The sequence below is a fragment of the Homarus americanus genome, unplaced genomic scaffold, assembly GCF_018991925.1.
Source record: "Homarus americanus isolate GMGI-L3 unplaced genomic scaffold, GMGI_Hamer_2.0 scaffold60559, whole genome shotgun sequence".
NCBI lineage: Eukaryota > Metazoa > Arthropoda > Malacostraca > Decapoda > Nephropidae > Homarus > Homarus americanus.
Genome location: NW_024752976.1, coordinates 317,926 through 390,014, shown reverse-complemented (window position 1 = coordinate 390,014; position 72,089 = coordinate 317,926). Strand labels below are relative to the sequence as shown.

The window sequence follows — 72,089 nt, the reverse complement described above, 5'->3', positions numbered from 1 at the left end:
ATTTTGTTTAGTTTTTTAGGCATAGCGGAGATATTGTTCTTTCTTACACACACACACACACACACACACACACACACACACACACACACACACACACACACACACACACATGTACAAACTATATTTATCTGTCTCATATACAAACACACTACCAGCTGAGACAAACAAACAAACACACTCCCAAGTGAAACAAACACACACACACACACACTCAGACCTTGTTACAGTCTTTGATCACAACCGGCGCCATGTTTGTTCGATGCATTAGCTTGTGATTTACTCGGGCGTGAAGAGCTTAATGCCTGGCCGCCCGTGCGTGTGTGTGTGTGTGTGTGTGTGTGTGTGTGTGTGAGAGAGAGAGAGAGAGAGAGAGAGAGAGAGAGAGACGTGTGGGGAGAATGTTGTGACAATATTAGGTTTATAGTGAAGACAGTTCTCACACGCGTATAACTCTACGGACTTGGCCACCCACATTTAACTTACTCTTCTCTTCACCCTGTACAGGATATTCATTGACTCCAGAACTTTTCACCTCCTGTACAGTGAACTCTCTATTTAACGGACTACATGGAGCGGGAAGTCTGTTAAATAGAGGGTTCGTTAGATGCTAAACCTCATCTACGGACTAAAGAGGCTAGATTGAGGTCCGTTACATGCAAAACTTCCATCTAAAATAATGTATTGATAGGAAAATCCGTTAAATCGAGGGTCCATTAGACATTAAACCTCTATTTAACGGACTACTTACATTAGATCGAGGTCCGTTAGCCATCCACATATGACTTACTAATTATGTTTCTTTTTGTTCATTAATGACCCGTGACTTTTGATCTTCACTAATAAGGTCAAGGAATATATCTCACATCCTAACTATTGATGCCAGAGTCACGGTAATGTGGCGTCTCTAACCTCAACAAATAATATCGCCCGGTGTTCTTTCGTCACTCGCCTGGCGTTACCACAAAACATACGCGACCCACAAATACGCCTTCATTTCCTTAAGAGAACTATGCCGGACGAATATTCGCCTGGTTTCTACACACACACACACACACACACACACACACACACACACACGCACACACACACACACACACACACACACACGCTATGTACTAATAGGCGGATTAGGAACTATTTTACACAAATCTCCCTCAACACCTATGAGAAAGAGATGGGCCTGAATACAGCCCCTGCCTACACTCCCCCACTTAACCAAGGAAGAGAAAAAATATAAGAATTTATTTCACGTGATTGAGAGAGTCGAGGTGATGCTGATTCTTAGTACACACGTCCTATCCCGGCCACCAACCGCTGACAACCTGCCACCACTCCTTCACCATAGTGGGAGTGAGGGAGGGAGTCACCACTCCTTCATCATAGTGAGAGGGAGTCACCACTCCTTCATCATAGTGAGAGGGAGCCACCACTCCTTCACCATAGTGGGAGTGAGGGAGGGAGTCACCACTCCTTCATCATAGTGGGAGGGAGTCACCACTCCTTCACCATAGCGGGAGTGAGGGAGGGAGTCACCACTCCTTCACCATAGCGGGAGTGAGGGAGGGAGTAATGGGCCATAAGGCAGGTAATAAAGGAGGCAGTAGAGTATAAAAGAAAGTGTCGGGCGGCGGCGGGCGGATGATAAAACAGTGAACGTATAGATAACTACCACACCACTACCACTAAACCATTCATGTGTGTGTGTGTGTGTGTGTGTGTGTGTGTGTGTGTGTGTGTGTGTGTGTACGAAGGACATATATCAGTGTCTGTCTCCCTGTCTTTCCGTCTGTCTATCTGTATGTCTGTCAGCTTCTCTCTTGATATTCTCGTAGGAATATCTTGACGTTTCTCGAGGGAAGGAGTGATGTATTGGTCTGTCTTTTAACCACAACAGACCTGGACGGACTGTGACAAGGTTGTGATGGGGTCAGGAATTAGGAGTCGGGGTCAGGAGTCAAGGATCAAGGGTCAGGAGTCATGGGTCAGGAGAGAGAGTGACACTGATATGATCTGGAGAGGTTTGTTGAGAATTAAACGCTCTCTCTCTCTCTCTCTCGTCCCTCCGTGTTGTATCTGCTCAACAACTCTCTCTCAGCAAAGATGTGAAGCTATAAACAGTGTGAATCATTATTTTCCACAGCTGTGTGTGTGTGTTCATCTTTCACACACACACACACACACACACACACACACACTTCTCGATACGTTAATGTGTATGTTTTATATGCCCCCCTCCCTCTCTCCCCACCCCACTCCTTCCATCACTCTCTTCCTCCCTTATCCCTCCTTCACTAAGCACCACTAAGATGTCCTTATCTTCACAGGAGTGTCCCAACGGCATCGTGAGTGAGGACACCTTTAAGGGCATCTACTCTCAGTTCTTCCCACAAGGAGGTGAGTCTGTCTGTCTGTCTGTCTGTCTGTCAGTCTGTCAGTCAGTCTGTCTGTCTGTCTGTCTGTCTGTCAGCCACATCAGAAAAAAAATTCCGCAACAAAATTCTGAGTCAGCAGAGACGCCCCCCCTTGCCTGCCTGCGGTCACCTCCTGTTTGTGTCAGCTGTGTGTGTCAGTTGTGTGTGTCAGTTGTGTGTGTCAGTTGTGTGTGTCAGCTGTGTGTCAGTTGTGTGTGTGTCAGTTGTGTGTGTCAGTTGTGTGTGTCAGCTGTGTGTGTCAGTTGTTTGTGTCAGTTGTGTGGTTCAGTTGTGTGTCAGTTGTGTGTGTCAGTTGTTTGTGTCAGTTGTTTGTGTGTCAGTTGTGTGTGTGTCAGTTGTTTGTGTCAGTTGTTTGTGTCAGTTGTTTGTGTCAGTTGTGTGTGTCAGTTGTGTGTGTCAGTTGTGTGTTATCACTCTGTGTGTATCAGTTGTGTGTGTCAGCTGTGTGTCAGTTGTTTGTGTCAGTTGTGTGTGTCAGTTGTTTGTGTCAGCTTGTGTGTGTCAGTTGTTTGTGTCAGTTGTGTGATTATTGTCAGTTGTGTGTGTCAGCTGTGTGTGTCAGTTGTTTGTGTCAGTTGTTTGTGTCAGTTGTGTGTGTCAGTTGTGTGTGTCAGTTGTGTGTGTCAACTCTGTTGTCAGCTGTTTGTGTCAGTTGTGTGTGTCAGTTGTGTGTGTCAGCTGTGTGTGTCAGTTGTGTGTGTGTCAGTTGTGTGTATGTGATTTGTGTGTGTCAGTTATGTGTGTCAGTTGTATGTGTAGTTGTGTGTGTCAGTTGTGTGTGTCAGTTGTGTGTGTCAGTTGTGTGTGTCAGTTATTGTGTGTCAGTTGTGTGTGTCAGTTGTGTGTGTTAGCTGTGTGTGTCAGTTGTGTGTGTCAGTTGTGTGTGTCAGTTGTGTGTGTCAGTTGTGTGTGTGTCAGTTGTGTGTGTCAGTTGTGTGTGTGTCAATTGTGTGTGTCAGTTGTTTGTGTCAGCTGTGTGTGTCAGTTGTGTGTCAGCTTTGTGTGTCAGTTGTGTGTGTCAGCTGTGTCAGCTGTGTGTGTCAACTGTGTGTGTCAGTTGTGTGTGTCAGCTGTGTGTGTCAGTTGTGTGTGTCAGCTGTGTGTGTCAGTTGTGTGTGTCAGTTGTATTATTGTCAGTTGTTTGTGTCAACTGTGTGTCAGTTGTTGTGTGTCAGCTGTGTGTGTCAGTTGTGTGTCAGCTGTGTGTGTCAGTTTTGTGTGTCAGCTGTTGGTCAGCTGTGTGTGTCAGTTGTGTGTGCCAGCTGTGTGTGTCAGTTGTGTGTGTCAGCTGTGTGTCAGCTGTGTGTGTCAACTGTTTTTGTCAGTTGTGTGTCAGCTGTGTGTGTCAGTTGTTTGTGTCAGCTGTTTGTGTCAGTTTTGTGTCAACTCTGTGTGTCAGTTGTTTGTGTCAACTTTTGTCAGTGTTTGTCAGTTGTGTGTGTCAGTTGTGTGTGTCAGTTGTGTGTCAGTTGTGTGTGTCAGTTGTGTGTCCCTGATTGTGTGTCAGTTGTGTGTGTGTCAGTTGTTTATTGTCAGCTGTGTGTCAGCTGTGTGTGTCAGTTGTTGTGTGTCAGCTGTGTGTGTCAGTTGTGTGTCAGCTGTGTGTGTCAGTTGTGTGTGTCAGCTGTGTGTGTCAGTTGTGTGTCAGTTATTGTGTGTGTCAGTTGTGTGTGTCAGTTGTGTGTGTCAGTTGTGTGTCAGTTGTTGTTGTCAGCTGTGTGTGTCAGTTGTTTTTCAGTTGTGTCAGTTGTGTGTCGATTTTATGTGTCAGTTGTGTGTCAGTTGTGTGTATTGTCTCGATTGTGTGTGTCGCTGTGTGTGTCAGTTGTGTGTCAGCTGTGTGTGTCAGTTGTTTGCGTCAGCTGTGTGTCAGTTGTTTGTGTCAGTTGTGTGTGTCAGCTGTGTGTCAGTTGTGTGTGTCAGTTGTGTGCGTCAGCTGTGTGTCATGTTGTATGTCAGTTGTTTGTCAGTTGTGTGTCCAGTTGTGTGTGTCAGCTGTGTGTCAGCTGTGTCCAGTGTCAGTTGTGTGTCAGCTGTGTGTTGTTCAGTTGTGTGCGTCAGTTGTGTGTCAGTTGTGTGTGTCAGTTGTTTGTGTCAGTTGTTTGTGTCAGTTGTTTGGCAGTTGTTTGTCAGTTGTTTGTGTCTACGTAACTCACTCAGATAAACATTCATTAACATTATCTAAACGACGTTTGTGTTTATAACTCACAACATTCATCACAGTAATTAACTAATCATTATATATCGTCTGTGTTTGGGTGACATAAACATATATAAACTGTAATGATTAACTAAACATAACTATTCAACATCAACTGTGTTTAAGTGATATTAATTTGCTCCTTTGGACAACCTAAATAACGTTAATATAATTTAACTTTACAGTGTTGGAGAAACTCACATAATTCAACATAACTAAATAACATTAAGTAAATATAACATTAATTGGTTTTGGAGAGAGAGAGAGAGAGAGAGAGAGAGAGAGAGAGAACAAGTTATGACAGGAACAAGTCAACGTGTAGGGGTCGGGACGAGAGAGAGCCACATCCCGTTACCATGACAACCAAGATCGAGCACCCAGCTATGAGATGAGGAGGGATGCCCCACACCTGTACACACCTGTCCTAGATCGCTGGGATACCTTTACACACCTGCCAAGGGTCATTGAGATACTGTACATTGTAGAGTGCACACACCTGTTATGGGTCACCGAAATACCTCTACATACCTGTTAAGGTTCGCTGTAACACCTCTGCGACTCTACACACCTGCCAAAGCTCATCGCCTACCTCTACACATATGTTCATTTCTAAACACACACCTGTTCGATTTGTACACACATTATAAGAACATCTGGCCTGAGACATATGTATACTCTCTCTCTCTCTCTCTCTCTCTCTCTCTCTCTCTCTCTCTCTCTCTGCACATAAAATTTTTTTAACACAATACGTGGACGTAATTTTTCCCTCTATCTGGGTTGCAAGATACAGACCCCGTCCTAACAGGCCCCAGTGCTAACAGGCCCCAGTGCTAGTAGGCCCCTGTATTAATGGGCCTCTATCCTAATAGGCCCCAGTTCTAAGATGTCTGCATTCTAATAGATCCCAGTACTAATAGTCCCTAGTCCCAATAGGCCCAGGTCCTAATAGGTCTCGGTCTCAATAGGTCTGATAGGCCCCCAGTCTCTTTTACTACTACCAATACACAAAGCCTACAGACACCAACTTAACTTAATGACGCAGAAGAACCAACGAGGGCGAGGCCGCACTACTCCCCCGAACTCCACTTATTGGCGGCGAGAACTTCCCCCTAATGGAGGCATTAAATGAATCAGTTTTACCATTTTTTATTTATACGAACTGAATGACTTTTTTCCTTTAGCGTTGAAAAGGTTTTGGGAGGTTTTTCATGATGTTGAAAAGGTATTGAAAGGTTTTTGTGTGATTGGGAAAAGATTTTTGGGAGGAAGGTTTTCTTAGAGGCGGAACGAACGGTAATGGAGGAGTTTTTTTTCTTAGTAGGGTAAAATATTCTTCTTCTTCTTCTTCTTCTTCTTCTTCTTCTTCTGTAAACCACCTCTATTGGTATCTCACAAAGTTAGACATTTTCACAGACATGGCTTAGGACTCAGATATGGCCCAGGGGAGTCAGACATTGATCAGGAGACTCAGACATGGCCCGAAAAAGTCAATCATGGCCCAGGAAGCCAGACATGACCCAGGGAGTCAGGCGTGGCTTAGAAGAGTCATCCATGGCCTAAGGAGTTAGACATAGCCCAGGGGAGTCAGACATGGCCCAAGGGAGTCAACCATAGCCCAGGAGAGTCAGACATGACCCAGGGGAGTTAGACGTTTTCGCATCAAAAGTCAAGACATTTCCTGACCACCACACGGGGTCAGCCATGTCTTCGTCCCCTCCCCCACTAGCTGGGAACACGGCTCTGAGAATGAAGTACCGGTTGACTGGGTCCTGATGCCGTCTGTTTGACCTGACGAGGGTAAGGTCCCACTGGTTCTGACGGACTGCTGAGGTTCTACTGGTAGTGGATGGGTTCTATAGGTTCTCATTGAGGGGGGGGGGGTATTACAGCTGCTGTCTCTACGTTCTAAAGCTGTTCTGTTTATACTGGTGAGGTTCTAGGGTCAGCCTCAGTGTCCGAGATCACAGAAAACGGAATCTTTCTAAGGACAAACAAAAACAATGCCCACTTAGGTCGTGATACTGTCGCAGGTATACGGTGTGTGTGTGTGTGTGTGTGTGTGTGTGTGTGTGTGTGTGTGTGTGTGTGTGTGTGAGGACTCCACTACCCTCAGCCCAACATGTTTCTCCCACACACAGATGCGACGGCCTACGCCCACTACGTCTTCAACACCTTCGACACAGACCATCAAGGCTCCATCAGCTTCGAGGTGAGTCAACAATCTTAAGGTAAACTTTATGTTAAGCTTCACTAAGCTTTCCTAAGCTCTCCAGATATTTGTTGGGATTAACGATAGGTTGAATTAACGTAGAATTAAAGATGGAGTATAATAATAATAATAAAAATTACACATGGAAAAATAATAAGAAAATAAATTATAATCTAAATCTTTTTTATGCAAATGTTAATTATTATTTTTATATGTTTATAAGTTTATGTTAACAATATGGTGAGTAAATATATAATAATACCATGTTAGATCACCATACCGGTATATTTGAGGCCATCCTTTACTGAGTGAACCGAGAGAACCGAGTGAACTGAGAGAAATGAGAGAGCCGAGAGAACCTAGAGAACCGAGAGAACCGAGAGAACTGCCTCATATGCAAATGGCAGAACTCGGTGCAGTTTTAAGGTGGCATCTTTGGAAGTTGGGGAATGAAGAGTTAGTCAGGCTTAAGACCTTGTGGAAAAGAAGAATTATGAATGATTATGGAAGATGGAAGAACTTGTGGCTAATGAGAGAGAGAGAGAGAGAGAGAGAGGCAGGGAGGGTTGAGTGGGTGAGAGTGGGTGGTGGCAGCCTGGAGAGAGTGCTTGGTAGAGCAGGTGAGTAAGAGGGCGGTGAGAGGGAGAGGAAAAGGAACAACGAAGAGTAAGAGAGGGAGAGATGTGAGGAGGAGGGAGGTGATGGACGGCAGAAAGAAAGGGTATGTGGGGAGGAGGGGGAGGGGGAGAGGGAGAGGAGAAGGAGGAAAATGTTGTAAGATGTTGTCTAGAGAGAGAGGGGAGGGAGTCTCAGGTGAGTTATCAACAGGTGTGAAGATCCTCAAATCTGGTTCTTCTGCTACAAACTTTGTATAGATGAATGAAAGGGCTTAGCAACGACCTCTTGCACACACACACACACACACACACACACACACACACACACACACACACACACACACACACACACACACACACACACACATACACACTTTGAATCTCTGTCCACCAGCAATCAAATGATGACTAAATAAATTGAATTTGGAAAGTTTCCTCCGCTAAATTACCGAGAGAGAGAGAGAGAGAGAGAGAGAGAGAGAGAGATTAAATATGAAGAACCAGAGTACTATACAGTAGTTTTTACCTCGTATCAAGCTTGAGTGACTCATGATGAACTCAACTACCTGAGTAAATGAACTAAATCAACGAACCTTTAGAGTGAATCTTCTCATTCAATGATTCATCATCTAAAGTGAATCACCCTTCCTCCTCTGAGTACCACATTAACACACGGCTTTAGGTGAACTTCTCATTCCTCATGCCGCGGAGTGCATCATCTGAATCATTCTTCACACAGGGAGTAAATCATCCGAATCATTCTACTACCAAAGTGAATCTTCTATCAGGTCATCCTCAGAGAATCTCATTACCACGCAGCGTGAGATGAGTTCCCCATTCATCAGTGAGAGTGAATCATTCATCAGTGAGAGTGAATCATTCATCAGTGAAAGTGAATCATTCGTCAGTGAGAGTGAATCATTCATCAGTGAGAGTGAATCATTCATCAGTGAGAGTGAATCATTCATCAGTGAGAGTGAATCATTCATCAGTGAGAGTGAATCATTCATCAGTGAGAGTGAATCATTCGTCAGTAAGAGTGAATCATTCATCAGTGAGAGTGAATCATTCGTCAGTGAGAGTGAATCATTCATCAGTGAGAGTGAATCATTCGTCAGTGAGAGAAAATCGTATGGAATCATTTCATTACCTCATCTAAAAACCCTCGAGTTTTTTCCCTTGATTAAAACTCATTTGGAAGTTTTAATCAACAGGCTTCTGGGGGGTGTATGCCTCCCACTTCCCTCACCGACAAGGAGGAGGAAGAGCCTGGGGAGGAAACAGAGGAGCTTGTGTTGAGGGAGGAGAAGGTGGAACATGAGGAGGAGAAAGAGGAGGAGTTGCGGGTATCCTAAGGCGTCCAGAGGCGGTGTAAAGCCTCCTGAGCCGCCCTGGGTTCATCTGAAGAGTCCCTGAAGGCCTCTGAGGTGTGGTCGGGGAGCAAGGCAAGGGTCTGGAAGAACATTAAATCATCTTGAAAGACTTTTTGGAGACGTTCCACTGTAAACGTTCTCAAGTGATTTACGAAGGACGCCAGAGAGAAGACCTTACATTCTACGTAATTGATCCTGAAGGAATTGAAGTGTCTTGAAGGATTCTGAGGAATCCCGAACACACTTACGAGCATCTTAAAGGATGCTGAAGGAATTGGAAAAGTTGTCCGAGTGTGTAGGTGGAGCTTGGAAGTCGTGAGGTTTAACTGAAAGAGTTCTGACAGACCTTCAAGGCCATGAAGGTCCCTGAGGCGTCCTGCAGGATTCAGGGGCATCCTACAATCATTCCGACAGATCTCGAAAAACCTGGGAAATCCCATAAAAAATATAACAGATCCGAAAGGACATGGGACATCCAACAACAGTCTGGCAGTGTTAAATGCTTTGCAGCGTTCTAAAAGAAGTTTTATTGATCCTGAAAGTCGTTCAGCATATTACAAATGTCTTCAAACACTCTGAACACGTCAGATATATCAAATAATTTAAAGTAGCATGGTTGAGGGCTGACACTTGCCCTGACTGACACCTGACTCGGGCTGGCTGACACCTAAGTCAGCCTACCTGGCGTCTAGTTCAAGTTAGGTGACACAACTCGAGCTGACATCAAACTGATTCACTCCGGCACGGCCCTTGACACCCCATAACCCCTCCTGGCCACCTCAGTCACCCCATAACCCCTCCTGGCCACCTCAGTCACCCCATAACCCCTCCTGGCCACCTCAGTCACCCCATAACCCCTCCTGGCCACCTCAGTCACTCCATAACCCCTCCTGGCCACCTCAGTCACCCCATAACCTCTCCTGGCCACCTCAGTCACCCTATAACCCATCCTGGCCACTTCAGTCACCGCCACCAACCAAGAGAAAGAAAATATAACCATAAATCTCTCCCGTCATTACAAACAAGAGACTGACTGGCAGGTTCTCCCTCACAGCCTCTTTTAGGCAGATACCTGGCGTCAGATCCTCCCCTCACAGGTCGTGTTTTGTTTACCTCTGGGGAGTTACCAGTTAGTGTTATTGTGATCATTGTTTTCTCTTTCGTGTTGATAGATTTAGTATTATTCTCATGTTTTATTATTATTATTATTATTATTATTATTATTATTATCCTTCCTTCCTTCCCTTCGTCGCACTGTCTCACTTTTCCACCCTCTTCCTTCCCTTATTATCTCTGTCTCACCTCGCCTCTCCCTCCCCCTCCTCACACATCTTCCTCCCCATCCACAGGACTTCGTGACCATCCTGTCGGAGTTGTCAAGAGGGACGATGACGGAGAAGCTACGGTGGGCCTTCAACCTGTACGACATTAACGGCGACGGCTACATCACCAAGGAAGAGCTGCTGGACATAGTGACGGCCATCTACTCCCTGGTGGGCCGTAACGCCACCCCGGCCGTCGAGGAGAACACCACCCAAGAGCATGTAGACAGGATCTTTGAGGTGAGTGTGTGTGTGTGTGTGTGTTCAGTAGTATCTCTCTCTCTCTCTCTCTCTCTCTCTCTCTCTCTCTCTCTCTCTCTCCTGGTGGCGGACATCTCACATACCACCGCACTATCCATAACTTCGTTCGAGGGAGATTTGCACCTGTTATTAGATCTACATGGTGTGTAGGTATGACTCCACACACACACACACACACACACACACACACACACACACACACACACACACACACACACACACACACACACCAGTAATCGAAGTCAGTTCTCCAGCTACGACAAGGCGCCGGGGCCCACTAAACAGCAATGTACCCTACCTGGAAAATAATGTAAATAAATAATAAAACTACCTCACGACATCGCCATTCACGTGTGCTCTGACGTCATGTTAACGTCCACTCACAGATTTCCCTATGACTGAGAGAGGGAAATCTCTCTCTCTCTCTCTCTCTCTCTCTCTCTCTCTCTCTCTCTCTCTCTCTCTCTAAATACACAAATCAAGCAGTAACACAAATATACATGTATACATATCACACACACATACACACACACACACACACACACACACACAATACGAGTCAAAACTCAAATAAAAGCAGAGAGAGAGAGAGAGGGAGAGAGAGAGAGAGAGAGAGAGGTAACTATGGTAACGAGTCAGTCAGGCACAAGACCTTTCCTACCAGGGCTCTTCCTCCTCTTCATCCTCCTCTTCCTTCTTTTCCACCTACTCTTCCCTCTCCTCCTCCTCCTCCTACTTTTCCTCCTACTTTTTTCTCCTCCTTCTTCTCCTCCTCTTATCTTCCTTCTACCTCCTCTTATCTTCCTCCCTCTCCTCTTCGTCCTCCTTCCCTTCCTGCTCCTCCTCCTCCCGTTGCTTTTATTTTGTTTCTCTCTGGACGAGGACCCCGTTCATGTATGTATTTATGTATGTATGTATGTATGCATGTATGTATGTATGTATGTATGTCTGTATGTATGTATGTCTGTATGTCTGTATGTATGTATGTATGTATGTATGTATGTATGTCTGTATATATGTATGATATTGAAACAAAGATCATAAAAGTGCAGCGTTAATCATCATACAACACTCAATACACCACAACACAACAGACCAATCTCGGGAGAATCACATTAGAGGGTATCCAATCAGGGCGTGAGAGACCCGCCGCGCCGTGTTTGTACAGCCAAGATCACCCACACCTCCGAACACACTCACCTCTAGAACTATATTATTGTTTATATCTCGCCACTCGTCCCAACACGTGAATAGTTGACGAGATTATTAACATGGACCTTGTTGATAGTTAAGTCATCACACGTAGTAAACTGATTAGGAGCGTACGTTCACACACACACACACACACACACACACACGCACACACACAGGGTGGCGGGGTTCATTTTTATATCTACGTATAAATTAATTCCTGTTTAAAAAAAAATATCCATCTGAAATTATCTGTCTATAGTAACAGTAGTTTTTATGACCATCAATATGATTACTAAGAAGGAATTAATGAGTTTAGAGAGATGGTTTAATTAACACGAGCGAGGAGACGATGCTGTGAGTAGTGACCCAATGTTGGTCTTTATATTGATTTAATTTAGGGAGGGGGAAGGGGGGAGAGGGGAGGAGGAGAGGAAAGGGATTGAAGGAGAGGGAAGGGAGGAGAGAGAGAAGCGGGAAAAATGGGGAAAATAACAGGGAAATGGGGTAGAGTGAAGGGGCTGAGAGAGGAAAAAGGGGAAACGGTAAGGGGAAAGAAGGGGGTAACTAAATGAGGCTTGGTCACCACATCAGTCTCTCCCTGGCTCACCTGCCTATCAATGTCTCTCCCTGGCTCACCTGCCTATCAATGTCTCTCCCGTTATCTCCCTCAGTATATCATCAGTCTCTCCCTGGCTCACCTGCCTATCAATGTCTCTCCCGTTATCTCCCTCAGTATATCATCAGTCTCTCCCTGGCTCACCTGCCTATCAATGTCTCTCCCGTTATCTCCCTCAGTAAATACTTCACTCTACACATACTATAAGTTACAAGTCATTGTGTGAGACAGTATAAGTACTTGTATTTTGTTTGTCTATTTTACATAACCTTTTTAATATTTTCCTCTAGCACCACATTGTGTTGGCCTGTGGTAGTGTGTTTACGTCTAGTGTTGAGTGTGTTTACGTCTAGTGTTGAGTGTGTTTACGTCTAGTGTTGAGTGTGTTTACGTCTAGTGTTGAGTGTGTTTACGTCTAGTGTTGAGTGTGTTTACGTCTAGTGTTGAGTGTGTTTACGTCTAGTGTTGAGTGTGTTTACGTCTAGTGTTGAGTGTGTTTACGTCTAGTGTTGAGTGTGGTTACGTCTAGTGTTGAGTGTGTTTACGTCTAGTGTTGAGTGTGTTTACGTCTAGTGTTGAGTGTGTTTACGTCTAGTGTTGAGTGTGTTTACGTCTAGTGTTGAGTGTGTTTACGTCTAGTGTTGAGTGTGTTTACGTCTAGTGTTGAGTGTGTTTACGTCTAGTGTTGAGTGTGTTTACGTCTAGTGTTGAGTGTGTTTACGTCTAGTGTTAGTGTGTTTACGTCTAGTGTTGAGTGTGTTTACGTCTAGTGTTGAGTGTGTTTACGTCTAGTGTTGAGTGTGTTTACGTCTAGTGTTGAGTGTGTTTACGTCTAGTGTTGAGTGTGGTTACGTCTAGTGTTGAGTGTGTTTACGTCTAGTGTTGAGTGTGTTTACGTCTAGTGTTGAGTGTGTTTACGTCTAGTGTTGAGTGTGTTTACGTCTAGTGTTGAGTGTGTTTACGTCTAGTGTTGAGTGTGTTTACGTCTAGTGTTGAGTGTGTTTACGTCTAGTGTTGAGTGTGTTTACGTCTAGTGTTGAATGTGTTTACGTCTAGTGTTGAGTGTGTTTACATCTAGTGTTGAGTGTGTTTATTAACAACATTACGTATTACAGAAACTGGACATCAATGGTGACGGGATGGTGACACTAGACGAATTCATGGAGATCTGTACTACCGTAAGTATAGTGTGGGTGTACCGTAAGTATAGTGTGGGTGTACCGTAAGTATAGTGTGGGTGTACCGTAAGTATAGTGTGGGTGTACCGTAAGTATAGTGTGGGTGTACCGTAAGTATAGTGGTGTACCGTAAGTATAGTGGGTGTACCGTAAGTATAGTGTGGGTGTACCGTAAGTATAGTGTGGGTGTACCGTAAGTATAGTGTGGGTGTACCGTAAGTATAGTGTGGGTGTACCGTAAGTATAGTGTGGGTGTAGTTGAAAAAAATTAAATATCTTGAGTGTTTAACAGTTTATATTTTTTTTTTCGATTTTTCTTCTAATTCGTTAAGTGAACTTAATTCTCTGAACACTTACAAGATTTATTAAACAGTAATAATAAAAAAGAACTTCAATGATAATAAGATACTACTACTACTACTACTACTACTACTACTACTACTACTATTTTTAGGATCTCCAACCTCCCCTTATAGCCCTACCTTCTCTACCACTACTACCACAACTACCACAACAACTACTAATCTCAGTGTTACACCCCTACAGGACGAGACCATCGCCAACTCACTAACCATCCTGGACACGAGCTTCTGACATGAGGCCCCCACCTCTTCCTTACTCGTGCCCGTCAACACACCACAAGATCTCAACTGCAACATGTAGAAGCGCGTACCGGGGGAGGGGGGGTCAGGTACTGGGGCCACACCGGGAACTACTGGGATCAAGGGAGAAGCCGCAGGGAGACAAGATAGTCGTATTGATATGGAAGGTGTGGTGAGAGGTGGAGGTGAGGGGGAGAGTGAGAGGTCAGGGAGACGGTTCAAGGGGAAGGGGAGAGTGAGGTGGGTGATGGATCAGGTAGAGAAGGTCGTGGTGACGGGGCCGGGGGAGGAGGAGGAAGAGGCGTTGATACTGGGGGACGAGGAGGAGGAGGAGGAGGAGGAGGACGAGGAGGAAGATGATGAGGAAGAGGAGCCCACATTCCTAACAGAGACTTTAATATGAGGAATTCTGACCCCTTGTGTCCTGTTGTAGCTGCCTTACTTCCCGTTTGACCTCCTGTTATCCTTCCTTCCCGTTTGACCTCCTGTTATCCTTCCTTCCCGTTTGACCTCCTGTTATCCTTCCTTCCTGTTTGACCTCCTCTTACCCTTCTTCCCGTTTGACCTCCTGTTATCCTTCCTTCCTGTTTGACCTCCTGTTATCCTTCCTTCCTGTTTGACCTCTCTGTTATCCTTCCTTCCTGTTTGACCTCCTCTTACCCTTCTTCCCGTTTGACCTCGTGTTATCCTTCCTTCCTGTTTGACCTCCTCTTACCCTTCTTCCCGTTTGACCTCCTGTTATCCTTCCTTCCTGTTTGACCTCTCTGTTACCCCCCTCTACAAACATACCACCATAAAATCACCAGGATAAGTGGCAGGAACAGTGTGGCAGGAATAAGTGGCAGGAACAGTGGTGGCAGGATAAGTGCAGGAACAGTGGTGGCAGGATAAGTGGCAGGAACAGTGGTGGCAGAATAAGTGGCAGGAACAGTGGTGGCAGAATAAGTGGCAGGAACAGTGGTGGCAGGATAAGTGGCAGGAACAGTGGTGGCAGGATAAGTGGCAGGAACAGTGGTGGCAGGATAAGTGGCAGGAACAGTGGTGGCAGGATAAGTAGCAGGAACAGTGGTGGCAGGATAAGTAGTGGTGGCAGGATAAGTGGCAGGAACAGTGGTGGCAGGATAAGTGGCAGGAACAGTGGTGGCAGGATGAGTGGCAGGAACAGTGGTGGCAGGATAAGTGGCGAACAGTGGTGGCAGGATATAAGTGGCAGGAACGGTGGTGGCAGGATAAGTAGCAGGAACAGTGGTGGCAGGAACAGTGGTGGCAGGATAAGTTGGCAGGAACAGTGGTGGCAGGATAAGTAGCAGGAACAGTGGTGGCAGGATAAGTGGCAGGAACAGTGGTGGCAGGATAAGTTGGCAGGAACAGTGGTGGCAGGATAAGTAGCAGGCAGTGGTGGCAGGATAAGTGGCAGGAGCAGTGGTGACAGGATAAGTGGCAGGAACAGTGGTGGCAGGATAAGTGGCAGGAACAACTTGTTTCTATATCAAAGGAGCAAAAACGTGAGAGATGCAAGATGATCACACAACGATGACGTCACTCCCCGAGGAGGACGCTCTTCAAGACTATATGGGATGATGTTGGTCGGTGAGGCTGTACAGTACAGTGTGTTGAAGACATTTTTACAAGTATTTTTAAAAGAGAACGATGATAATGGCATATTATACATATATATATACATACATATATATATATATATATATATATATATATATATATATATATATATATATATATATATATATATATATATATATATATATATATATATATATATATATATATGCAAATAAATCACTGTAAGTGCGCACGATTCAGGTATATGCGGTGGTGAAGAGGACGAGCTTGAGGTATACAGTAATAGGGTGGTCGTTGTGTCACCCGCCCACCCATGAGTTGACAGAACCCATGTGTATGCGGGCATGGGTGTGCGCACATCCATGTGTACACGCTGATTTTGTTTTTATTGCCTCTCCCTTGTGGCCCCACGCCTCTGCTGCCCCCCCCCCCTCCACTAGTTCTTTAACTTGGCTCAAAGTAAGATTCTTCGTTGCATGAAAATATCGAGCGTCAGTGTCTGTAGACACACAGACAGACAGCTGGCATCAGCTTGTCACTGTGGGGTGAAGGAGACTACCAAGCGTTGATGACAGCTGGTGCTGGAGATGCTTTTGTGCTACGAGCCTTAATTCTTTCAGTATTACCTAGAAGGTGGAGTGAGACGCGACTGTCATATAAACCATAGTTAATAATACAATACTGTACTCTCTCTCTCTCTCTGTTACTTGAGGAAACAAGTAACTCATCGCCTCTCGCTCTACCCTTCGTGACTTAAGGCTCAAACATCCGCACGTTAATTCTCCCCTTAACTAAAGAACTAAAGTTTGTTCATTATGGTAAGATCAAATAAGCCCCGCCCATGTTCTCTCATGTAAGCATGTGATTGGTTATCCCGACTCAGAATTTGGGATCCATTTGGCCGTCAGATGCCAATCAAGAACTAATAGGTGTAGCGATAAGAGGTCATTCTTCGCCCGCCCTCTTAGTGTCGTAGGTTGAGGTCTCCGAGTGGACATAATACTGTTTTTGGAACCATTGTGATTAATTTTATTATTACACGGATTTTTTCACTAAGACTTGTACAGAATTTTTTGTTTCTTCCCGTGTTTATCACTGTTATGAATTGTGTTGACGGAGAAGTATTAGACTTATGTGAACCTTAAAACAACCCAAATTCCAGCGAAGACGAAAGCTAAGACAAGTTGTCAAATTTCTTCATTAAGGCATTGTGTTGACCACACACGGAAGACCTCTGAGGCCAGATGATATTAACTGTAGGAAGATATAATGATATACTCGTATATATAGGTAAAACATTCTGTGAGGGAGTGTTAGTCTAGGCTAGGGCATATACCGTATATGAACTGTTGGAGGCTAGGGCGTACACTATACCTATACTGTATATGAAGTGCTGGGGGATATAAGCTTTAAGGAGGCAACGGTTTGGAGGAGAAATAACACAAGGATGTTTTGAGAAGCTTGAACCTGTGATCACTTAAGACTCTGCCAAATCTTCTCATTCCAGGTGTCAACAATAACAAAGAAGACGTCCAACCTAGGAAACCAATGTTGTATTTTGTTAATTATTTGCTAGATGAGTCCTCTCCCCCTGCCTGTAGTCCCACACGACAAATATTTTCATAACTGGAAATTTATTTTGGCTGTTGACATAACAACTCGTGTCAGCGCCAAGTGTAGAGTTTTAGCTGTTGATGTAGATAACAGTACTGAGAGACATACTGTAGATCCTATTGTAGTGTTACTCGTCTCTTGTGGACAGTCATCTTGGTGGTGTTGAGGAGAGGTTTGTCGTCGTCAGATACTATACACGCAAATAAAATATTCCCGCTGATCTTACATAATATATTGTTCGTGTCATAAAACAGTGACGCACGCGATAGAGGCTCTGGCGAATGTTAGTGTGGCGTACGGTCCTCAAATGGATTACTGCCGGATGGAGGGAAGGCTGGCGAACGTTCGACCGGTGTACCTTCCCTACAGTATGCACAACTTTGCAGATTATCGAGGAACACTAAGGCCTTGTTGACTGTTTGTAGTGGCTGCTGTTTTATGGCGCAGCTAAAGGTATAGTGTAGCCTACTGTCTACCTGTTCCACCAACAGACGTTCACTTTACCAGATAAACAACACAGGAAAAAAAATACATATATTTCTTAATGCTTACAATGTTAATGAAAAAATAACTATGTCTGGGGGTTATCACTGATGAATTGGCATAACATTTTAGGAGTTCCAGTAGAGTTTGGCCCTCAAATGGCCCCCAAGTGTCCGTCAAGTGCCCTAAATGGCCCTTAAGTATGACTCTCCAACAAAAGTTTTGTTTTGCCAACCAGAGTAAACTGTGACGTCATTGATCAACGTTCGTATATGAATCAAAATTTTCATGTTTGATTTTACACATTCTTGACCTGCAACACCAGGTAGTTCCCTGTAACACCAAGTAGTTGCCTGTAAACACCAGGTACCTGCCAGTAATACACAAGTCAAGTGCTAACCCTGACATAACACCGCCAAGGTAGTCAAAGGTGTTGGTGATAATAAAAACATAAAGTTACCACCACAAGTATTATGGTCGCTGACACATCCTACGGTCTCAGTCACATCCTATGGCACCGGCCACAACCTACACGGAGTATAGGATCCTTCGCCTGTCTTTGTGAGATGTTTGAGGTTACTTCAGGATGTGACTAGATTAATGTATTCCTAATCTGGATATCCTTTATGAAATTAAGCGTTGGTTAATAAAAAAAATTAGAGGATATTCATTGTAATTCTCCGACTGGTCACTTGTTACTGGCATTGATGACGTCATTAAGTGTAAATGTCTGATTGGCTACTTGTTGATATTGCTGACGTTATTAGGATGGAGTTAGCGTCTGATTGGAGACTAGTTATAGATTCTGATGACGTTACTATTGGGAATAAGTGTCTGATTGGTCACTTGCTCTTAACATTGAAGTAAGAGTCAATGTTGCCAACTGTTGACGAATCCCTGGAGTTGAGGAATCATTCTTCTAGCGCTTGAGACCACAACACTAAATATTTTCAAAATTTATATACATAATACAGGTACTGCGTGGGTGATGTATTTTAGAGATAAATTGAAAGTGAAAACATTATATATATATATATATATATATATATATATATATATATATATATATATATATATATATATATATATATATATATATATATATATATATATATATATATATTTATTTATTTATTTATAAATATACTTATATAAGGAAATTAATTGTGTACATATTAGAAGATATGAAATAGTTGGGCATTTTAAAAGTTTAAAACCAGAAACGGTACTTTTAGAGTTGTGTGTGCGTGTGTTGCCGGGTTAGTGACTCATATTTAACCTCTGTACACTAGCGAAGACAAACTTTTAGTTGGTCCTCTGTGGAGATTTATTACAATATACTGTACTTAAGCGCTTGATATACTGTAGCTGGAGAAGGAAGCTCCAGCCCCTGTGACCATTTTGCTGCTTTCTCAATGTAAACAACTTTTGTGACCCTGGCCTATGGAGCGGCTCCACCAAGGTTCCCGGGTCAACATCTTCATAGGCTCATGCAAGTGAAGCTTCTACTAACTAAACATCCAACATTAGTAAATTAACTAATTGACTAAACATTAAAACACCAAAAATAAGAAATAAATTGGGACAAAATTTGACTGAGCCTCTACCTTAAGTGGATACGTTCCCTTAGGAGACAAACTAACCTTTATAATCTCTTGCAAGAATCTCTAACAGTGTTCATTGATCAGTAAACCTTAAGGAGAGTCTCAATCTAATTTTTCAGCTATTGTTTTTTTTAAATAATTCATTGTAGTTTTGAGCTGAAGTCAACCAGTCAAGTACATAGTTGAGTCTTCAGTCAGGAGAGGCGCCATGGTAAGAGCCTATGTGTGTGTGTGTGTGTGTGTGTGTGTGTGTGTGTGCGGGCTCTCGGGCAGAGCTACACTATCTCGTCATAATATAATATAATATAATATAATATAATATAATATAATATAATATAATATAATATAATATAATATAATATAATATAATATAATATACCGGGTTCCTACTCTTAGTGGGTCAGACTATATACATTAACATGTTGACAATTACCTATTTCATATACATAATATACTATACAAAAAGACTGAAAATTATCAAATGTCACCATATATTTTGTGAATGATTTACTACACGTTTGTAAGGCTGAAAATTACAATAAAAAGCTGTACAAATTTACATACGCGAATAACTTGTAGACATAGTGAACTAACTTGTGATGGAGGATAATGTTATGTTGCCGGAACTTTAACGGCTGGTGGTCACTAACCTAACCTAACCTACCCTAACCTGAGCTAACTTAACTTAACCTACCCTAACCTGAGGTAACTTAACTTAACCTACCCTAACCTGAGGTGACTTAACTTAACCTACCCTAACCTGAGGTAACTTAACTTAACCTACCCTAACCTGAGGTGACTTAACTTAACCTACCCTAACCTGAGGTGACTTAACTTAACCTACCCTAACCAACTCACCCTAACCTAACCTAACCAACTCACCCTAACCTAACCTAACCTAAAGCCACCAGGGTGAGGTTCCGACACCTTGACAGGAACCACCTTAAAGAAATCAAACTATCTGTACTAGGAAGACATACAAGCTATTAGGTACTAGCACTAGTTAAACCAGTATATTCATAGAGAAGGAGAGAGGGAGAGAGAGAAGAGGGATGGAGGGAAAAAGAGAGAGACAAGGAGAGAGGGGGGAAAAGAGAGAGAGAAAGAGAGAGAGAAAGTGGGAGAGAAAGGAGAAAAAAATATAAAGAGAGAGAGAGAGAGAGAGAGAGAGAGAGAGAGATTTGCATGGAGTGTCCCAGGCACTAAAAACGGGGTCATGGTCAGGTAACGTGAGCATCAGCAACGTAAATCAGACTCAATGAATGTAAATCAGACTCGAGGAACGTAAATCAGGCACGAGAAACGTAAATCAGGCTGGAGGAACGTAAGTCAGGCTCGAGGAACGTAAATCAGGCTTGATGAACGTATGTCAGGCTTGATGAACGTAAATCAGGCTTGATGAACGTATGTCAGGCTTGATGAACGTAAATCAGGCTTGATGAACGTATGTCAGGCTTGATGAACGTAAATCAGGCTTGATGAACGGAAATCAGGATTGCTGAACGTAAATCAGGCTGGAGGAACGTAGGACAGGGTTAAAAATAAATAGATTAATTGTTATTTTTCACTGGTGCAAAGTACTGTATGAGGTGAAGGTTGGGTACATTGTTTCTATTGTTACAGTGTCAATTAAGGTAAAGTAGTAGTGGTACATTGATACTAGTGTTACATTGCTGTTAGTGATGGATATGGTACAGTGGTACTAGTCTGACGCAATGGTACAATACTGCTAGTAGTACATTGTTACTAGTGATATAACAATATTGCTAATGGGACAGTTTTACCACTGAGAGATGTGTATTTCATTGGTACCGTATCACCCTGGTACAATAGTGCAGTTGTACTAGTAGTTCCTGCTACTGATCACGTGATACTGTCAATACTTACAATGTTACCTATGAGTGACGAGGATATTAACCTGGTATACAGTGGTACTAGTGTGGTACAGTGGTACGAGGTGCATTAAAGCTACGGTACAGTTACCAATACAGAACCAAGTCTTTGTATATGTCGTCAAAGTGTGATTCTTTTGTTATTAGTAAAACAATTAAAGGCAAACAGGACTTATTATTAACCTTACTATATCTTATTGTTCAGCGTGTACACCAGAGCCATGAGTGTTCAGCGTGTACACCAGAGAGCCATGAGTGTTCAGCGTGTACACCAGAGAGCCATGAGTGTTCAGTGTGTACACCAGAGAGCCATGAGTGTTCAGCGTGTACACCAGAGAGCCATGAGTGTTCAGCGTGTACACCAGAGAGCCATGAGTGTTCAGCGTGTACACCAGAGAGCCATGAGTGTTCAGTGTGTACACCAGAGAACCATGAGTGTTCAGCGTGTACACAAGAGAGCCATGAGTGTTCATCGTGTAAACCTCAAGACCATGAGTGTTCAGCGTGTACACCTCAAGACCATGAGTGTTCATCGTGTACACCTCAAGACCATGAGTGTTCATCGTGTACACCTCAAGACCATGAGTGTTCATCGTGTACACCTCAAGACGATGAATGTTCAGCGTGTATACCTCAAGACCATGAGTGTTCAGCGTGTACACCAGAGAGCCATGAGTGTTCAGCGTGTACACCAGAGAGCCATGAGTGTTCAGCGTGTACACCAGAGAGCCATGAGTGTTCAGTGTGTACACCAGAGAACCATGAGTGTTCAGCGTGTACACAAGAGAACCATGAGTGTTCATCGTGTATACCTCAAGACCATGAGTGTTCATCGTGTACACCTCAAGACCATGAGTGTTCATCGTGTACACCTCAAGACCATGAGTGTTCATCGTGTACACCTCAAGACGATGAATGTTCAGCGTGTATACCTCAAGACCACGAGTGTTCAGAATGTACAGCTGAAGACCATGAATATTGAAAGATGAAAACAAAATGTTTATCAGAGGCAAATGAAAAAAAAAGTGATAACATTAATAAGAACATAAGAACATACGAAAATAATGACTCTGCAATAGGCCGGTTGGCCTGCGCATGGCAGCTCCTGTCGAGGAATTAATTGATAAAATGATAACAAAGACAAAGAAATATTAATGATAATCTCTCATTAGAAGTACAGTACACTAATAAGAATAAAAGAAGTGAAGACGAGACCTAAAATAAGAAATTATGAAAAACACGAACAATAACAATGGTAAATAAGAGAATAAAACATATCATGAGTTGCCCTCCCTTAACTATTATCATAAAACCCTTAAACGATCGACAAATGCATCACCGTAGTTCATTTGTCAAGGTATCTTTCAATACCAGGTAGGACGTCTTTGTGCACACTTAGAAAGACATCTTTGTACCCCTAGTGAAACATCTTTGTTTTGGTTTTTACGGGGATTAGCCCACCCGATCACTGACCCACATCGGGGCCTGGGGGGCGAAGATGATGATGATAATAATAATAATAATAATAATAATAATAATAATAATAATAATAATAATAATAATAATAATAATAATAATAATAATAATAATAATAATAATAATAATAATAATAATAATAATTCATAGTAAATACAATTTTAATATAAAATACAAAATTGAAAATAAAATAAAATAAAAATTATAATAATAATAACAAAGAACCACAAAGAAATACAAAAATGAAAACAAATCAAAAGTGAGAAACATTATATGTATGTTGTGTTGTCAATAGTAAGAGAAACAATTGAAACCCTGCAATTGTGTGTAAATGAAGCAGAAAGTCAAATCAGCAACCTGGGACTTGTTCACAATTTCGTGTTGCCATCTAGCAGCAGGGTCTACCATTAGACAATACAATATGCTTCCAATATCTTCCCAGGCAGTAGTACCTCCCTGTTTGGTACCTGCCTAATACTTTTTTTTTCTGCCTACTACCTACTACCTACCACACCAAGTAAGACATGTTTATACACCTAGTAAAACATGTTTACAAATCTTAAGTGTGTTTTTCCCAGTTGCGAAGAGATTGGCTGTTGCAAATCTGTCCGATTTCGTCCTGAAGTAATGGTGTATTCCTAAATGAGTTTATTCATAATTGTTGGGATGACCGTTCCTGACCAGAAATATACTGTATTTAGCTAAATTATTTAAAGATACGTACATTTATTAGTTCAAACATGAGCGCGTAGGAAGTTTATAAGAAATCTTATACATTAATTAACTCTTAAATTCGGGTAGCAAATTCATGTTTTTGGAGGACGCATTTAAGATAACGTATATTTACTCACAATAAGGGTTACTAAGACAAATTACGTATTATTATTATTATTATTTTTACATTATGCAAAAACTAACATTTTAAAAGATCACAATCACAGTGAAATACTGTATTACACGGCTGTCAGAAAAGGCGGGAAATATAACTGTGAACAATATCTGCTGACCATGGCCCCCCCCCAGGCCTGTCACACTCGTCCACCAACCGTGTAATATTTGTTCACTCAGTACAGTATCCATATTTTTCTGGCTAAATAAACTGTTTCAATATCAATATGAAAAACTTGAGATCTATTAATTGTTATCTATTACAGTACTAAATCAAACTAACCTTTATTGTCGAGAAGTCAAGACTCATTTCAGTGAGGAGCTGGTAACTGCGAGATCACAACACAATAACTAATATTTTACATTTCCAACTTTCTGTTCACCACTAAAACATTGTTCACAGGTCACTGTATCCTTCACTCACAGGTCACTGTATCCTTCACTCTCATCTACGCCAAAGCTGCTTCCATTATATCCTTTATCCTCTTCGTCACTGATGGCTCGTCAGACGGTCGGTCACGTATTTGACATTTATTCCGCTTTGGAAATGAGAGATCTTGGATAAGTCCAGTACCCTGAGGTCGGCCCTGTACCCTGAGGTCGGCCCTGTACCCCGGGGCCGGCCCTGTACCCCGGGGCCGGCCGCAGTCACTAGTGGCCACTAGAGGCGGTCAACGCTGACAAAAGGTGGCTAGTGGCCTTATAAGATCTCCCTATTGTTTTGTTTTTTGTAACTCGTTTGTAAAAATAAATCGCAAGGAAATTAAAAAAAAATTATTACGCGAAAATGAAAATTCTAATAAATAAAAGATCGTGGTAGTTATGAACGTTGTATCTCAGCTGTGTTAGTCAAAGACTATAATAAGAAAGACGGGAAAGCATCTACCTCTACCGATAACAAAAAGCATGAGCCACTAAAATAGAGCTCTGATCAACGCCATCTGCTGGCAACGCGGCAAACTAGAAACTGGGCGCAAGAGGGTAACGTATTCATGTTTCCATGGTAACCAGCGTATGTGTATGTGTGTGTGTGTGTGCATGTGTACACATTAAGAACGTCAAGGCAAAGACTTCTAGAAAATATTATTACCTTGACGTTCTTAATGTGTACACATACACACACATATACAATATCACACAGTAAATTCTATATGATCAATGGTATATAACAAAGTGAAAACGTTAAACACAAGCTCAGGGTGATCTGTGTACCACACAGGTGATGGTGACGCCGCGCCATGCACATACCGCCACCTGTTGAGCCCGCGGCCAACTATATGCTTTACGGGGTTTTCGCCTTTCTTTCCTGTCTTCTTATTATAGTCTTTGGTGTTAGTGAATCTGGGGAGACGTTAAGAACAAGAGGAATAAAGACACAGAAAAAAAATACACGAGTTAAAAGAAGATGGTAAAGTTAAGTTAAAGTTTAAAACTAACCAATAGTTGACCAGCAGGTGATAAAATAATAAAGTAAAGCTACGCGTTCACAAAAGACCATACAGCGTGTAGTGCATTATATAATCCAGAATTATGCTGCAGTTTTTACTCAAAATCATATTATAAAACTTGTTGCTGTAAATATTCAATATTTATTGAAAAGAGGAATTTTTAAGGGTCAATATTGACTCAATAATAAGAGTTTGTGAACGGGAGTTGTTTGTGTTGAGGTAGAGGCTTGAGGAAGGTCTTCACGCTGCTCCCTTATATTAGGTGACAATGGTCAGTACTTACCGTTACTGCTGCCTCATAAAGTACTTGTGATTAATGTATAATATATTGCTGAGGCTACTGTGTTAGAGGCGGCGTCTGTTGTCTACCTCGGTTAATGAACACGACTATACACAAAAGTTTGTTTTTCCTGTATATTTTGATATGATTTGGGGACGGATAGGTGAGTTTTCTTAACATAATGCTGGGATGTTGTGCATTTGGATGCAGTAATAGGCTGGATAAAGTATTTAAGGTGCACAGGTTCCCAGCAAGGATTATCCTTGGGTTCCTGGCATAGGTATCAAGATAACATAACAATGGAGGAAACTGCAGCGGGCCTATTGGCAGTCCCATTTACTCCCAGCCCCTATCGCTCATATATCCATCCAGCCTATGTTTGAAGCTATCCAACGTATTCCAGTTAATGATGATGTTTGGTAACTTGTTCCACATGTCCACTTCTACATTTCCAAACCAATGTTTACCTATCTCAGGCCTAAATCTAAATTTGTCTAATTTAAAACCATTGCTACGCGTTCACTTCTGGTTGGATAGTTTGAGTACCTTTGTTTAGCCCTGACTTCCATTTATACACCTCGATCATATCGCCCCTCACTCTACGTCTCTCGAGGGAGTGCAAATTTAGAGGCTTTAACCTGTCTCTGTACTCAAGGTTCCTAATTCCTGGGATTAGTCTTGTCATTCTCCTCTGAATTCTTTCTAGAGGTTCTATATCCATTCTGTAGTATGGTGACCAGAACTAAATTGGGTAATCCAAGTGAGGTCTGACAAAAATAAATAATATAGTTTTAGGATAACTTAGCTAGTCTTGTAACTAACACACCTTTGTATGAACCCAAGTACTTTATTATCCTTGTTTCAAGCAAATACACACTGTTTACTTGGTTTAAGATTCCTACTTATCAATACTCCTAAATCTTTCTCACAGTTGGATTTCTCTATAACAACGTTGTTCATCTGATATCTGGTTTCTCTATTTACATCTAGACCAAGTACTTTACAATTGTCCGCATTAAATTTCATCTGCCATTTTTCAGACCATTCAAAAAATTTGTTTAGATCTTCCTGTAGTTTTGCGGAGTCCTCGTCAGATTAAATTACACGCCCTATTTTAGTGTCATCAGCCGATTTACTTATGTTGCTGTCTACACCGATATCTATGTCGTCTATGTATATAATAAATAATAATGGTCCACGTACTGAGCCTTGGGGAACTCCACTAGTGACGATGCTCCAATCGGATTTAGTGCCGTTAATGCTCACTCGCTGTTACCTGTCCTGTAACCACGCCTTAATCCATTTTAGAATAACTCCAACGCTGTGAGCCACCACTTTTTGTATTATTCTTTCATGGGGGATTCTGTCGAAGACTTTGCTAAAGTTGAGGTATACCACATCATAATCGTGGCCATCGTCCACTAATTCGAAAACAGACAAAAAGAATGTTAATAGATTAGTCAAACGTGAGTGCCCACTTGTGAACCCATGTTGGGAATCATTGATCAACTTGTGCTTCTCCAGGTGATTTTGAATAGAGTTTGAGATTATTGCTTCTAGCAATTTGCCTACAATTGATGTTAAACTGATTGGACAGTAGTTAGAGAATAGTGATCTGTCTTCCTTCTTGAGAATCGGTATTACATTCGCTATCCTCCAAGATTCTGGTACTACACCCGTTTTTAAGGACATGTTAAACAAATTTGCTAAGGGCGTACTAAGCTCTTCCTTACATTCCTTTAATACTCTGGCAAATATCTCATCAGAACCTGGTGACTTATTAGGCTTTAGCTTGTCTATTTGCTTACTAAGATCGTTACTAGTCACTACTATCTCGCTTAATCTATTTTCTTCACTATCTCTGTATATAGTCGGTGCTTTGGGTATCATGTTTAAATTTTCGTTGGTGAAAACTGTTGAAAGATATCTGTTCAGATTATTGCTCATTTCTCCGCCGGTATCTGACTGTATTGGTCCAATCTTGTCTCGTGTCTTAGTTTGATAAATTTAAAAGAATCCTTTGGGGTTTGACTTTGCCTCCTTTGCTACCTTCAGTTCATTATTCCTCTTTGCTTTTCTTATCTCGGTTCTTAACCCTACTGGCCAATACTTTATAATAATCTCGGAGGTAAACTTCACCACGATTTATTCTCCTGCCTATAGCCTTCCTTTACTCTGTAGGTAGTAGGCAGGTACCAAACAGGGAGGTACTACTGACTGGGAAGATATTGGAAGCATAATGTACTGTGTATTGTCTAATGGTAGACCCTGCTGCCATATGGCATCACAAAAATTGTGACCAAGTCCCAGGTTGCTGATCTGACTTTCTGCTTCATTTACACACAATTGCAGGGTCTCAATTATTTCTCTTACTTTGACAACACAACATACATACGGTATATTGTTTCTCACTCTTGATTTTTTTTTTTTTCATTTTTGTATTTCTTTATGGTTCTTTACTATTATTATTATTATTATTATTATTATTATTATTATTATTATTATTATTATTACTGCTACTACTACTACATTTTTGACCCCTAGGCCCCTTTGTGGGTCAGTGACCTGTGCCCGGGTGGGCTAATCCCCATAAAAAAAAAGCACAGATAACTTGTGATATGAAACCAAACATGCTATGATAATGATGTCATTGAAAAACAATATGAGTTCCCTCTCAGTTCTCCTCTTTGAGGAAAAACAATAAGTATATGAACATACCAATGCTAGGTATTGGAAATTAATCAAAACCCACAATGTGGGTTTGTATTCCGACAATATTATCCCCATCATTTATAAATTGAATACCGTAGGTTTAAGAACCTATTATGTGGAAAGAAAAAATACATGGGATTTGCACAGATCCCCACTGTTACGGTAACTGCATGACATCTTGGTCTTACCTCAACTACAGCAAACATAACCTCACCTACACCTAGCCTAACCTAACCTCACCTCACCTACACCTGACCTAACCTCACCTCATCTACACCTGGCCTAACCTAACCTCACCTACACCTGGCCTAACCTAACCTCACCTACACCTGGCCTAACCTAACCTCACCTACACCTGGCCTAACCTCACCTCGACCTACCAGTCTTTCCTTAATTTTTGGAAAAGTTATGTCTTGTTGATTTATGTTACATGCATCCAGAAATGATTTCTGCAGTAGCCCAGGCATCACCACAAACATGAATTTTGTGTGGGTAATTTCAGTAATATATGATATGAACTAACCAAACTTAATCTTTTTCAACCTACACTTGGTCTGGGTAACCCTTTACTGCTTAAAGAAAAAGCTTACCCCAAACAAATAGAAGTTGTAGGATGAGCATTTAAATGTTGTACCAACCTAACCTAAGCTTAATGTGCAGTTAGCTACTGTTAGGTATATCATTAGTTGCTCTTGCATGCACATTCTCTGTTGTTTGTGGCAGATTTTTATCTCTGGAGGTTGTTTTAAAAAAGTGAGGTATGTTTCAGTTATCCATATACAGTAATTGATATTATGTACATTATAACTACCCAGTAAAAGCTACAGTTGGTCAGATTGTTTGCTTATTATTTCTGAACATTATAAACAGAAATCAAGTGTGGAGGAAAAGAATTCAGCAGGCAGGAAGGGTGGGAGGTGGCTCGGTGGTTCATTGGAAGGTAGGGGTAGGGGGAGTCTTGACAATGTTTTATAGAGGTGGTCATTAAGAGTCTTTTATTTTCCTTCCATGCCACAATTTTATTTTTTTAGTTTAATTTTGAGGCAGACACGGCTAACACTCCCTCCCTGTAGGTGAATTAGTCTTGTTCACAACTTTACAATGCAATTTATGTGATTGTTGTTCATGTGTTCACATCTGGATATGTTTTAGTGTTAAATACAGTATATTTGTGTTTCAGAGTGGAGGAGGACCACCAGGTGGGAATGTCCCTCCAGGTTATGGTGCTCCCCCTATGGGGTTCAGAATGCCTCCCCCGGGCCCAGGTATGCCTCCTCGTCTGCCACCGCCGGGTTTCATCCCCCCTGGAGCACCGCCGGGATTACCACCACCGGCGTTCAATGTTCCGCCTCCTGGTTTTATGAGCTCCTTTGGTCAGGCTCCTTCAGGTACATTAAGTTACTTTACTAGTGTCTGCTTCAGAGACATCACTCACAACTCTTGGGGGTAAATTTAGACATTTGAAATCCTGGGTAATAAGGTTAAGTGCATTTAAATATTTGGAATAGAATATAACACGGAAGAATAATTGAAAATGTCATGATAGTTTTAGTGAGTGGAGGTGGTGAGTTGTGGAGTGTGTAAGGTTACGTGTATGGTTGTAAAGTTTGTTCCTTTCCGATTACTATGTGCTTGTGAACTTACTGGCACAGACTTGTCAATTTATAAATTAAAAAGTGTTGTTTTTTGTGAGCCTAAATGTGAGGAAGAGGTGTTGGCTGAAGGTGTTCACTGAGATGTTTTGGTTGTTTGGAACTTGTGTTGAATGTTGAAGATAAATAAAGGCATAGTCAAAGGGGCTGTGTAACAAGTTGTTCTCCTTGGTGACTAGAGCTAATGGGTTTGAGAAGAAATCAATTTATAAATTTAATGTTATGATGGTGTGATATTTCAGGTGAAGGTAGTGGTGCAGTGATCTCTGCTGGTCCTCAGCTCAATACTCCTCCAGCCAGCAATTCTCCTGCTGCCATTCAAGTAGTATCTCCAGCGACCACTCCAGGCCCAGCCACTTCAGCAAGTCCCTCACCTGCCAACATAGCCATGCCTGGTACCCCATCTCCTGCCCTGCCTACCTCCGCCCCCAGTGCCCCTCCAGTCAAGCCTGAGGCTGGGTAAGTCAATTTATGGTGAATTTGTACTTTACCAAGGATTTCTTGTTGCAGACTTCCTGTGAGAAAGTCAAACTGTGTATGAGTTACCACACAGTAGCTGTCATATATTAACAGCACCAGAGTTGAATAACTTCACAGGATTTGAAAAAAATAATTCTTTATAAAAACAATAGGGATGGGTGTGGTGAGGAACATAGACAGCACTTAGTGTATGTTTTGTGTAGTGTACTGTGCAGTACTGTTGTAATTTAAGAGATGGGTTTATCTTGAGAGGGTGTTCATGTTATGTAGTCAGGTATATACCATAGTGCTAATGGGTTCACTGTTAATGAAGAGTTGAATGACTATAGTATTGTGTTATAATATGCAGAGTAGAACAAATATTATCCAATGGAAAATTTTCAGTTCACCGACCAAGGACAAGAAGAGTGTGTGGACAGAACACAAGGCTCCAGATGGAAGGGTTTATTTCTACAATACACTGACCAGACAATCGTCCTGGGAGAAACCTGATGAACTTAAAACATCGGCTGAGGTGAGTCATTCATTGTCTCCTCTCAACAGGATCTCATAAGTTGACCACCAAAGCAAAGGTAATGTAGAAAAGTTGACATTCGAGGAGAAAGTCCGTTTAAAATTTGTGTATGGAAGACCAGATTCTGAATACTGATCACTGTGCAAGAGAATTTAATTGATATATGGATGTTGATTAAGTTCTCGTTGCAACTGTGTAGCATCTGGCTTTCTGCTCCTGGATTATTAAACTCACTCTTTACTTTGGTGTTACTTTCTCTACCATCTTCCTTATTTTGTCATAATTCCTTCAAGTGAAAAGGGAAAAAAAGAGAGGAACACTAATTTTGTGAAGGTACGTGACCTATGAGCCATATCTACAGAATAACCATTCCTTTTACTTAATATTCCTATTAATTTTTTACTTTACATGTGATCATAAGCATGACCAATTTAACTCCTACAGCAAGCATCTTGATTGAACTAGAGACTTGATATACTGTATAATTATTTCAATATCACTTAAACTATGGTACAGTTGCAGCCAAAAGTTTTCTCCCAGCAGTGAAACTGAGTCACAGGAATGATTCTCCGAACTGAATTAACCTGACTGTCATCTGGTGCAGTTGCGTTATTTTATCTCATTTGGGGTCAATGCCTGCTTCAATTTGGGAGGGAGTGAACTTTTTACCCCAACTGTACATCATGAAAGTTATTACCATCAGTCAGTGTTGGTGTAAATTTTGCTGCTTCTATACTATACTGTACTCAAATTGTTAATGTTTACTGTACACAAGTATGATGTTTGTTGCAGTTGTTACTGTCTCAGTGTCCCTGGAAAGAGTACAAGTCAGAAAGTGGAAAGACTTATTACCACAATGTTAACACAAAGGAGTCACGCTGGACAGTTCCCAAAGAGCTGGAGGACCTCAAAACAAAAATTTCCTCTGAAGAAAATGCGTAAGTAATTTAAATTGCCTTTTAGGATTCCACTTGTAGCTATGTAAGATAATGCCCTACAGCTGTATGATTTATGACTCAAGCTGTTGGAAGTGACTTATGAATGTTACCATTATGTCTAGCTCTTTATAGCCTCATAGAAACTCTTGTTGCATTGTTATCATTATGTCTAGCTCTTTATAGCCTCATAGGAACTCTTGTTGCATTGTTATCATTATGTCTAGCTCTTTATAGCCTCATAGGAACTCTTGTTGCATTGTTATCATTATGTCTAGCTCTTTATAGCCTCATAGGAACTCTTGTTGCATTGTTATCATTATGTCTAGCTCTTTATAGCCTCATAGGAACTCTTGTTGCATTGTTATCATTATGTCTAGCTCTTTATAGCCTCATAGGAACTCTTGTTGCATTGTTATCATTATGTCTAGCTCTTTATAGCCTCATAGGAACTCTTGTTGCATTGTTATCATTATGTCTAGCTCTTTGTAGCCTCATGTTTAAACTTATAATTTTTGTAAGTTAGAAAAGTGTCTTTAACCCTTTAAGTAAAATTTTCATGTTTTTTTTTTTAGGAGTAAAACAAGTACTAAAAGTGTCCCACAGGACAAAAAACCAACCTCTGCTATGGACCAAGCCATGGCAGCCACTCTCGCTGCCATCCAAGTTCCTGCCTCAAATAAAGGTGAGGCACATGAGGTTTAATAACATTAGTATTTTTATAATTTTTTATAGAGCTGTTCAGTTAAAATGGCCTTTATGAAAAAATATATAATTTTAATAAGAATGTATAGTTAAAGCTTTAAGTTCTATGTCTGGATGACTTTCCCATTACCAGCCCAGTTTTACAGAGTGGGAACTGGCATTATACAGTACTGTATGTAGGAATTCCAAGCAAACCATTTACTGTAGCTGGCAAGACAGGGCTGCTACTTCCTGTGAGGCAGTTAGAGAACACTGTAACCCATATTGTGGAAATTATATGTGTAGTTCTGTATGTCAGGGAGAGTGTGTTATTGGTGGTGTATGTCAGGGAGAGAGTGTTATTGGTGGTGTATGTCAGGGAGAGTGTGTTATTGGTGGTGTATGTCAGGGAGAGTGTGTTATTGGTGGTGTATGTCAGGGAGAGTGTGTTATTGGTGGTGTATGTCAGGGAGTGTGTGTTATTGGTGGTGTATGTCAGGGAGAGTGTGTTATTGGTGGTGTATGTCAGGGAGAGTGTGTTATTGGTGGTGTATGTCAGGGAGAGTGTGTTATTGGTGGTGTATGTCAGGGAGAGTGTGTTATTGGTGGTGTATGTCAGGGAGAGTAAGTGTTTTGAGTTAGAAATTGTAACTAAATGAAGAGTAACTTCATGCAAGATCTTTCTTGTTTCAAGCCCCAGAGAAGAAGTCCGGCCCACAGGAAAAAGAAGAGCTTGGTAAACCTGCTGTTTTAGGTGCTGTGACCCACTTGTTTATGTTGTTCATTATTACTGTTTCTTGATGGGTAGTGTGTGATAATTTAACTCTTCTTTGTCTAAATTTGTGCGATGAATTAACCCACTCACTCTAAATCAGTCAACAATTTTACTAGTTGTGTTTGAATAAATTTGGGGAAAACTTTTGATTAGGAATTTGTGTAGTGTTATTAAAGCTGTTACTAATAATAGATGTACAGAAACTCTCACATAACTTTACTGTATTGGTGATATCTTTGTCAAGTTTCTTTGTATTTGATTAATGATATGATTTTATTATCACAAATCCTCCCTGTTAAGAAAAGGGGGGATTTAAATGCTGTTAAAAGGGAATCAAAGAGCAAATTTGTAATAGATCTCGAAAGAGAAACTGATTCTATCCTAACAAAAGAAGTTAAGCATACTCGGGGTTTAGACCTTCCCATTACACAGTTGTCACCAAAATTTAGTGGGTCATTTTAGTGGTTCAGATGCAACGTGAAACTGGTAATACTTTTGCAACACCAACGATGCAATACCAAGATTATTGTCATCCATCTTAAAAATATGTAAACAAATTTCCTTGTGTTGCGGCATAAATAGTATGCCAGAGCTTCCCGTTCTCTTGGGTAGTGAGTTAACACAGTATATGTGTTGATGACAGGTGGGAGAGATTAACTGCAGTTCACATGGCAGTGTAGGTCTTGGGTGTTCTTTTTCTTTTTGTAATAATATATCAGAAAACTCATTTGTAAGCAAATACAAGTAAAGGAACACATTCTATGACACAGAAGAAGGCCACAAATGTTCACAGACTTTCCCCTTTGGGCGGGCAGAAGCGGCAGTTACATACAGAGGTCCTTTACTCTTGTGGTGCTTATTGTAAGTGAAGGGTTTGTCATAGTGAACACTGATGCACTTTGTCTAACAGGCATGTATGTGTCACACTTAAATCTGTTACTGTTCTTTAACTTTTAGAGCACAAATATTTCTGCGTTCTATGTGCTGTACTGTACTGTACAATGTTTCATTAGTAAATAATATTTGGAATACAGTACCAGGCATTGTACAGTAAATAGAAAGTTTGGTTCACACACTACCCACAACTAACTTAATATGTTCTCTTACATTTCTTGTTATGCTCATAAGTTAAACTTTTACTCACCTTGTTTTAATCTGCTTTTTGTTTTTCTAACCAGCATGAATATACTTATTATTTTAAGAATATATATATATATATATATATATATATATATATATATATATATATATATATATATATATATATATATATATATATATATATATATATATATATATATATATATATATATATATATATATGTAGTCTTCCTTCTTTCTGGTTTGAGTTAACATTTGTTACATGTAATATATATTGTTTGATATATGTACTGTGCTATATTGTACTGTACTGTACTGTACTGTACTATACTATACTATACTATACTATGCTGTACTATACTGTACTATACTATACTATGCTGTACTATACTGTACTATACTATGCTGTACTATACTGTACTATACTGTACTGTACTATATTGTACTATATTGCGGTATACTGTACTGTACTGTACTGTACTGTACTATACTGTATTGTACTGTACTGTACAATACTGTACTGTACTATACTGTACTTTACTATACTGTACTATGCTGTACTTTTTCTCATATGGGACCTTCACGTATTTAAAGTAAAAACAATTATAGTGGGTAAAATTCTTGCCTTTTTATTATTATTATTATTATTATTTTTATAAAAATAGATATTGATGAAAACTTTTCTATATTTTGTGTGATGTTACATTATTAAACTGAAGGATTGTTATGGTGAGCTTGTTGTCTGTTACTCACATGTTCATCACCACAGGTTGGACTACTTTAGACATTTGAGGTTTTTCCCTCAAAACAAGTCCATAAGAAGTAAAGAAGATGTCACATAATACTTTACTGTACTGTACAGGGGGCCCCCCTATTTGTGGGGGTTAGGTTTGCCCTTAGGACAAATATATCTTTTACCTGTATTGTATATATGTGTGTGTAGACACACACACAAAACACATACAAATAAATAATAATAGGAAAATACTCTCACAAATAATCAGAAACAAATTTATTAAAAATGTGACAGTCTACCCTGAATTCCGTGCTTTATTAATAAAGTAATAAAGCACGGACTGATTATTTGTGAGAGGATTTTCCAATTATCATTTATTTTTGTGTGTTTTGTGTGTGTGTGTCTACACACACACACACACACATATATTTACAATACAAATAAAGGAAATTGCTGTCTTTAGAACGAATGGTTTCCGGTCCCAGCTGCAAAAATGTTGGCAACTTTAAAACTACCCTCAGACATTCTTGGGTACATCTAGGGTGTCATCCATGAATAATAGAGGACCCCAAAATATAAATCCGTGAAGATGGGGGGGGCCTCCTGTGCTGCACTTAACTGTACTGGTGTACACTGATCCACTCAACAACTTAGTTGTGAAGGGAAAGCCTAACTAATTAATGAATTAGTCCCAGCTGCAAATGTCTAAGTACATACTAGGGATGCATGGGATGGCAGAATTTCCTATCTGGCCGGATATTGGATAAGCTGGATATTAAGAAAAATGTCCAGCCTGATACTGGATTATTAATGACAATAAAATCTCCCAAACTAAATCTTTATGACTCAAGGCAACAGCTCTTCAAGCATCTATTAAAGCATTATTTATTTTGTATAGAAGTGGTATTAGAGGTGAAGTGTAGCTGTTTCTCCATCATAGGGGTTGTGAGTGTACAGTAAGTATTGACTCAGAGACAAGGATCTTCTCACCTGTTTTGTCTGTCACTGTGTAGTAGAATAAAGATCATTTGAAGTATGATTTAGATTCTCTTAGTTAACCCATGGGTGTACCTTCCTGCTGGGTGTAGGGCAGGATACAGTGCACCTTCCTGCTGGGTGTAGGGAAGGATACAGCATACCTTCCTGCTGGGTGTAGGGCAGGATACAGTGTACCTTCCTGCTGGGTGTAGGGAAGGATACAGCATACCTTCTTGTTGGGTGTAGGGCAGGATACAGTGTACCTTCCTGCTGGGTGTAGGGCAGGAAACAGCATACCTTCTTGCTGGGTGTAGGGAAGGATACAGTGTACCTTCCTGCTGGGTGTAGGGCAGGATACAGTGTACCTTCCTGCTGGGTGTAGGGAAGGATACAGCATACCTTCCTGCTGGGTGTGGCAGGATACAGTGTACCTTCCTGCTGGGTGTAGGGAAGGATACAGCATACCTTCTTGTTGGGTGTAGGGCAGGATACAGTGTACCTTCCTGCTGGGTGTAGGGCAGGAAACAGCATACCTTCTTGCTGGGTGTAGGGAAGGATACAGTGTACCTTCCTGCTGGGTGTAGGGCAAGATACAGTGTACCTTCCTGCTGGGTGTAGGGCAGGATACAGTGTACCTTCCTGCTGGGTGTAGGGAAGGATACAGCATACCTTCTTGCTGGGTGTAGGGAAGGATACAGTGTACCTTCCTGCTGGGTGTAGGGCAAGATACAGTGTACCTTCCTGCTGGGTGTAGGGCAGGATACAGTGTACCTTTCTGCTGGGTGTAGGGCAGGATACCATCTACCCTCCTGCCTGGAAATCATATGATGATACCCATTACCCTGAAGTTAATATCTGGCTGGATAGGACAATTATTTGGCCAGATACTGTACCTTGTCCGGTGCACCCCCAATATGTACCCCAGAGCCCGACCTGAGGACTTGGTGTTGCGACATGTGAGTCAAATAATGGGAGGTGTTAGACGATAAATAGAACTTAGTATCTAAAAAATAAATTCAATTTATAGTTGTATGCTGTACTGTACCCACACTTACTCCAGGGTGCTGGATGGCCCTTACATCACCTCCTTCTGTTACACTTACTCAACATGCTTGTGCTGAGCCCCTCCAGCGCACACACAACCACACCCATTCTCTTTCTCAGCCTCTCTTCTCAAATCTAAAGCCATGACAGAGCAGACCGCAGTAACGGCCCCAAGTTCTTCCCGGGAAGGGATGCTAAGGCTCTCCGGGATGCAGACCGGCTCCTCCGGCGTAAAGAGGGTGGACTCTGCCGGAGGTAGTAATGGCTCCACCCATGACTCTGGCTCCAGCATTAGACCCGACCCTTTCTCCCTCCATTTGTGCAACACTCACAGTCTTTGCTAATCTCTCCTTTGTGAAATATAATTAGTTTAATCTTCTCAACTTTTTCACCTCTTCTTTGAGACCAAGTTTTCTAATGCTGCTTCTCTTGAACTTCACCAAAGCTCTCTAAGATGCATCATAGTTTCCACTAAAAAGTTGGGCACCTGTGCTTACTGTAATACCAAAAACTGGGTACCTGTGCTAAGTGTAATACCAAATACAGCTCCTCCCCGACTTACAACGGGGTTAGGGACCCAAATCCAGGTCATAAGTCGAAATGATCGTAAGTCGGAAATGCTTAAATAATACATAGAAAATCGAAAATGGGTGTCTCTTTTTCTTCTCAGCACCACAAAACACTTACTTTTAAGCTTGCCAGCCATTTTAAAGTGAATTACAAACAAAAATTTTGTCTGTGTACTGACTTTGGGACTCAAAAATATGTAATTCTACGAAATTTTGGTACGACTGAGGCAGGTCATAAGTGCGGGTGGTCGTGAGTCGAGTAGGTCGTAAGTCGGGGAAGATCTGTAATCTAATTGCTTGCCTCATGGACCTTAAATTGATATGTCATGTGGCCAAAAATGACTTTGCCTTCTTTGTCAACCATTTTGTATTTTATACCCACTTAACCCCTCCAACTAGGTGGAACTCTTCACCTACTTAAACTCTTGTCACAAGACCTAATTTTGAAATCCTCTCTACAAATGAAGTCAAAGAGATGCCACAAAGAATGCATTTAGTTTTACAGAGGATAATTTCAGTTGAGTCAGAGTCTTTTATTCTTCCCTACTTGACAAACTTCAACAAATATTCCAACATCCAACTTAAGCTCACAAACATTCTTATATATTCCATCATTTGTGAACTTCTTAACTTTAAATACCGGTATGTAATTTTTCCTCCTTTGTGTCATCCTATCATCAACTTACCTCCATCTTGCACATGTTCACCCTCTAAAACCTCTTTAGGTACTTAGTGAAGCCTTGAAGGTCTTCCATGTACTGTACAGCTTTTATAGTGAATTCCCTCAGCCTTGATGTCTCCAAGTGTACTGCGCATATGTCAGAGGTCATCCTGCTGAGAAGGGTCCTACATCTAATTTATCTACTAAATCTTTCTTTTCTCACTGCTGGTTTGATCCTTCATGTTATGATAGATAACTTGTCAGATTATAGATCATATCAGACCATGAAACTCTTCTCTTCTCCCCATCTGTCTTTGTGTCCACTTGGAATCATATCAAGCTGTTTTCTCCAACCAAAAGCACTTTGTTTGTACTGTACTTGACTAATTCTTCATCTGACAAAGAAAAATTCTGAAGAACTTTAGCAACTCAATTTATGACTAACTCTTATGGAGGAAACCAGTCTTTATAGTTTATTTTTTGTTTTCCTCTAATTCTTCTTCCAGCAATTCCAACTCTTCCTGTCCTCATTCTCTGCCTCTCACAGAACCTTTGCTCTGTCTCCTATTTTCCCCTCTCTCAAAGTCTACTTTGTACTGTACTTACTTTCCTGAAAGTGGTCAAAGTTTGTAGCCAGCACACTGAGCTCCTTATTTTATTAGTATATTTTAGTATATTTTGCCTCTGTCTCAAATTTCACACTGTTTCTCGTACATGGAAGTTTTAGTTCAGCTCATCCTTAAGAAAGCAGACAGCTTTAATCTTCCAACTACTATACTGTATCTCACCATTACCTGCACTTCACCCTTGTCTAAAGTCTGAAATTTTCAACTCTGTTTTTTTTTACGTCTGAAGCCTAACTCCCTTGTCTCTAATCACCAATATGGTATTTGCTGACCAGGATTTACTGGTGATAATTTTTATTGTGAGATCCTCATACAATCAGCTTTGCTTTGGTGAAACTTTTGCTGTGATCCTTGAGATATTCAAACCATTTGGCAGTACTGTATGTGGAACCAATGTGTTGCTTTCTAAGCTGCTTTATTTTTTTCTCATTCTCTCTTCTCTAATCCTTAATATCTTTCCAATTGTCTTCTTGGTGGTGTAGATGATGTACTGTCCTCTCACACACCATCTTCGCCCACCAACCTCTAACATGCACACACTTACACAGAAGATTCCTTAAATTTACTTCCATTTTCCAGCCAATTCTACTACCCTTATTCTTCTCTTCATCCTCATCTTAAGTATGTTACCCTCATTCTTCTGCAACACCCATTACCTCTCTTTTTGTTGGATCTGTGCAGCAGCACTAGCTGGGGAAACAGTAACTTAGTTTAATTTAACGGTTCCAAACCCTAATCGCTGCCTCTGTCTTTCTAAATTTGATCCTTTCCCAACTGTTAGTGTCCAAAACAATTCAAATGAACCAATAAGAGAATAAACTTGATAGGTAAAACAGATACTTCTACTTTAAGTTTGAACCTTGTAACATAACTCATCAAAGTGTTCCTACATAAAGCTGGGAATGTTTCAGTGGTGTACAGTTGTCCCTTCACTAGTGCATTTACAGGGGCTTGTTAGGTTATGGGCAGTGTGGTAATCCTGTGTTTGTTTGCATCCAACACAAGGGAACTTGCAATAGTAAACATACTATAGAATCAAATTAAAACAAATATCTCAAAGATAATGATTTGTGGAATGTTTATATGACAAACCCCTGTAAACACACTAGTGAAGGGGACTGTACCATGTGAGCACCTGCTTCTTGTATACAAAGGCTTCATACATGGTTTGTCTTCTATCTACATGTACCTGTTAGATGTGGTAGAGTGTAAATCCTCCTGCTGAGCACTTCCCACTTTCACCACCTATCTTTCTCCTGTCTCACTTAACCACGATATTGCTTTTCTGTCTTGAGGGCTGTGTCTGCATGCTGTCTCACAAGACCTGGCACTCTATCACAATACACTTCCAGCTGCCTCCTCTCACACATATTGAGCTGCCTGAGGATAGTCTGTTATGATATTTCCTCTCCTTCCACAATCAAGCTATTGAATTCTCACCCCTCTATTGTTTCCACCTCCTACTATCTGTTCTCCTTCAAGTGTCGGGTCTATTACTATTTGGGAAATGTGGACTGACCTCTCATTCTCCTCCAACTTGGCTGTGATTTTGGTATTTGCTGGTGCCACAATGTTTCTTATGTAAAAAAAGAGAAAAGTTTACCGTTCTCCACATTTTCCTGGGCCTGTACTGTTAGTTATTGATTTGATTTTATGCTCTAAACACCTTGATTTTCAGCGGGATGAGTTTGAGTTATATACTGCACTGTACTGTATAAGCAATGGTCTCCAGCATCCTTCAGTCTAGCTTATTATAAACCTTTTTTAAAACTGGTAATCCTTCATCACCAGACTACAATATGTACTGACCCATAGCCCTTCCCTTGTTATTATATGTTTACAGAGGCTTGAAACTAACTATATATGTAGGTGTCTACAGTTGATTTTTGGGTGTCTCAGATTCCAAGCCAGAATATACAAGTGTGAGATAAGCCATACACCAGCATTAACCGTAACCTTTCTGGCTACAAGTGCAAGGTACTGTAAAGAAACAAAACTTAAAACATTTCAGAGATAAACAAAAATAAAACTTCTTTTTATAGTTTCTGAAAAAGACCAATTTCTTCCTTTATAATATGGTGTATGGCAGACACCTAGACCATATACAATGGACTGAATGGCAGATACCTGGACCATGTACTGTACTGTATGGCAGACACCTAGACCATGTACTGTACTGTGTAGTGTTTTCCATATGTTGAACCATTGATTCATTAATTGCATTATTTACACTTGTAGAAAAAGAGAGCAGCAGTAATGTTAGCTACTAATGTGCAGTATTGTACAGTATTGCCATTATGGTATGTAGTCTGGTCCTTTGTGAAGTTTGGTGGAATTTGAGTGTGGATGGAATGCTGTTCTTGCCCCGGACCACTTCAGCTCTACTGACCCTTAGGTGTACAGTAGTGTATTCTGGTAATATTTTATATGTGTTGAAGTGGTTGATAATGTAAAGAGTATTGTGATGTGTCACAAAGGCTTATTATTCACATAAACACATTGGGTAGAGCTGTACAACCTCACTAACTGACCACTTTGGTTCTGCCGATCTTTATATTTGGATGATACAGTACTGTAGTGCATTCTGGAATTTTTATTTATTTTTTATTTTTATTGTAAAATCAGTAGCAGCAACAATTGTTTATGCATTGATTTCAGAATACTGCAGCTTCGTTCTCTTCATAAGAATGTGTAATACTGTACAGTAATACAAAATACATTCATGTTTTATAATACTGTTTCTATGAGATATTACGCTCGGCTAAAATGTGTATAAACAATTCTTCTTTCCTCGAGTAACTTCTCAAATTTGTATTTTTAAAAATCTATTATACTGAGACTTTACAACACCATATTACTCCTGTTTACGTCTGAGCCTTTCCTCCTTTTTGTCTTATCTATCACTTCTTATAAAAACCTAATTCTGTATATATCCACACCACAAATGGAATTTTTCAACATATACTTATCAGAAATACTGTACAGGGGTCCCTGACTTACAAACGCCCGCTCATACGAACGAGGTTATTCTTTAAATTTACAGTATTTTATTTACCTGATGATTTATTTTTTACTTTCATATACTGTATTTTGTCATTCTATTTCTTCTTTTCTCTTAAATTACGTGATTTTAGATGTATATAAGGACTTAAGCTATGATATAGTGGCATTTTAAACATTGTTTTGTAAGTACGGTATGCACATGGCATGTGTTTTGGCTTAAGTACATTTTCGACTTAAGAACGTCTTCAGGAACGGAACCCGTTCGTAACCCAGGGTCCCCCTGTACTTTATATTTTGGGTTTGGGTGTTTTTTATGATTCCATGTGATTCCCCACACCTTTTTATGTGTCAACACATTCCACTTCATTTTATATTCATTAGCCTTGAAAAATGCACTAAAACAATTTGTTGAACGTGCGTTCAAGGGCATATAGTGTACCACAATGCAAAGTGTAAAGTCTAGTGATACTAATTATGGATGAGGCTGATCCTGAGGATGTTAAAATGAACCATCTTGCCAGTACCGAGGGTTGTGCAGTGTGTTAGTGTGTGATCTATGTCATTGTGCAGTTATGGCAGTACAGTCAATATGGCTCGAGTCCATGGTAAATATAGCCTTATTGTATTAACTTGAGTTCACAGTAGATGTGGCCTTCATGTCTTAAGTTGAATCCATGGTAGATGTAGCCACAATAAATAGAGTGAGTACCAAGCAGCTCATATTATTCTAATGACGGGCTTGGTGGGTTTGACGGAGCATTAACGCATTTTTCTCTTATCCTGAACGTGTCCTGTTTACACATTTTTTGTGTCTGAACTTAAAATTTTGGTGTTGGGACATAGTTAGTTTCAAGCCCTACATATTGTAAAAGCATCACTTCTCTCTTCAACATGAAAAGCATAAGTTAATACAGTACGACCTCAGAAATCCGGAGATGTTGGGGCCAAGAGTACTGTATGTCAGATGTGTGAGCTGTCCAGTTTTGTGGACAAGGTCAGTCAGGTCACTTTCCCTCCTGTTTCCTTAACATCTCTAAACATTTGAAATTGCCACTACATATGAATGGTGTCATGTGTCCACAAAGGTCCTTATTATATAGTACATGAGGAGGTGGTTCACTTGTCAGCTTACTGTACCTACAATTTTTTTTGTTTTTTTGTTTTTTGTTTTTGTTTTTTTGTTTTTTTTACATAATGCATTGTTTTTGTACTTCTCCAGTAAGCAGACTTAACCCCTTTACTTATTGGATGCCACTTTTAATATTTTGTGTAGCTAATAATGCCAGACGATTTTATTCAGCTTAAAGGTGACCCTGGTCAGAAAAAAACAGACAAATGCCATGATTGCCTTACAGCTGTGAGAGATGGCTCACAGCACTATACTTTATAACTAAAATATTTCACTGTCTGTAGCTAAGTCATATATAAAACTGTGATACATTAATGAAGTGAAACACTATGTGTCTGAATAGTGAGTGTGTGTGTGCACCATCAGATACACAAAATAATTGTAAATATCAAGTTTGGGATTACATTACCGTGCTCATCTTACATGATTATGAGGTGTGCCACTAGTGAGGCCAGCATTCACTACAGTACCAGCCAACTGGTCATGCTAACAGCTATATTTCTTATTAATAACAAAGCATGTAAAATATTTGCAAAAATTAATACATTTGCTAGTTATAAATAATATACTGTAGTATCATATAATGAGGTTTTACTCTTGTAAATATGCTTGACCACATGTGCTGTACGTAGCTGTGATCTTAGTTGTGACTCATAAACAATATGGCAGCCTTGTACGACTTCATTTGCTTTGGTATATGCTGTTTTTTTTACATTGTTTGTGAACATAACCAGGTCTTCATTAGAATGTACTGCACTGTATATCATCACCTGGGTCGTTATTATTCATTAGTCCTTCATAGTCTTATTTTGGGCTGTCATCTGGTTGTGCCAACGGGATTTTTTCTTTTAATTTTTTTCTGAGAGTTTCTGATTTGCTAAGATATTCTTCATGACTTATTTCTGGATTTCTGAGGTTCTGCTGTATGTGGCATACAAGATAACCTTTGTTTATGTTGTTCTTGTTCGGATGATCTTTTCTCACTCACTCACAAGCTTTACTGTGTTGCTGTTAACTTGATTAAACTTTTCTTGCTATACTGTATTGTACTGTACTGTACTGTACAGGAGTATTAGCATCATATTACAGTACTACTTTATTGCTCTTTATTATGAAAACTCTGCCCTGCCACATTCTGCATGAGTTGCTCTGGTCTATAGTCAACAAAATGATTATATATATATATATATATATATATATATATATATATATATATATATACACACTGTATATATATAATCATTTTGTTGACTGTAGACCAATATAGTTCTGAAGAACATCAGATCATCTGATGAACCTTAAGGAAAATTGTGAAGTACTGTATAAGTGTAATGATGATGTATAAGTGAGTGACATTTTAATTATATGGTACAGTAGTGTAATGTTATCATCATACTACAGGACAGTACTGTACTGTACTGTACTGTAGTAGAGGTGATGATTATGATGATCTTCAGAAGAATCAGGTTACCTCTGTTGTTATACAGTATCAAGTTTAGTGAGAAACATTTACATAACTACAGTACTTAATGATGGTATGAGAGGAGAGGTATGGTACAATACAGTAAGTGTTTGGTGGAGGTGTGTGTGTGTGTGACTGAGAAAACTACTGGTACTTGGGAATAATTCTCTCTCATATTGACTCGGTGAGGAGGAAACATTAACATAACTAAAGCAATTATTGCACTACTCACATCTCTCCTGTCCATGCTTCACAACTTAAGATTTTGACTAATTTCAATAGATTGATCTAAAACTGAGGGTCTCTTCAGCTGTTTTAATGAAATGATAAGTGTATTAAAATATATGTCTTTGTGTTTACAAGTAGTCAAGGGGGTAAAGTGTGTTTGGTTATGAGTGACAGTAGAAGCATGATGTACTGTACCTGTATATGTGTCTGTAAAGGTAGATATTTATTCATCTCTTTGTTATATTTAGAAACAAAAGGGATTAGTTGGTCTTACTATTGCTGTTTTACACTTGTAGTGGAAGTAGTGAAGGAAGTGACAGAACCCAAGCAGCTGGTGTTTAAGGACAAGAAGGAAGCATTAGAAGCATTCAAGGAGTTTCTCCGTGACAAGGTGAGGCGTGGCGGTGGTGGCTCAGGCTGCTACAGTACTGTACAGTGCATTATACAATACACCCAGAACTTAATTTTAATAATTCCCATAAATTGAAAATGGTGGATTTTTTTTGTTATTTTTAAATTGGGCAAGTAAAAGTTTTAAGAGACACTGTGGTGGAAACATTGAAGCTTTATCAGATTGTTTTATCCTCAGGGTGTTCCCAGTGATGCTACTTGGGACAAAGCCGTCCGTATGATACAGAATGATGCACGATATGAAGCCTTCAACAAGCTCAATGAGAAGAAACAAGCCTTCAATGCTTACAAAGTCCAGCGTGCCAAGGAAGAGAAGGTGACAGTTGCTCGCTGTATGAGGTCTTTTGTTAATACCCACTGACGCATTACTTTATCACCATGTTAATAATGACCAGCCATCAAGATTAAGTGGGTAATGCAGTACATTCAGTCATGCCTTTACACTATTACATTAGGACATATACTTTCTCACCTTGACATATACTCTTTCACCTCTAGAAATGTGGGAGACAAACTCCTCATTGGTTTTTGGGGTTGATGGAATATACAATAGTAATAGTAAAGTTATCACCCAACACACTACTGTTATCTCCCGTATCCTGTCTGATTCCTGTGTTGAATACAAGCTTCTTGGTCTCACTCACACAATATTGACTATGTACTGTACATCCCATTCTTTTCTGGGCTTCCAAGTGTGGATTAGATTACCAATTACTATAGTCCTTTTTTTATAGTTACATTATTTGCAAGCCCCTATAGTTATTTGGAAAAGTTTAATTATTATCTATATTATGTATATCACTGGGTTGGTGTTAGGGAGGGCATCCAGCCACACAACTTTGCTCCAGCATGCCTGGTGGCAACTGGATCACCAGCACTGTGCCCATCCCCTGGTCTCTCCTGCATTTTTCTAGGCTGACACACTTTGGCACTACTGTACCTAGGTATGCAGGGGGGGGGGGGAGAATCCTGTTCTGGTTTTACCTAACAGCTGCCTTCAGGTAATTGCGGTTTAACCCACGCATGTGTGGAAAATGGCCGTAAAACGTTGATGATGATGACCTTTGTATATCCAGAAAGGATGCAACAGTACTCAGCCCAGCCATATATAGGAATGACCAAGGAAAAAAAGAGGAAATATGGAGTTTCTTACTATCTGTTTGGACACACAGGAGGAGCAGCGACTTAGAGCCAAGAAAGCCAAGGAGGACCTGGAACATTTCCTCTTGAATAGTGAACGCATGAGCTCCTCCATCAAGTACTACCGATGCCACGAGATGTTTCAGCACCTCGAGGTACACTCACTGTTTTGCCTCCATTTAGATCTATGTAATTGTATCTCAATAGTACTCTGTGTAAATTTTGGTACATTACACATGAAATATTTGTTTAATTAACATTGAGCTTGGTGTTTATTGTATCATATGAAGTACTGAACAAACATTATAGGTATATTTATGGGACTATATTACTGTATATTCATCATTATATATCCTCATGCAACTGTTTTTGTTATATTTGTTAAATACAAGCTACTTTAAATATGTCCTCCTGGTTTTTGTAAGAGATCATAGTAATGTGTGAGTTATTGTATAGGTGTGTTGGTCCAGTTGATTGATCATCTGCTACAACTTTGGACACCATATTTATGTTGCAGAATTTTCTTTACGTTTACCGTAAAGTGAAGAATGTGAGAGAATTTTGATGTTGATCACTTACTTGGTTGCTAATGTTGGCCACACATCACAACATACATACTGTACATATCTCATATGTGTACATAAGTTCTAATGGACTGTTTATTTTACTTAAAATAACGTGTTAATCTTGGTGCAGCTGTGGAAGACCGTGCCGGAGTCGGAGCGCCGGGAGGTGTACGAGGATGTGGTGTTCAACCTTGCCAAAAAGGAGAAGGAGGAAAACAAAGCAATGAGGAAGAGGAACATGAAGGTGAGAAAGATCACTGGAAATGTTTCTCACTGAACAATATGTATCATTAATGGTCAAAATGTCTTGGCATACACAAAATGTACCATACAGTCCTTAACCTCACCTCTCTCACTGTGTCCTGCATACCTCTCACAGCTGCCCCTTATCCCTCCCACAATGTCCTGCACACTGTTACCGCCACAGTAAGATAAGCTAGAAGAGAGAGAGAAAGAGAGGGATAACCATAATGAGATATGAGATAAGAGATTTCGTATTGAAACACCTCAGCAGATTGGTCAGCAAATTCGTTGTCAACACTATATCTCATATCTCATTATGGTTATCCCTCTCTTTCTCTCTCTCTTCTAGCTTATCTTACTGTGGCGGTAACACACACCTTTCACAAATATTTTCCTCCGTTATCTTTGGTGGATCCTAACATTGAGGCCATCATCCTGCTGGATCACCTCTTTTTTTATGGGTGGATTTATCGGAAATTTTAACACAATACTTAGGATCATCAAACAGTGTTTCCATTAAAGTTTCAATGAATTAAGATGATATTTTTTTTCTTTTATTATAAATTTTTTTTAGGTAATCAAAATATAGTAATCACTTTTGATGGAAATTAATTGTGCGTTTAATGACATAAAGAGCATGTAGTGATGGTACTTAAGTACTAGAACCAAGCAATTATACCCATTTAATGATAAAAAAACAAAAATCCTCCAAAATTTTTAGCGTTTCCATCTAATTAGGTACAGGGAGTTCCCGACTTATGAACGTCCTACTTACAAACGCCCGCAGATACGAACGAAGTTATACTTTAAGCTTTCAGTATTTTATTTACCTGATGATCTATTTTATTTACTGTATTTTGTCTTTCTATTTCTTCTTTCCTCTTAAATGAAGTGATTTTAGATGTATATAAGGACTTAGGCTATGATATAGTGGGATTTTAAACATTGTTCTGTAAGTACGGTATGCACATAGAATGTGTTTTGACTTGAGTACATTTTCGACTTAAGAACGTCCTGAATGGAACCCGTTGGTGACCCCGGGGACCTCCTGCATAGTAATTTTTAGAGTTGCACACTTATAACATAAGTGAAGGCAGTTCACACAATACAAATAATAATGTACTCACCACTATGGTGGAGTAGGAGGTGAGACCGGCAACCATACTGTCCACAATCTGACTGGCTGTTCTCAGGTGGTTAACCCAACACCAAACCTCTAATGAGTGATTCAAAGCATTAAGACAGTCCAGTATGGCGACTCTTGGCAGTCCTCACCACCATTTTACTTAACCAATACCGGGTAGATGGCGACTGTCGTAACAGTCCTATGTTCATATTACTATTATAATAACAAAACGAGGATCACCTAAAACCAACTATGGGTTAAGGGGGCTTCTATGATGTTTAATTTTTTATATTTTGGTGGAAGATGTTATTGCACAGTGTTCAATTCACACTTGACAGTGATGTAGCTAGAGGTTGCCAGAGTTCAGACAATTTTTTTCTTCAGAAAATCCAATTTTTCATAATTTTTGGATCGTTCGCAGTGGGTCGATGCCGTTAATCCCACTCATTCACAGTGAAATTTTCCTAATTCTTTCTGGTAATGTATTACAGGTGTTGGTACAGTAGTAACAGCTGGTAATGTTAAATAAATCTCTCAACTGCCACTTGGTCATCATTTAAGAGTATTGTTGTGGCATGTTTCAGGTGCTGAGTGAGATATTAGACAGCATGACCAATATTACCTTCAAGACCACCTGGTCAGAGGCACAACAGATGCTCATAGACAACCCAACTTTTGCTGAGGACACAGACCTGCTGAGTGAGTAAACCACTTATATATGTAGCCGCTGTATATTCAGTGCCCTAATTGCCTTTTTGACATTAAAATGGCTTGTACAGACTCATCCAAGCATATGATCACTGAACACTGTGGTACACCTATTAACCACTCTAACAACATACATACTGTACTGTACTATACTTTACGTCCTCTTTTTCCTATTTCTTTATATATCAGCACTTGGTTTCATTGTCCTCGGTGATACACACTATCTAAACCTGTCTCCAGATCCATATTTTTTGGGTCAACACAACTTTCAATGCCTATTTTATCATTTCTTTCTCAATGCCTTATTTCCGTCTTATTTTCTATTCTACACCATTAATGCCATGAACTTCTAAGTCTTTATCTTATTCTTTACCTGTGTACACCACCTCACTCCTCCAGGCATGTCCCTAGTTAGGTTAGGTTAGTTTACCCCTCTGAGGGATGGATATGAAAAAAAAATATTAAAATTCACCTATTGCTGCATATATCCTATACAGTACGCACTCTTGCTGCTCCCTCTATCTCTTCCCCAGTCCTCTCCTTCGTGTACTGGGGAGATATAGCCATCAGTGTATTTGCCTGTAATCAAAAGTTTGTATATTAAACCTTATTCAATAATTTTCAACAGAATTTTGTGAAACTTTACAACTGATGTATGTATGGTATGCACTTAGCATGTTTTCGGACTTATGTACAAAGCCGACTCAAGAACATCCTCCAGAACGGAACCCGGGAACCCCCTATGTATAAGTATATATACTGTATAGGTATATTGTCTAGGGGCATTCCAGTTGTTTTAAGTAGAAAGTAATTATGTTTGTTTCTTTTTGTCTACTATGCAGTATAGGTGGAGTATATTATGCTCAGTGAATGTGCTTGTCTGTCTGTATGCAGTTATAAGGTTGTAAAATCTTCTTATGCCAGTTTGCAGTAGAATGTTAAGACACTTGGCACAACTGGTTTACATGGGGGGGGTCTGTATTCATCAAGATAATTTCTGTCTGTCTGTCTGTCTGTCTGTCTGTCCATCTCTTTCACTTAGACCCTAGGAAGGGGGATTTGTCACCTCTAGTTGACTCTTGTTTATATACAAGGCAGTAAAGCAGTTGTGAACACATGTTGCCTTAAGTTTGGACTCCCTGCTTTATATTTTGACTTGTGGGGATCTTTTAGCAGCATTATTTACAAAAATGAAATGCTGTATCTTGTAGGTATGGATAAGGAGGATGCCCTCATTGTTTTTGCTGAGCACATCAAACAACTTGAAGAAGAAGAAGAGGAGGAGCGTGAGCGGCAGAAGAAGAGGGTGAAGCGGCAACAGAGGAAGTGTCGTGACAACTATATAGCTCTGTTAGATGAGCTGCATGAACAGGGCAAACTGACATCCATGTCATTATGGGTAGAACTGTATCCAATGATCTCTGCAGACATCAGGTACCTTGTTAACAACACTCTTTATTTCTTATATCATGTTAACAACACTGTTTGTCTTATATCATGCTAACAACAGTGTTAACATCTTATATCAGGTAACTTGTTAACAACACTGTTAACATTTTATAATAGAACTTTCATGAACACAGTTCTTAAAGCCAATTTCTACTAAACAGCCTCACAAATATACTATACCTCAAGTCACACTTCAGAATTTGGACCATTGTGTACAGTAAGTGTTTAGACTAAAAAAAATTGTTTTTAGGAATGTAAATACAAGTATCCAGCAGCTGCTCCCCTAAGCTCACATCTTACAACTGATGGTAAGAAATCATCATTTGTGTTTTGTTTTCACAGATTCACGGCCATGTTAGGTCAGCCAGGATCAACGCCTCTTGACTTGTTTAAATTTTATGTGGCCGATCTCAAGTCTCGCTTCCATGATGAAAAGAAAATTATTAAGGAAATTTTGAAAGAGAAGTCATTCGAGGTCCAGGTGAGAACACTTGCCATCTTTGAGTATAATACAATGGATGGTATTTATTGTTGTAATCATCTTGCTATTAATAATACTCAGACTGAAGAACTGTTAGACAATATCTTTGTAGTTTTCTTCTCATGATAAAAAACTTTTTATGTCATGATGTCGTGGATGAGGCTGTGAGGAGTGGCAGGCAGCTTCAGGAAAGAGGATTGGGATTTTAGATTGACACAATGACTAAAATTCAAAATTAAACCAAATATATTTTGACATTACTTAATTGAAAACTTGTTTGAAAGTTTAGTTTTCAATATTATCTTTCACCTTTGGTGTAATATGAACATGCCTCTTGTTTTGTCAACCTTGAGGGTCATGGCTACAGTTCAGTATAAGGAGAAAGTGAAGTTTGTAGTAGAGACAGATGTAAGAAGTCATCTTGTATTATACATAATGTGTGTTATTTTGATGGTGCAGGTCAAGACGAGCTTCAAAGAATTTGCCACAGTGGTGTGTGACGACCCTCGTTCGGCGACGCTGGATGCTGGTAACGTCAAGCTAACGTACAACGCTCTTATAGAGAAGGTGTGTGGTTTGTGTTTATTCTTATACATACTGTACCAAAGAATTTTATCACAAGGATAATGGTAAGTGAAATTAATGTGCACTTATGGCCACATTTTTTTGTGTGTCTACAGAGTTCTGCAGGTCTATGACTGTATATTTCACTTAAAATTTGATATACTATACACTAAGCTGGCCTATAAACCCCGCCCCTCATCTATAGCTTCAAATTTCTGTTTGGTTCCCCTGGGCGTCTTACCTCCCCCTAGACTGCGCGTATTTATACCGACCTTTACTGTATGATAAATATCTAAAACTTTCTCACATCCTCTGTGAAGTGCTGATGACTTGAAATCATTTGCATTTTGATAGTCCAGATATTTAACATTATTTTAGATAATAACAGGTCTGCTTACCAATTGTGAACACATTTAGTTTGAGTTTTCTATGAACCAATCAGCTACAGTATTAGTATAGAGGAGGGCAGGGCCTACAGGCCAAGTTAGTGTGGAAATACTACAGTGATATTCCCGTTTTCCGGAACAATTGGTGCAGAGCACTTCCGGAAATAAGAGATTTCTGGGTATCCAGACAACATTCTCAAACCCGGAAAAATTCCTTCCCCCCCGGAATTTTTTCTAGTTACTGGGTGAAGTTTCTTAGAGTCTAAACTACAGATAGACTGACACTAGCCCACATCCTCAGAATGTTTCTGGGTGCTGGGGAAAGTTTTCCAAGAGTCTAAACTATAAAAGTCTGTAAAAACAGTTTTAATTAAGTTAAAACTCCATTTTCTTACAAGAATAATCCTATATAGTTTATCTAAAAGTTTTGTAAAATAAAAATATTAAAAAAACTAAAACTATATATTATAAGGGCGTGCGAGGCACCTCGTGAATGAAACTGTGTTACAGCGAAGATTGGTATTTTCCACTCGCACGGAGCTGTGGGGGATTAGTGGGTCTCATGAAGATGTCTTGAATCAAGACAAAGGCTAAGGTAATTTTGAGGCGGTAGGCTGCTAGCAAAAAAGTGTAAAAACTTTTATTCACAACATCTGCTCTAATTATCCTAAAAAAAATGAATTTGGGACGGTTGCATATATGGAGATGCGTTCCTGAGAATGTTATTTTTTACCTATAAGATATATACAGTATTGTATATGAAGGGGACAGGTGTTAATGGTTATTTACAAGAACACTGCTACCACCAGAAGGAGTTGTTCAATTTATTTAATTTTTCCACAAATATTATTATCATTGTAATTATAAGTGAAATTGCGGGGTAAAACACAGTGAAAACTGATCATATTACGTACTCTAATATGATGTATCTACGAGCTTTGTACATGAAAAAAATATTTATTTAATATGTGGTAGCTGTTGTGATAACATTTTGAGATAACACTTTGAGTTAAATGCCCAGCTTCCCTGTCCAGTGGTAGTGAGTGAACTGCCACTCCCTGGGCATGAAAGTGGGCCGGTTGTTTTGCTAAATCGGCTGACCCTGGCTCGACCCTTGAGAGAGATGCATAGCCAAGTGATCTAGAGTCATGAATAACTTGGTGTTATTCATTTGAGTGCATATTTATGTAAACCAAAGGTGCTGTTACAACCAAAAATACAACTCTGATAAATCTGACAAGTCACCACGGCTTGTCTGTTTGTTTACAACTAACCGGCTTGGTCCAAGCGAACTCTCACGTCCACAAAACATGTAAATTACACCATGACGCTTCAACAAAATTGCTTTCATTGGTACCGGATATCATAATAAGTACTTTCAGTTTAATATGGTGAGAGGGGGCAGAGTCCCCTGGCTAGGAAGTTAGGTAAGGTTAGATAGGTTTCTTTGGTTGATTAGGTCAGGTTCTATTAGGTTCTAGTAAATGATAAGATCATCTGTGGAAAAAATAAACAAACTCAACAACTCGTTCTGGTGGTAGCAGTATTCTGATACAATCAGAGTTGTAAAAAGTACCGGACTTTGTGACTTAAGTAAAAGTTTTGTTACATTAATGAAGTAGAAGTAAAAGTATCCAGAGATCAATATACTTAAGTAGAAGTAATAAAGTATCTCATTCATAAAGTATTCAAGTACTGAAAGTAAAAAGTAACAACAAAATTATTAATTGTCTCAAATATTAAAGTAAATTCACAGTAAATTATGAAAATATAGTTAACTAAAGATGAAAATAAAAGACATTATTATACATGTTTATTTGCAAATCTTTCTATTGAAATTAATCAATAACTGATTCTCGAAATACGTTCAGCCGCTCTTCTCCCTACAATCCATCGCAGGGATAGTGAATGGGCTGAAAAGATATCCATCCAACCCTATGACCACTTTCTTCCTTGTCCACACAAGTATCATAGACATGGACTTATGGTCAGCAGACACAATGTTGTCTCTGCTCATATTACGTAGGTTAGGATACAGACCTATCTGGCATGTATCTGAGGTGGAGGTAGTAGGAGCCATCAAACAGGGAGGTACTATTGCTTGGGAAGATATTGGAAGCATAATGGGTTGTCTAATGGTAGACCCTGCTGCCATATGGCATAACAAAAATTGTGACCAAGTTCCAGGTTGCTGATCTGACTTTATGCCTCATTTACACACAATTGCAGGGTCTCAATTGTCTCTCTTACTTTGACAACACAACATACTGTACATATATTGTTTATCACCATTGATTTTTTTCATGGTTCTTTATTATTATTATCATTATTATCATAATTGTTATTATCTGTTATTATTATTATTATTATTATTATTATTATTATTATTATTATAATTATATTTTTGCCCCAAGGCCCTGATGTAGGTCATTGACTCAGAGTAAATTAAAAGGCTTATGATAATAGCTGCACAGTATTTAAATAAGATTTTTGTGTATTAGGCTGAAGCAAGGGAGAAAGAAAGACAAAAGGAGGAAGCTCGTAAGATGCGTCGGCTGGAGGCCGGTCTACGCGCTGCCTTTAAGTCCATCGGTGTTGACTCCGGCTCCACCTGGGAAGATGTACGTCCTCGGGTACAGCACCTTTCATCCTTCACTGCCGTCACCATAGAGGCAGAGCGCATCAGAATATTCAAGGTGGGTTTTGCTGTTTTCGGTCAGTTTGCCAAATGCATTTAAAGATGACACCTCACATGGTGATTACTTTGATAATAAATCTTGACCAAAATAGAGATTATACTGTTTGTATAGAACATTTGAAGTGTACTGAACATTAGTTTTTAATGTATATACTGTAAATCAACTTAGACATGATTTTTCTATCATAACTATGAAATAGGTTGTGTGTATTGTTCGTAGATTTTTAATAATATGGTATTACACAAGTCCTCTAAGGAAATTAGTTTATAACCAAAAGGTTGTATACTATATATATATATATATATATATATATATATATATATATATATATATATATATATATATATATATATATATATATATATATATATATATATATATATATATATATATATATATATATATATATATATATATATACATATATATATATGTATATATATATATATATATATATATATATATATATATATATATATATATATATATATATATATATATATATATATATATATATATATATATATAACTACGGCTAACCCACACAAGAATAGAAAATGGCTGTAATTATTATGATGATAAAAGAGAAGGGTAATAAAAACTGCTTCCCTAACACTCAAGAGGTACAATGGGAGACTAACAGTACAGTGTATTGATAAATGTCTCTCAGTTTTGTCTTTGGAATGAAATCTATTATACTGTACTAAAGCAAAAGGGATTATGGTCAGTTTAGACAAATGTTATATGTGAGGAAGATCATTGTTCATAATATTTATCAAGATAAGTCACAACAAACACGTAAGCTCTCATTTTATTCAGTACTGTATATAATGTTATAACTTGTAGCTGTATCAATACATTCAAGGGACTGGTTTTACTAATGTTGTTTTCATTTTGTTTGTACAGGAGTATCAACAGCACCTGGAGGAAGCGTGCGGCCATCACCACTCCCGCAATAAGAAGAAAAGCAAAAAGAAAGACAGAAAGAAATCCCGATCGCGCTCTCACTCGTACTCGGTGATGACGTGTTTCTGTTCATTGTTTACCTCTCACCCTGTGGTCTCTTTTATAGTCATTTAATTATGTTGTATCTCAAGGACATAACCCAGTCTTGGAACCACTTTACAGTCCTCTATTGTCACACCTTTCTCATTTACCCACATACAGTAAATAATAATCCATGTCCTGTACTTAAACATCCATCTAATTTATTTTAATATAAAGGAAGTTTTTTATGGGGTTTTTAAAGTATAATGGTGATTTTTCTGCATATGTTAAGGCTTGTGTATTTGTTTTAAGGTGTGAGAATTAATGAAACTATACTGTGCTGTATATTAAACATTGAGTCTGTTCTTCTTTTATCTTAGATCTTCTGCTGAAAACATAAGTGTTGACCTTAGTGTTATAACACACTTCTCTGCCAACAGTCTGACAGTGACGAGGGTCACCACAAGCGCAGGTCACGACGCTCTCGCTCCCGCTCAAAGAGTTACTCTGATGACTCTGAGGAGGAACGCCGCCGCTCTCGTAAGAAAAAGAGCAAGAAGAAGAAGGGGCGGAGCCGCTCGGTGAGTGTGTCAACTCGTGCTAATTTGTAGTTAATTAATTTTAATATGTTGTGTAGTTTGCTCATCACGTAAGGTATTGTTAACATTGATGTCATAAGTTCTCCCACTGTAATTATATTTCTAGACAGTATAATGTATTGTTGCTTTGTCTCTTACTCATGTTCATCCCAAGAGATACTTGATATAACATAAAACCTTGAATTAATAAAATGTACCTCGTCCTAAATACATAATTAATCTTAGATATGTAGTAATTGTTTTGAGTCACATTAAATAGTAAACTGACAGTCTTGGAACAGTGATATGCAGAAACTTGATGGTAACTACAAATAAAGAGTCTCCAGGCAGCTGTTAATGTAATTTGTTATTGTGTATTATTATACTGTATATGAATATTACTGTTTATTTATTTTATTTTATTTTTTTAAATTCTTTCAGAGATCAGTCAGCAGTGAAGACTCCTACAGATCACGGCGCTCCAGCAAGAAAAAGAAGCATCGTTCTCGGTCACGGTCTCGCTCCAGGTCACGTGGGGGGTGAGTTCAATAAGAAAATCCTTTTTTCCTACTGTCTGACTTTACTTTCTCTTAACTTTCATCCTGTCAGCTTTATTTTTCATTTCTTTTAGTTTATAAATAATTTATATTCCATGACCAGTTTTCTTTTATTTATGCATCAGTTTACAGGTGCAAGAACGAATTAAATAATAATGAATAGACTGTGAAAGCAAATAAGGAATGGTCATGTAAGAAGAGATTTTGACACTGAAAAGGTGAGACTTGAGTGAGCATATGTAGAGTGCATGTGTGTGTCTGTGTGTGTACATGCGTGTGTGACAGTAGTTTATATGTGACTTAGACTGTGCAACTTAGCAGAGCCTGGCATGCCCAGACTAGTGATTTTTCTAGTCCATGTGCTTGGCGGACAAGTTAACATTTTGAAGTTCATACCTAGACAGAAATTTGTCAGGATCTGCGTGATACCATCTTCCTGTACAAGTACATGTTTAACCAGTGGACCAGGATTAGTGACCTAAGTTACGTGCCGGTAATTTACCTCTACATGAAGCTGCCACCCCGCCTCGTGTCAGTTGATCAACTTGTCAACATTTCAATAGAACCACCAAACTGAGAAGTTGTATAAGTGAAGCGACAGGAGTTTATGACATCACACGGTAAGGGTTACTGCCACTGGCACCATTTAGTCAGACACAACTCATCTGTGAGTTGATACATGCAATAAATTTCAATGTTTATTTAAACAAGCAAATTACCTCCAAAAATTTGCCAGGGCATGTAAAAAAGATATCTGGGCAAGTAAATTTCAAAAATCACTTGTCTGGGACACATAAATGTTCCACATAATCGGCACAGTCTGGTGCGAGTGGGGTAGTGATGGTAGTGTGTGAGTTTTATGGTGATGGTATTGTGTGAGTGGGACTGTGATGGCATTGTAATAATAATAATAATAATAATTAACGGTTTATTGAAAGAGCTTGGCAGCCAGAAGGCTGAAAATATCCAGTTACATATTTGGGGAATGGGTTTCGAATTACAAATAATATACAAGTAACATAAGTGACACAAATAAGACATATAATAACTAGATGGGGAAAAGCTCAAACTACAGTTCATTTCAACATAGTGACAGTGCAAGGAGTAGTGTTTACTGGGAGTGAATACACTGGTTTATTACAAGTTATTGATAATTTTTACAATGGTTGGGACTGGGCTGTTCTTATAGCGATCAGTTCGTGCACGTATGGGCTGGATGCGGTTGTGGTGTCGAACAGCAATTCTCGGACTAGGGATCTCAGGTGGTAGTAGGAGCCGGTGTCGAGGATGGTGTAGAAGCTTCTTACCAAATTTGTAGATGAGGTCGTGGTGATGGTCAGTGAGAGTCGAAAGGGTCAGTGTGTTGAGCGCTTCTTGATATGTGGAGTAGGGGCTGTGATGGTAGTGTGTGAGTGGGATGGTGATTGTAGTGTATGTGAGTGGGATGAAGAGATATAAGAGACCAGGGGTTTAGTGCGGTGAAAGTGAATATTTGTGGGACACTCAAAATGTTTTGGAGAAATTTGGTAATATTAATTGAGGGTTGGAGGGTTTGTGTGGGTTCCATGGCTTCCAGAAGATGCTCTGTCCCTAACATCTGAAAATATGAACAACAGCTGAAGTGTTAACTGAATTTTTAATATTTAATATATTAAAGAAAAATGTAACAAGCATATCAAACAGTTTATATTATAACAGTTTATTATGGTACTGTTTAGGTATTAGTATACTCAGGGTGCAGTAGCTGAGTGGATACTTCACTTGCCTCCTGTCCTATGGGTGCTGGTTCAATCCTGGGGCACTCACATTCTCCTCAACTTTAATCCTTAGGCCCCAAGTGACGTTCCAGAACCTCCGCCTATTCCTGTCTTTTTTTTTGGGGGGGGGGGTTGATTTTTCTTGATTTATCCCGCAAGAGGGGGGTTACTGCCAGCAACACCCGAACCCTGGGCTTAAGGGTTAAGTGGGTACAAGTACCCAACTTTATAGTTGAGGAAGTAAAGGTAGTTGAGTTAAGGCTTTATATACAGTGTGCTGTATCCACACTGTCTCCAATAGGCCGTCATGACTATGGGACTCATTTTCAGTCTGACATGTACTGTACTGTATTGTATGTGGCAGAGATGAGGTAAGTGATGAGGAAAACATTTGCAATAAGATAGCATCATCCTCCTACACTTACCAACCAAAAAGACAGAGCATTATAAAAAGAAAAAATTGTCTCTTGTTACTGTGGTATCAATGTGGTGTCACCACACACCCCTGCAGCTTCCTCTGTTGTTGTGTCTCTCATGTCTAGCTGCAGTATGAAATATGAAAAATGAAGAGCATGGGTTGGCATGTGTGTGTGTGTGTGTGTGTGTGGACTTGGCAGGTTGCCAAGTTAGACTGTCCTTGTAGCTACATCCCCTTAGCTCTCCCCCTACCAGGCCAAGCTGTGTTATTGTTATTTTTTAACTCATATTTTTGGGTAGATGTACGCAATTTTATTTTATTATTTATTTTGTTTACTCTGTTACATGCACATACAATCGTTCATACAGAATGTGTAAAAAATAATGAAAAAGTGATTATCATAAGATAAAAAACGTAAAGAGAATAAACATTTCTTATGTCCACGAGAGTTAGCGTCAGATCACGGGAGGAGCAGGAGGGGTTGTGGTGTCGGGGATCTCTACCAGGCCAAGCTGTAAGCTGTATTATTGTTCTTTTTAAACTCATAGTTTTGGGTACCGTAGATAAATGTAATTTTATTAAAAAAATTATTATCATGAAGTCAAAAACATAAGAGAATAACATTTCTTACCACCGGAGTTAGTTCACAATCGTGTGAGGGGGAGCACACCCCTGTGTCCTCAGTGAAATGATTCCCTAACGCCAGTTTAACATTTTTCTTTTCCTTTATTTACAGTAGTAGTAGTAATATATCCATTTGCCAGAATCCCTCAAATCCGGAACTCTCCGATAACCGGAATTGAAATTTTCTCGGAAAATTGTTCTCAAAACTGGTATTTTCCGGAAAATTCCGGCTTCGGGAATGATTTTCCAAGGGGCACATATTCCGGAAAATTACAATAAAATTTTCCCGATACCCAGAAAATTCCAGGGACGGGGGAGATTTTTCCGGGTTTGAGATATGAAAATATGGCACATTTTCCGGAAATTCCGAGAAAATTCCGGGTTCAAGAATTTGCTCCCAGACCCGGGAAAAAAATTGGAGAGATCTTCTGGAATTTTTCCCAGAATTTTCAGAAAATGCGCCTGATTTTCAACACCGGAAAAACATTCCCAAACCCATAATTTTCTTGAAAATTTTCGAGCAAATTTCAATTCCAGCTATTGGAGAGTTCTGGCTAATTGGGATTCAGGTAAACAGAGATATTCTGCTGGTGACCCCCCCCTGAACAGCTCGCTTGGTTGCTAGGATACTGTCGCATTGGAATGCGGATGTAGTTTGTAGGGGAGAGATCCACTACAATATTACTTTACTGTATGTTATTAATACACAGATGATGTTTATGGCTACCTTGAACTGATACTGTTCTTCATTGTACTACTGTACAGTGTGTGTGTGTGTTGCGATGTAGTACAGTACAGTGTACTGTATACATATAGAGCTTTATGTAAGTTTCACTATAAGTAAATATGTCACCCAAGGGTCTTATAAAATAATTGCATTGATCAGACTAAATTTGGAAAGATTTGCTGACTTAAAGGTTGATTGGTAATTAATTTAATATCAGTGAAAGCAACTGAAGTCATACAGAAGAGAATTATATGTTGTGTGACTGTCAGTGTAACTTATACAGCGTGAGTCATTGTTGCACCGCCTCTCAGCTCTCGCATTGAGGTTTATTAAAGTGAACACATCAAAATGCCTCTTTAAATGGTCTTCATTTAACAAAGGTTTGATGAAAAAGGGTTAAGGTGATTGTGACAATTGTTATTTCCGCATAATTTTTTTTAAGAAGTTATGTAACAGTGAAGAATGTGAAGTTTATTTTATTATATTGTTGATACTGTACTGTACTACTGTACTGTACTGCACTGTACTGTACTATACTGTACTGTACTATACTGTACTGTACTGTACTGTACTGTACTGTACTGTACTGTACTGTACTGTACTATACTGTACTGTATTATACTGTTTTGTATTATACTGTACTGTATAGTTTAGTTTTGGTCCCATCACTTGTGGAATTTTGTAAGAAGGTAATTAAAGTAAGTAGTACCTGTAGTGATGGTTGTTCACTGAATCTTGAACCAATATGGTGTCCATGAATCTCTCCTCTGAGCTTAACTTAAATGTAAAGAGTTTATTATGTGATGGCCATGTGTCTTATGGTGACGAGAGAGAGAGCTGGGACCAGTGTTGATGTTAGAGTTAAAACACTTGATTTTTCTCTCTCCGCTTCATATTGTATATCTTGTACTGTATGTCTTGGTTGAAGTATTGTACTGTATGTCTTGGTTGAAGTATTGTACTGTATGTCTTGGTTGAAGTACTGTACTGTATGTCTTGGTTGAAGTACTGTACTATATGTCTTGGTTGAAGTACTGTACTGTAAATCTTTTATGCTCAGTTGATTCGTTAACAAGTGATTATAGATAACAAGAGAACAGATCATAGTCATGATAATCTTCTGTGAGTCCATAATCCATAATTGTTCAATATTTGATCATTTGGAATTTATTGCGTTATTCATTGTTCATAGGGCTAGTTACTTGTCCTTGCTTTCTTCCAAGCAGGAGAAAATCCAAAAGGTGATAACGTTCGGTGGGCTGTACCACAAGGTGTGGTCTTCCATTTGGACGTCATCATGAAGATGTGATAACCAAGACGTAACAACACCAGGTCTATACACACACATGAATCCATCCCCTCTGCCTGGAGACACCATGTCACGTGGTATCCTTGGAGAGGATGTCTCTGTTTGCCTGCAAGGCAACTTTTTCACTCACTTCTCTCTAACTGCTTATGTAATGATAACCTGTTGATATGCCAACTACAAGCTTATTGTTATGCGAAAATCATTATTTTTATATTGGGCGTTGGAGCAAGACTTTTGATGATATCAGGAAATAATCGTGGTGAAGAGAGGCATATCTTGTAGAGGCTATTAATTTCTTGATTGTACATTTAATGTGCATTAACTCAAGTTGATTTGTTAGTCCATCATGAGCCCTCTTGACTGGTGCCGTTGTCACCATCCATGAACTCTTCTTTTCTGACATTTCTGATACTTTTTGATTGCGATTAAAATTTGTACAGATGATGAAAGAGTTCACTTGCGTGTTGTTGCTGTTTTTCTTGATTGACTCAGTGTAAACACTTGTCTCTTCGTTTCCTACATTTTGATTTTGCTCTTTTATATTATGCCCTAGAACACACGATGTAAATGGAATGTATTTTTTATTTAAATAGAATAAATAGTTTTACATACATGGCAGCCACTGTACTTAACCTTTATAGCGTCGTGTATGCACGGTAAACCTCACCTAAGGTCTACTGCCTCATGTTGTCTCTTTCATAAGTTGGTTTATGGTGTTGAGAAGATTTTCCTGTACTAGTTTCTCTTAATGCATATGGAAGAAAACAAGATATTTTTTAGAGTTAGAGAAGAATGGATTAAAAGTGTAAAGAGACAGATATTACACAGAAGGAAACATGTAAGAGTGGAGAATGGAATTCATTGAAGCTTTGAGCATTTGAAAATGATAAATGAAAAAAGGAGGGCAATGAAGTGACATCTGGAATGGGAAGAGAGACTTAAGGGCCGAAATAGCCTAAAGGCGAAGTGGCCAGTAATCCCCAAAACAAGTACAAGACTTAAGCATAGAAGGATATAGGAGAGGAATTTATCAACAGCTTGTGTGTAAGGTTTCTGTGAGGTCCTGTACATTTTTAGTGAGCTCACTTTGTAAGAAAGTGCTACTGGTTACATTTTCCAGGTTAGGCAAAACTTTTCAAGAAATTCTTTGTTCCTTTGTTTTAATTTGATTCTATACGTAGTATGCTTACTATTCTGAGTTTACTTCTGTCGAATCTAAACAAACACAGGGCTGCCACATTGCACAAAACCAGATGAGCCCCTGTAAATGCACTAGGGAAGGCGAAGGGGACTACATTATTTGCCAAATTTTCAAATAGAGATAATGGCTAGCTGTGCTGTTGGTGAGTCTTTTAGGCATTTCCTCAATACTGGGTTATAGAACTCATTAACTGTTGATTTGGTTGTAATGTTGGCAGAACTTTTGGACTGTAAATGAATCCTTACCTTAGTGGCTTCATAACCACAGTTGTGTTGTGGGATTATAGCAAGTTGTCCTGTCTTCCCTGACACCTGGTTAAATAATTCACTAACTAAGGCTGTAGATGATGATGTGTTTGTATTATTTGCTACACTTGTAAAACAAATTCTCTTGTACCTGTGGGTGGTTTTAGGAATGCCAGTAGAGTACTGTGCATTATATTTGAAATAAAAAAGGTCTTGGGAAGATTCTGAAGAAAAAACAATTAAGGTTTTAACCAGTTCAAAATGGAATCTTTTGTAACCAAGTAAATTGATGTACAGTGATTAGAGATACAGTACTGCACTGGCGATTTTAATGGCGATCGCAAAGATAAATACTTTACACACCATGATAAGGCCTAATTATTACATAGAAGCATTCAGAGGCACATAAAAGCACTTAAAGACACAGAAATATACTGACAAAAACCAGGATACATTTATTTGCACTTTATTAACACTTGTAAGGGTTTATCATGAGAGACAGTTCAGTTAATAGTGTAGAAAGATATTGAGGTACTGTTAAATAATGATCACATTGGTAGAGAGTTCTTAAGTGTGAAGTAAAGATAACATTGAGAAATTAAAATAAATAATAATTTGGGGAAAGTTATTATCACACTTAGGTGTCAGAGGAAGGGAATGAATTGACTATTTCCTCTTCAGTGGTTTTGAGTACAGTAGTAATATTGACAGTGAATTCAGCTGAAGGTAAGTTAAATAAAATAAGAATGTCTAGACAGGAACATAACAACTGAGGATAATAGAAAATATGTTAAGAAGCTTGAATGTCTTGGGGTAGAGTACTGACACAAATATTAAGTGAAGGAAATTAGAGTGTACAGTCGCTCAAAAAATTTCTTTACTGGGGGGGGGGGTGTTAGTGAATCTCAGAATGAACACTACAATGTCTGCTGTTTTGGTAGGGTTGTGAGAATCTTTTGTAAGTTGCTTCATATTATCCAATACAACTTTGTTAAAATAAGTTTTTTGCATAACCGGACACAAGTGATTTTTATGCTGTAATTGTGAAAACAGAGAAAAGGTTATTTGCTGAAGAATTAAACTGGTGCTGTAGAACTGTTAAGGCAAAGAAGGTGTGATGTTACTGTAGTGAGTCAAGTCCCAGTGTGATGTTACTGTAGTGAGTCAAGTCTCAGTGTGGTGTCACTGTAGTGAGTCAAGTCTCAGTGTGATGTTACTGTAGTGAGTCAAGTCTCAGTGTGATGTTACTGTAGTGAGTCAAGTCTCAGTGTGATGTTACTGTAGTGAGTCAAGTCTCAGTGTGATGTTACTGTAGTGAGTCAAGTCTCAGTGTGATGTTACTGTAGTGAGTCAAGTCTCAGTGTGATGTTACTGTAGTGAGTCAAGTCTCAGTGTGATGTTACTGTAGTGAGTCAAGTCTCAGTGTGAGGTTACTGTAGTGTACACTGAAATTAGAGAGTTTGTACACTTGAGCCATCCCAAGTTTCTCATCTCGGTTACACTATTTCCCTCAAAATCTTAGTTGCACAAATGTTCAGTCACTTACACACAAACATTTTATTATTAACATTATTATCACTATTACAGCAGTTGCTCCAATACATCACCACCATAATCACCCCCAACACATCACCACCATAATCACCCCCAACACATCACCACCATAATCACCCCCAACACATCACCACCATAATCACCCCCAACACATCACCACCATAATCACCCTAACACAGCACTACCATAATCACCACCACACCATACCCCAATACTCACCCCAACACACATGAGAAAAAAAGTCACGTGTACTAGAGGATGTTGGTACCTTGTACTTCCTACAACACCAAGTAGTGTACTAGATGGTGTACAGTACTGATCTGTGTCGTTGGTGGAACTCTATCACCCCCCAGTTGTATCACCACAACACTGATATTCCACTAATCTTTGTTGAGGCAAAGAAGGTGTTGTATTGGAGGAGGTGTGATGTTACTGTAGTGAGTCAAGTCTCTCTCTCTCTCTCTCTCTCTCTCTCTACTGTAGAGAGAGATAAAAAAATGGAGAAAGGTACAAAAGGGAGAGAAAGAAAGAGAGAAGCGAGGGAGAGGTTTAAATTAATGGGTAGAGGAGAAGGAAATATGAAAAATATCGGGAGGAATGTAAAAGAGGGATTATGTGCTGTAAATCCTTTGTTATTACCGAAAACAGCCAAACTGTAAAGGAAACTAAGACCAACGGTCTCGGTAATCTTGAAAATGACCGAGATATATCGCACAGCATCTGAATTTAGTGTCATGTATGTATTTGTAAGGCTTAGCACATATAGTGGTGCTCATTAATCAGGTAACCATAAGGAGAAAGGATGGGGCAGTTAAATCAACCCAGAGGAGCAATGTTTGGTCAAAGATTTTTCTGTATAACCATGGGGTGTGTCCTCTGGCCTTACCCAAGAGCCATACCCTATCTTGCCAGTCCCAAACCAGATTATATTCTACCCGTTTTCAATTTGATGCATATATACTGGATGGTGTAAATCATAATTAGCTATAAAGAACTGATATATGTTAACAATAGTGCTCCAAGTGGTGCATAAAAAAGTCTTGAAAAAAGTAGCCAGGCAAACTCTTATAAGTCATAACCTATTTTGACTGTTAACCAGCTGGTGCCCCATTTGCCTATTGTATTTAAATTATATTTACCTAGGCAGTATAATACAGTACTGTATTACCATTACATACACAGCTCGAGTTATTTTGGGGTTAGCATTTATTATCAGTTGTAAGCATTTATGACCTACTAATTAGCACGCAATGTTACACTGATATAATTAGTTTAAGTTTATTAAAACATGATCAACAAATATTTTGTTTTGTTTTGTTTTTTCTAAATCACTTATTTTTTGGAGGACTATGAGAACATAAAGCATTCATTCTGTTGAACCTGGCTGCAGAAGTCTCAGCCTTACAAGCATTCTCAAAAAATGAAAAAAATCAAACATCAATCAAGGCAAGGCTGTCACCAGATGATGTGCATAACAAGTGTGATGTCATTGAACGAGGCGAAGCTAAAGTTTATGACATTACAGCGGTCTGTTCGTACTGTTTTTAGTCCTTACAGTATGTGATCTCCATCCCCTTCCTAACTGTTTAACTGTACTGTACCCCTAATACAGTACAGTATATGATCTCCATCCCCTTCCTAACTGTTTAACTGTACTGTACCCCTAATACAGTACAGTATGTGATCTCCATCCCCTTCCTAACTGTTTAACTGTACTGTACCCCTAATACAGTACAGTATATGATCTCCATCCCCTTTCTAAGTTGGTCATGATTCGTGTTTTTCTGAATTATCAAAACATCAACATTGTACAGTAGTTGTCTGTATGGGTCATATGTACTGTACAGGACTTAAAAGCAATTATTCAGCTGTATTTTGAATGGAAAGTTTGTAGGACTTGGAGGGTGAGAAGAAATGGTGAAGCTGAAACAGAATGTTTGTTTTTGTTTGTGTTTAGTTCCACAGAAGGCAGCTTTGTTTTAAGAGGAGTTAAATAATATAGGTAGTGTTGTATATTTTATGAATGTTGGTACAAGTACATTTTTTGATAATGTGGAATAAATTTTACTTTATTATTTTGGGAAATGGTTATACAGTACTGTACAGTATTGGGTAGATGGAATACTATACAGCATATTGGTACAGTACAGTGTACGGTTCAGTACACATAAGATAATATCTCTTAATTCTCTCACTTCAAAACTTACTCTGACCATCTACTACATGTCAAAAATTTATATCTTTTGTAACTTGACATTATCTCTGAGGTAATTATGTATTTATTTTTTATTTCAAGCTCATACAGAAGTTCCCATGTGCGGTAAGTGATGACCATGTGGAATATTGTGGACTCTGATGTAGTTAATGTTGTGTTGTGTTGTGTTGTCTTGTCTTGTGTTGGTCAAGACCACAGTTTCTGCCATTTTGTAATGCTTATGCACACTACTTGTGGCTATTCTTATTTCATAATTGCTTGTGTAGCTGTCATGTCTGGTCTGCATTTTGTGAGAGCACAGTACAGTACAGTACAGTACAGTCTTGTTGTCCAGTAGCTGTAATGCTTAATGTGTATGTACAGCCATTCCTCTCCATCCATCACATTCACTGAAATTTTAGTTTTTCTCATCAGTTTAGTGGAGCTGATGTAGAAAAGTTAGTCAGCGTTTTCTGCTCCAGTTTAAGTGGCTATATTTTTCACATGAGCGTACAGAACTCATAAGATAAACTTAAAGATTTGTAAAAAATGAAACAAAGAATAAATCAGTAACATGAGAACAGTAACAATTATTTGACAAAATAATTTTACTGTTGAAGTAAAACTGTAAATGGAAGAATTATTGTAGTAACAGTAAATATTTTATTGTTTATATTGCTATTACAACCTTCTGGTGATCAGCTTTGGACTACAGAGGACATGTCAGTTGTCACCTGTACTTTGTGTGATAATAATAATAATTAACTGTTTATTGAAAAAGTTCTGCAGCCGAAAGGCTGAAAATATACATTGGTATACATTGGACGGACATAAATGACTTATTACATACATTGGTGGTTTAACAAAAGCCTTCATTTGAGAAAGGTAAAGGAACATACAGTGAATATACAGATTAATGTTTATGGTGGAGGTCTCGTAGATCTTGTGCGCTGAGGTGTTGAACAACAGACACATAGTGTAGTAACTCCATCACAGATGGTGTTTTTGAGGGGCATCACGTGGTGTAGTAGTTCCCTCACAGATGGTGTTATGACGGGCTTGACCTGGTGTAGTAATTCCCTCACAGATGGTGTTATGAGGAGCCTGATGTGGTTTAGTAATTCCCTCACAGATGGTGTGTGTGTGTGTGTGTGTGTGAAGGCTGAAAATATACAATAAGCAGAGATAATAAGTTACATATGGTGAAATTGGGGAGTTGGTTACTTGATTGACAAAAGCTTTCAGTACAAAAATATAAGAAACATTGGTTCTGTGGGAGCTGGTCTTGCAAACAGTCTTGTCACCTCTTTTTGGTGTCAACTAAGCCTTCCCACTGTTTGGATGGCCTTCGTACCTAGGTGCTAAGGGCCCCTCTCTCACTACAGCTGCAGATGTTTAGCACATCCACCACGTGGTCTGGGTAGGTCCTTCAGTTCGCACAGAGTTCCTGTTCCTCACATGTTGCAGTTAGAAATTCATAATTCCTCACCTGGTTGGAGTAAGGAGTCCCCATTTCTCACATGAAGTAGTTTGGAGTACCACCACAAGTTGTTCAGAGACCTGTTCCAGGAGTTAGGAGTCCTACTCTTCTCTCTTTGCCTTATCTACATCTCTACTGTTAAAATATCCATCTCAGTGTGGTACAGTAAATGAAAGTGAACACAGGTAGCCTTTATTTGTCCATAATCCTGGTCAGCCCCATAGTTATTCATTAAAATCACTCTACAGTTGGTTTAGCATATATTTAAACAAAGCAGGTACTGTGTACAGTTCAGCATGTACTATATAGAGACTATACAGTGTACATAGACAATGCAGGCATACAATTTCCAATATGTCAGTGCCTTGACAGTTCAGGTATACAAACAAGGTATCTAGACAGTTCAGCCACTGTCGAGTGTTTGTTCATGATCTAGATCAGCTATTCTTGTATAACTGGGAACACTTGAAAGAATGCAACATTAAATCCATCCATATCAACAGCTCAAGTGACCACTGTTCAGAGCCGTAAATAGAGTTCGGCAAACTCAGTAACAAGCGGGCGCCATGTTGTTACTCAGCTGATGAAGAAGTTTGTACTCTTACCGTAGAGGATAAAATTTGATCATGTTTATTCAGTAAAATTGAGTAACAACATGGCGCCTGGTTGGCCGAACTCTATCTACGACTCTGCCACAGTTAAGAGATAGCAGTGTGTTTGTGCTGTCAGGTAGTTGTGGCACGAAACATTACACTGCATCTCAGTAACAGGAAACTTTTTGACATTGTATTAGTGATTATGTAAATAACTTTTTCTATAAGGAAAACAAGAGCAAACGCAGACTTACTGCTGCTGTGTTCCTTTCATATAAATAGCGCTCATCAGCTGTATGGTAGAAAATAATGTTAGTTCATGTTTGTTAAAATTGTTGCTTTCACATGGCTGTTTTGTATTTGATTTCTTTGTTCAGAGAAATGATATGTTTCTCTTTGTATTTTCTGACTCGTGCTTCTCCAGAGCTTTGTGTTGCCTTATTAGTTAGTTAATTGCTCATGTTCTGGTAGAGTGGATGAAGCAGTCAAGGGTTAGTCAAAGCCAGGCTTTTCTTGACATTAGTAATGTATTTTAGGTGTGAAAATTGGTTTAACCCTTTAAGCACAATGTTTTAACCCTTTGAGGACAATATTTTAACCATTTAAGGATTATGTTTTAACCCTTTGAAGACAGTGGTTTAATCCTTTTGATTATGATGATTTAATCCCTTGAGGATGATAGTTTAACCCTATGAGGACAATAGTTTAACCTGTTGAGGATGATGTTTATGATTAACCCTATGACGACAATATTCAAACCAATTTCAGGTTACAATTCTGTCATGTTTAAGATGTGACATGTTTATATCATCAATTAGTGTTCTATACCTAGGAATATCATTATGTCGTTAAGCAACATAGCATACAATTTTATAAGTTCAAGTTTGATATACAATTACGGCAGTCATTTTTTATAAACGCCATTGATGAGAAAGCTGCGTCACAGACATACCGTAGGTGCTTCCAAATTGTACCAGAACCTTGATAGCTCGATTTTTAACTGCTGAATGTCTCTTTGATAAAGTACTGTAATCCAAAACTTTACCATGTCATCGTAGACATCAAAATTCACTCTTGCCCTATTGTTGTCAGCCTGTAATTCTGTCATTTTGAGCACAAAAGACCCACAGTGTTTTACATCTGTCTTCAACTGAAACTGAGCAGAATCAAAACTCACTTAGCAACTTTGGGAATCTATCATTGAAATTTGCTGCCATTTTCTGTCTGCATCCATTGGAAGTAGAGAGTGAACTGAGCTGAGAACAGTACAAAGTAGGTGTGGAACTTCTGTTGCAAAACATGTCATCAAGGCAAGCCTTACCTGGACTGACCTCTACTGACCTGACACAAGGAGAGAAACTGCATTAATCCATTGACCATAATTTATGGTCCTGACTTAACGAGATAACATCTGTCAACCAGGTCCTTCAGTCCTTGACACCTGGACTAAAAAAAATTCACATGTAACAGCTGCAAGACCCAGGTAACTCCAATAACCCTATCAGGTCTATGGGAGTCCAGCGACCCCATGACCATGCGGCCCCTAATGATGCATCTTGCTACCCCATTTGGGGTTGCAACCCCATGTTTGTGAACCACTGGTTTAATCCTTTGAGAACAATAGTTTAAACCTTGAAGGTATGTACTATACTGTGCTGGTTTCTGGGTAGGGGAGGATTACTGCAATTATTGTATAGTATTAACATAGTTCTGTGGCACACCTCATGGTGCTCCCAGCTCCTAACCCATGAAACTCAGGTCCAAATTTATGCTAGGCTAGGTTGATGGGATGATTTACTGCTTTAATTTACGAACTGTGTCATGTAATTTCATCATCGTTTTTCTTTTTTTCAAATTTGGTAAAGATTTTTATTGCAGCTAACTGTAAATGAATATTCTGTTTATTTTAATTGTTTCCCTCAGCCATTTAGTTTTCCCAACAAACAGTTGTAAGGAATATTCGTGTTCAGAAAAGCTGTGCAGTACAGTAATAACTTTACAACCTCGACACTTGAAAATTTTTCTGTACAGATCCTCATAATTGATGAATCAAGGCTGCAGAAACAGTTTACATAGGTTTTCCTTTATTGTGACATAGATAATTAAGATTATTATATCAAAGTATATGACTGAAGTATGATCATACTGTATAGCCAGACATCCCTCAGGTGAACAGTTGTAAGTTGGTATACTGTAGTTAGCAAGCATGTTCACTCGACAGTTTCTTGATGAAGCACCACTTTAGAGCAGTTAATAATGATAGTCTTGTGCACCCTTTTAAACATTCAATCACATGTTGTTTCAAGTTGTGTCTGAGTATTGCATTGTGTATTATATTTTGCTATTGATCACTGTTTTACCTCTTTTGATTACAGTAAATAGTTAAAGCTCAGCATGTGTTAGTGTTGTACAGTCATGAGAGGAAATGACTGTTGTACGAACTGTACTGATGGTTGGGTCAGACACAAGATCTGTTTATGCATTTACCAAACTACCTTTTTGTGCATTTGTGTCCTCTATAGTTGATATCTTTATTGAAATGATTTGTGAGGTTGTGCAGTACAGGTACCAGTGAAAGAAGCTCTGACTGAATCAAGACTTACTCTCATTTTCTTGAATTAAACTTCACCCCAAGAGTAAATCACAGACAACTGACACAGGTCACAGTGTAACTTCCTGGCCTCATGGACTGCCTCATCTCCATAATTAATTTAAACAGTTTGACATATTTCCCAACGCAAAATGCTGTGGTATATCCCGAGTTTATGTACATCGTATAAGAATAGAAAGATTTTTCCGTTAATGCAATTTGAAAATATCCTGTATTTTCAGATCCCGAGGCCATTCTGAAGGCGATTCTGGTCGGAGGTCATCAGAACGTGAGGCTGGCGAGGTCAGCTTAGAGGAGGGAGAGCTGAGCGAAGATGAGTTGGAAAAGAAGAGAGAACAGTTAATGAAAGAACTGGAGAACATCAACTAATGTACATGAAAATACTGTATTGTAAATGAAGATAAGATCATGCAAAATGGAAGCCCAAACCATTTAAGACGAGAGCTTATTATAGTTGTTCAGACCCTAGCTAGCTAGAGTTAAGACTGTACAGTATAAGTAATTGAATATTTGTAGTTAATCCATTAAATATGAAATAGTAAATTATGTTTTCTATTTTTCCGCACCACACAAATATTTGATATACAGTATTGTATGTTTAGTTCTTACTGAATATGTTGTTAGTGATGATAAAACATTTGAAAGTTTGAAGGAACATGTTTGTATGTAACAATTAAAGTACAGTACACATAGTTGTTGAAGTAAAGTAGGTAATGAACAGAATACTGTACAGAGGAAAGCAACAAATAGTCTAAGGCTTTGTCATGGAGTGTCTTAACATATAATGTGGTGGTGGTGATCAAGGGGAATGTTTACAAGTGGCTGTGCCTCCAAAGAGACAAACACAGTACTGTAGAGTAGTTAGGTTTCCTCTGATGCACTACACTTCCCTCAAACTTGCAGATGTTGTAATTGGGAGGTT

General features: G+C 39.3%; 2 protein-coding genes across 8 annotated transcripts in view; both read left to right on the top strand.

The window, feature by feature from the left end:
- LOC121855230 (Kv channel-interacting protein 4-like) overlaps window positions 1-14,792 on the top strand; it is an 88,901-nt gene extending 74,109 nt beyond the window's left edge. For all 4 annotated transcript variants that reach the window (XM_042350108.1, XM_042350106.1, XM_042350109.1 and 1 more), the window contains 5 exons: window positions 2,325-2,394; window positions 6,771-6,841; window positions 10,181-10,393; window positions 13,340-13,402; window positions 13,949-14,792. In XM_042350108.1, the coding sequence (XP_042206042.1) occupies window positions 2,325-2,394; window positions 6,771-6,841; window positions 10,181-10,393; window positions 13,340-13,402; window positions 13,949-13,996 (465 nt within the window). In that variant the 3' untranslated portion in view covers window positions 13,997-14,792. The remainder of the gene's footprint in view (window positions 1-2,324; window positions 2,395-6,770; window positions 6,842-10,180; window positions 10,394-13,339; window positions 13,403-13,948) is intronic.
- A 10,319-nt stretch (window positions 14,793-25,111) lies between these two features.
- Window positions 25,112-71,710, top strand: LOC121855239 (pre-mRNA-processing factor 40 homolog A-like). Of its 4 annotated transcripts, XM_042350123.1 has the most exons (22): window positions 25,112-25,261; window positions 29,163-29,370; window positions 29,877-30,093; window positions 30,499-30,628; window positions 31,421-31,566; window positions 32,139-32,248; window positions 32,942-33,001; window positions 37,023-37,136; window positions 44,856-44,950; window positions 45,149-45,286; window positions 46,143-46,265; window positions 46,807-46,920; window positions 48,630-48,744; window positions 49,965-50,187; window positions 50,545-50,683; window positions 51,143-51,250; window positions 54,135-54,329; window positions 55,239-55,349; window positions 55,760-55,900; window positions 56,339-56,436; window positions 66,586-66,609; window positions 71,389-71,710. In XM_042350123.1, exons 1-22 carry the CDS (start codon window positions 25,259-25,261, stop codon window positions 71,534-71,536), a joined length of 2,760 nt encoding a protein of 919 aa, XP_042206057.1. In that variant the 5' UTR covers window positions 25,112-25,258; the 3' UTR covers window positions 71,537-71,710. The 4 variants fall into 4 exon arrangements, with proteins under 4 accessions (XP_042206057.1, XP_042206059.1, XP_042206058.1 ...); XM_042350125.1 differs by lacking the exon at window positions 37,023-37,136; XM_042350124.1 differs by lacking the exon at window positions 66,586-66,609.
- Window positions 71,711-72,089: the final 379 nt, after the last annotated feature.

Excerpts from the sequence above, each read along its gene's own strand:
- LOC121855239 (XM_042350123.1), top strand. Across the intron at positions 32,249-32,941 it reads AGTTCCTGCCTCAAATAAAG|CCCCAGAGAAGAAGTCCGGC; the intron begins GTGAGGCACATG and ends TCTTGTTTCAAG. Across the intron at positions 48,745-49,964 it reads TGAGGACACAGACCTGCTGA|GTATGGATAAGGAGGATGCC; the intron begins GTGAGTAAACCA and ends TGTATCTTGTAG.